Raw genomic sequence first — 72,089 nt, 5'->3', positions numbered from 1 at the left:
ACGGAGCACCGTGTCTAGCTGGACCAACCTCCATAGTGAAGCCTGCGCTGCACATGACCTCAGCATCAGTCATGGCGGACACGGAGGTAAGCAGTGATGGGCAGCAGGGTCAGGCCACGGTCAGCACCAAGTCAAGATACGTATCTCTGGCTGTACCTTTAATATCTGAGCAGGGAATCACTTTTTTAATTTATTTGAATATTTTTTTTCCCGAGAGCAGCAGCGCAGTCAGCCCCCCCCACACCCCGGCATCTGCAGAAAAAGCTTTATCAGCAAATATGAAAATGTATTGATTTTTTTTTGTACATTAAGGTAAACTGCTACAGACATTCCTGCTTCAACGTTACTTTCCTTCTCCGATAGAGAAAATATAAATCAATCGCGTAGAAATGAGTACCGAAGCAAAGCTTGAGGAAAAACTAAAAAAACCACATACGTTTGGTAAAGTCTCATCTACATAGAATGGCCCAAGTAGCCAAAACTCAGCCATGTTGGCACTTCTAATATGCGGAGAAGGGTCCCTCAATTGTTATTGATCATTCCTGAGCACCTAGTCAAGTAGTATACGTTCCAGGGGCCACAATGATTATCAGAATGTTCACGACAGCTGAAGTCTAATTGAGAACCCCGTCGAGGGTCTAGACGCGCTTTGTTCCATTTCTGATTATTCTCAAGAATTATTGAAGTTATTTTTTTATTTTACACTGACGGTGTTAACGTGTCTTCGAGATATCAAACTCCAGAGATTGTTAGCAATAAAGTGCAAGCAATCGCTCTGTCCTCCGCATGCATCGCTGGAGCTTCATGAAATGAGTGGACAAGGAAGGAACCCGGCCCGATGTTTTATTCATCACAATAAAATAAAAATAAAATGATTCCAAACGATAAATCATCTGTGTGTAAGAGACAGGAAGGGGTATGGAAGGAGAACATTGGTTTTTCAGCCTACGGCTCATACTGTGATCTAGAGAGGGGTATTAACCAAGCCTCTGCTACGTATAGATGAATGGGTAATGTTAAAGGCACTGGTTCCCTTACGTTAACATTAACCAAACCATTTGTTACGTAAATATTAGATCCAGAATTTATATTCGCCACACACTGGAATACCAGATCAGGCAAGTATGTGGCCAGCGGGGGCACTTGCCCAGTGTGCCAGTCCGAACCTGGTCTTTACATTTCTTACCTAGACGCTAGGACGTTGGACAGCTTCAAAAGCCATTAAGCCAGGAGTTTGCAACTCAGTCCTCAAGACACTTGAGAATCCTGCCAGACTTTTGTGATTTCTGTAATTAACATGTAATCAAGTAATTAACATTGTTTATCACCGAGCACGGATAATCCTGAAGCCCTGGTATGTTTGCAGTCCGCCGGTTTAACCGGTTTCTTACAGCGCGGCAGTTCTCAAAAACATCACCATACATACAAGCTACGTGATGTGAACCAAATAATCAACTTTAATAGATTTTACAACAAAATCTGGATACCGTGACCGGTTCCCAAGAATCTACGTTGAATAACCTTCAAGACAGATCTTTGGAGTCAGAAGGCATGACATTTGGTGTCATAAATGGGACACCAGATGGATATTTGGCTACCCAGAGTCTCAAATTTTAGCTTAAGTCACGGATATTGGGCCAACTCCATCGGTTTCCCGTGACTGCTGACATTTCTGCACAGACAATACGGGACATGTTGAAAATAGGCGAGAATGGGTATTTGGAGAGTGGATGTCCTCAGAGGTCAACCTGATGTCCAATGGTGGGTACACATCGAAACAACAAGGTGGACCCGTATGTGACACCCGGTGGTGTCCCACGACATGGACATCCCAAGCATTAAGTATAAGAGGTAATTGTGACCACGAATATGTTAAAGAGGCATCTGATTTAGGAAGAGGGGCCCCACGACAAATGCATTTCCACCTATTCCTGACTTGCTCGGAGTCTGAAGGCGCGAAGGAGAGTGATTGCATATCTGACGTAAGGGTGGAAAGCAGGCGGCCTTTAGGTGAGAGTAAAGAAGTGAACGGTATTATTTCCTACCAGCTGAGTGTTCAGCAGGAACAGAACCCTCCAGACTGTATAAAGTGCACAAGGACATACGCCTCTGGTATAAATCAATAAACCCCCCCGCGGGAGCACCGCCACGAACACAAAGTCTGCAGCGTAGCTGGGGCCATTTCTTAACGTGCAGAATTAAGTGCATAAGATATGTTTTCCCTGGTAATCTGCTGTGAAAATGATTCCTGATGCGATATTTTGGGCAGCAAAGGGGATGGCTAGGAATGATGGGATTTTTTCTATGTTGTGTAGGAACTGCACCTTTAAATTACAGTTAACCAAGAGTTTAAGGCTGTTGGCTTCCTGCTGAAAAACCCACTTTCAGATCAATAGGAAATCCTTTTAGGTACGACCGGCTACACTTTCAAGGCGCGAACATCAGACCTACTGCGGGCAGCAGAAAGGGCAGCGAGCGTCAAAGTTTAATACAAAAGGGAAAGTAACTCAGAAAATGGATCAAAAAGGAGGATTAATGAGCGGCCACGTTTTCATAACATGTTCATATGATGCGCCTCATGGGTCGGGATAATAACGAGCTTTTTGGCAACCGGTTTTATGGCCCAATAGGGGATCAGCAGGGGAGGAGCTAAATACAATGGATTCCTTAAAAAAAAATAAGTTATAGCTAGATATTTCTCTTTTATGATCCTGCTCTCAACCCCCCTCTTGCGATTTCCTAAATTTTTAACTGTACATAATTGTTTTCTTTTGTTTTTATTGTCTTATGCTATTTCTTTTTATATTTATACTTGAAAATGTATTAAAATAAAAAAAAATAAAAAATAAAATATAAATATATATATATAGAAATATATAGATTGCAACAAAAACCGTACACACTGATAATTGACATTCCAAATTCCTTTAAACAACTTGATCACTTAAGAAAAATTAAAAAATATCCTTCTAGACAGAAAAAGAAAAAAATAATATTTGGTTGCGTGTGAATCAGGTTATTCTCTTTCATATTTTGAGATAATCGCATAGCATGTGCAGAATAAATTGCTCCTTCCTGCGCATGATCATAAAGAATTCTTTATGGGCTGTGTCACACTTCTGACAGGTACAAATATCTGACTTACCATAGAGTCAACAGGGGATTTGGGGGTAATAACATTCAAATTAGAATTCTAAGCAGAAATATACGAGCAGCATAAAACCTGTTTTGAAATTCAAAGATTTTTAATACACCTTGCATAAAATTAAAGTTTTTCTTCTTTTTTTTTCTTCTTTACGTTTCCCTTAATGGAATTAAGGACCTTCCTACAATCACAAATTCTGCAGCGTTTTTTTTGCTTATTTCTCGACAATATTAACGGCCTTTGCGACATTATGATTTCATTGGAGTGGGTTTTATGCGGACATAATTCTCTCCGTTAACACGACTTTGATATTGTTTATCTTGCAGTATCTAAAGCTGTCAGATCCCAGTGTATAGCACAGGAGAACCGAGGAAGGAGCAGAGCTATACAACAAGACGTTGATGCCCGATATGACCTCGTAAGTCAAGAGTTTTTTGTTTATATTAGAAAACAAGAGTCATTTATATTACATTTCAGTTCCAAGTTCTTTTTATCTTGGCCAGACAGGACCTTAAGGAAGTGTGTGTGTCCCACCTGATCATTGACATTTAATAGCAGGGGGTAAATTGGGATGATTAAGTCAATGGTCCAAGTTCAACAGGTCGATGACATGCAACCCACTCTTACCCGCACGTGGTATGTATAAGAACTCCACAAGACTGATTGATTGTGGTTGTAGACTGCTAACGGTGAATCTGTAGAGGGCCCCAAGTATTGTAGGTCTTCAGACATTCTTGATAGTCTCATAATTAGGATTTATCCACCTTGAGTGAACATCTAACCATGAACACTATGAGCGTGTTGGAAAGCTTGAGGGAAAAAGCCTTTTGTTCTTGCATGGATCAAAGAATTGGAAGCTCAACAACTAACCTGTGCCTCCAACACAGGAAGCCCCTTGCTACATGCTTATAGCCTTCAGCTTAGAGATAGATTTTCATAACTACCTACATTCTTTTTTTTTTTTTAATTCACACGTGTAAGTCTAAGCACAGACAACCTACATATAACAACGTGTGAACAAGTGGCATGTTTGGAAAAAGGAAGGGAAATCCATTATTTTAACAGGTAGATCGGTGGGGATTTGGGTTCTGTGCGACAAGCTGTTCTAAAATGTTTAATAACCATCTCTGTACATGCTTTAATATATATGCGCCTGCAGTATTTTCTTTGACAGGTAATGCTTTACTCCCTGAGCTGATGAATGAAAGCGTTGGGTGCTGCCCACACTATGTGAATGAATGTTCTTAAAGACTGGTGGAATTCTGTGTGTCAGAGGAAAGATTAGGCCTGACGGTGCCATTTAAGCTTACTAAGTTTAGTAAGAAGGCTAGCAGAACCAATATATGGCACAGGTTAACTTCTGTCACTACTGCCCACAGCCCTAACAGCCACAGATCAGACCCATTTGGCCCATCTAGTCTGAGCTCAGACCTTCGGCATTGGTCTCATATTAGATGCAGGAGCCATATGCCTCTCCCATGCATGTTTAATTTCCTTCACTGTATTAGCATCTATCATTTCTGCTGGGAGGCTTTTCTCTTTATCTACCACCCTCCCCACAAAGTAAAAATTCCTTGCCATCATAGAAATGGGAAGAGCGACGTTCTCTCTCTCTCACGCGCCTCCATACAGAACTACCGGCAGGAGCTTGCGTCAGAGGCTACCCATCGCTGACAGTTTCCGATGTTGCACTGAAATTATACAGCGCAAAAGTTCTGTCTCTGACGTGATAACAGGCTTCATGCTCTCCGGTCCTTATTGCGCTAACCCTGTGGGTGTTTTAAAGCTCAGGTGATTCAATGAAAGCTTCATGGTACATATTGCTCCTAATTCCGCTGCACTCTGCTGCCCACGTTGACTAATCTGTACAATGAGTATAAATAGAATGGAGTTATACAAGACAGGCCATGCTTACTAAACAGAGCTCTCAGAATGCAGGGGTCATATAGATAAAGACTATATACATGTGGATAAAAAACACAGAACAGACCCACTGAGCAAACATCCGGTGGGCTGGTGACCAATAGGGTTGCATACATGCTGATGCTGTTGATCCAGTGGCAGATCGGGTCCTACAGTATGTGGCCACTGGCTGACACCACATGCTGCGGTGGTATTAAAACGTACTGCGAGGTCAACACCTCCAACTGGGTACCTCCGAGTCTCCAAATTCGTCCTGTTTTCTTTGGCCAGTCCCTTTCTTGGTCTCTCACCTGATACCCCTCCTTTCTAGGAGGTCAGAATGTTTGCTGGATATGAGGGTATCACAGGGTTCTACAGCCCTAAAAGCCACAATATTGTATATTAAAAACAGAAGGCTTCATAAATTAAACTGTGCCAATAAGGCCACAAAGCTCTTCTAAATGCCTCACTCAGCAACAAATACCTATCAATAGGTTACACAAATCACATAAAAGTATTGATATCCACCCATCCAGTACACAAATATATATGTGCTCCTCTGACCCCAGAAGCTAACAATCTAGGCATAACTAACTCAATGCTTTCTTTGTGCTTGAATATATGAAAAAGGCTTCCGTGTATTAGAGAGTTTAATGTAACGAGTGTAGAATTAGGGATCATTGTTTGCGGATTTAGCGAATTTATCTAATTCACCCCTCTATCTCCTTAAACGTTTCCGTATTTAATTTACAAGTGTAATTTCTGCAAATAATAAATGCAGCTGTACAGTATAACTCAGAGCGGACATCTGCACATATCCGAGAGCGAAGCCAAAATAAATCTTAATGTTACTCCACAAATTGTAGTATTTAAATTGATGTTAGGAGCTATGAAAGGTAGACAAATTATCATGTTTGCCCTTTAATATAATACAGTTGGCTTTATGGATGTTGTATAACAGGGATGTCCAATCCGGTTCTCTAAATTCACCAGTCTCAATTTTTTTTTAGAGCGGATCTGTCATTTTCTCCTAATTCTGCATTTTACAATTCTAATCACTACATAAATCCTTTACATATTTTTTTTTCCTTACAAAAACCAATACATGTATTAGGCACCCATATTATATGTGAATAAAGGGAGCAATCATGTAAGCTTCCTCTTGTAATGGTCCACTTCATTCTTCTATATCACATATACGCACACATACATATACACACTCGCCTTACATGTGAATAATGGGAGCAGTCATGTTAACTTCCTGTTGTAATGGTCCACGTCATTCTTCTATATCACATATACGCACACATACATATACACACACTCCCCTTACATGTGAATAATGGGAGCAGTCATGTTAACTTCCTGTTATGATCTGCAATACTATTCCTCCACATTATAGCCAAAAACTAGATGGTCAGTTTTATATGGAATGTAAGGACTTTTTACTTTAGGAGAGGGCGGTAGATAGGTGAACCAGCAGAAGTGGTAGAGGGGATTTAAACATGCAGGGGACGGGTATACGGCTCCTGAATCTAAGACGAGACCAACGACTGGCTACGGGTTGAATCTTTACAGCAGGAGAAGCTGCAGACTAGATGGAGGGGGAATGCCGGCAGGTTCTGTGTGCGACTGTTTGGTGATCGATGAAGTCACCTAAAGTCATGTTGCTGATGGTTGGGGAATGGTTCAGGCAGCCTTTGTAAGGACTGTGGAATGCAACATGTCTGGTTTATCTCCTCAATGGAGAAACAGCTTGTGATCCACCACCACCTGCAGCTGCCACATTCATACAACTACTTCACAAATATCGCTGCATTTTTGTTAAGCATTTCATTGTTCACGTTTTCATTTCTCTAAAAAATTTGGGATGTAGACAAAGAACAATGAAAAACTACTCCTACGATGCAAATTATTCTTTGTAGTGTGTACTGTAGGTTAAAGCATTCTATTTTATTGTAAACCATTATGCTTAGTTCTACAAAAAAAAAAAAAACAACAAAAAAAAAAAAACGACAAGAATGATTTAAATTCCATGCCTTTTCACAATAATCTGAGGTCAAGCAGGTGGGTTAAAATTTTCTGAAATTTCTACAATGCAATTTCTCGCTCCTGATTTAGCTTCTAGCTATAAAGCCAAACAAAAGAATTCCAAAAAGATGTGAAATTAGCAAACAGGACATTCTAAAATAACAACCACTGCTGTTGTCATAGGAATAGAGCAAACCTCAACTTTATTATGAAAAAAAAAATGACACTTTATAATTTATAAATAAATACATTTGTCAGTTAATTGGAAGATTTTAAATTTTAATTTCAAATTCTAAGAAAAATATGGTTTGTGGTATTACCAAATAATTCCCCATCCGAAACTTCTGCTCCCCTTAATCAGCAACTTAATAACTGGGGGGGGGTAACTTAATGACCTTACCTCCAGGAAGATACTTGCCCTTTGTTGGTGAAGCTCCATGTACTGATCCAGTTGCAACGTTGTCTGCTCCACAGTTCCAGACCCAGCTTGCTCCTGTGACATCACTCCTGATTTGGCTTGATCCAGACAATTCTGTTCCAAGGTACCAGACCCGGCTTGTTGCGAGACATTTGGCCAACCCTGGCCCTGCCGCCGGCGGTCATCGTCCTATCTTCACACCTTGGTTTAAGACTTCTACAACTGGAAAAAGTAAGACATCTTTAATATTTGCCTAGCAACGAAGAGTGTATTTACAAACTGAAAGCATAAATGGATCATTACACGACATTTTTTATTTGAAAAAAAACTATTAACTCTAGGAACAAGGTGCAAACATTTGCATAAAGTAAAAAAATATATATATAAAATTTACTGTTAAGAAAATACCTTTTTAAACATTCAAATGACCGCACCCAGGAGCACACACCACAGGAGTTATTCCCCCTGACACGCACAGCACCAGAGGTATAATTGAGAAAAATACCCTAAAACCCCCCCCCGAAAAATTTACATAGCCAAAGAAACTCTAAAGCGATATTCAGATCCAAGAATCAGTATTCTAGGCACAGAGAAAAGTTTCACTCTGTTGCCCCACCTTGAGCACAAAAAAGTACCATTATTTTTGTTTATATATCATTTTAGTTTAGAACTTTTTAGAATTCTGAATGAATTTGGATAGAGTATCATGCTTCATTTTAGCTGAAATATTGTTTCTTTATGCCGTGTGGTTTTAGCTAGTACAGACGTAGCCCAAGGTAAAGTTTTCTTGCGAGAACAAGCTAGTTATTGCAAATCTATCAGGAATATGTGTATCCAGACATCACTGGATGACACAAAGAATAGAATAGGAAAAATGGTTTAGCGCGAAGACTCCGATGACAAAAAAGTTTGTTCAGCAAAGTAATACTTGCGTTTCTTTACCTATACTTTGATATATTGATGCTCTAAAAAGCTTGTTCATAAAACGTAATTTCATTCTTGTTCAGCTCACAAGTTAACAGATTTTTGTGAAATCTGTAATTTGACAAAATTTTTAGCATTTAACTTGGAGGCTATTAAATACACAAGTGTTTTTAAAAAAAAAAAAAAAAGTCCAAAAAGAGTAAAATAAAATAAAAAAATAAAGTTTATTATGAGTGCTAAAATTAGCGCTGTATCTTCCCAAAAATCCTGACGTAGAAAAATATAAATAAAAGCATTTCAAATACCCAAGGGGTGTCTAATTTAAAAAAATGAATGGTTTGATGGGGTAAATTGGAGTGGCCGGGCTCAAAGATAGGGCATAGGCACAGACTGACCGAAATGGGGGGGAAAAAAAAGCTTCCAAAATGTGGCATTTTGACTCCAGACAAACCTATACATGTGGGGTATGACTGAACTCGGGAGATGTTCCTGAACACATATTAGGGTGTTTGATAGTGACGTATACCTGGAGCTATAAATTTATACCCAAAGTACAATTTGTGTGAAAAAAATACAAAAAATACTACCACAAAGTGGGGCAAAGGCTGGTGGTAGAATCTGATGCATGGAAAGGGTTAAATACTAGCATTTTAAGTACCTTGGGGTGTCTAGTTTTCAAAAATATATGGTTTTATGAGGTAAATTGTAGTGGCCAGGCTCAAAGATAGGGCATAGGCACAGACTGACCAAAATAGGGGGAGGGGGGGGGGAAGCGCACTTCCCAAATGTGGCCTTTAACCCCAAACAGCAGTCAAACCCATGCATGGTTGGTATCACTGTACTCGAGAGATGTTGTTTAACACATATTAGGGTGTTTGATAGTGACGTATATCTGGAGCTATAAATTTATACCCAAAGTACAATTTGTGTAAAAAAAAAAATAGCAAAAAAATACTAACAAAGTGTGGCAAAGGCTGGTGGTAAAATCTCATGCATGGAAAGGGTTAAAATACTAGCATTTGAAATACCTTGGGGTGTCTAGTTTTCAAAAATATATGGTTTGATGGGGTAAATTGAATTAGCCGGCTTCAAAGATGGTCCTATTAGGACATGGGGGCAGAATGACAGGATGTAAAAGTTCCAAGTTAAAAAATGTGCACTTCCTAAATGTGGAGTTTTACCTCCCAAACAACCCGACAAACCCATGCATGGGGGGTATGACTGTACTCAGATGTTGCTGAACACATATTGGGGTGTTGTTTGAAAGTGATGTATACCAGGAGCTGTAAATCCATACCTGAAGAACAATTTTAGCGATAAAAAACAAAATAAATTACTACCACAAAGTTTGACAAAGACTGGTGGTAGAATTAGTGCATGGAAAGAGTTAAAATTCTAGCATTTGAAATACCTTGGGGTGTCTAGTTTTCAAAAATATATGATTTGATGGGGTAAATTGCATTGGCCGGCTTCAAAGATACCCGAAATAGCACATGGGGGGGGAAGAATTACCAGATTTGGAAAAATTGTTTTGAAATAGCAAAACGCTACTTGTACTTAATGCTCCATAACGTGCAGAAAAAAGCAAAAAAAAAAAAAACATTGGGTATTTCTAAACTCAGGACAAATAGAATCTATTTAGGTTTTTTCATTAGCTTTTTTGGATGAGTAAAAGATTTTTGGGGTAAAAGTCAGAAAATGTGGGGGATTTTTTGTACATTTTTCATCATATTTTATTATTTTTTTTTATGGGAAATTAGATAATATGATTAAAACAATGGTATCCTGAAAAAAAAAATTATTTGTGTGGGTTCACTAAATGAGCGAAGAGAAAATTACATCTAAACACGAACACCGCAAAGGTGTTAAAACAGCCTCGGTCCCAATGGTACAAAAGGTAAAACACAGCCTGGTCCTTAAGGGGTTAAGGTTTGAGGAGAAACTGGCACACTAGATGGGCCGAAAGGATTCAAACTGCCATAAAATTCTAGATTTTTGTTTTTTTTACATTCACTAGGCTATGAATTTGCAGGAAAAGTGACAATTCATCTCGCCAGCTCACTGTGCATTTTAAAGATACCTTAGAGGTCCTGTGAGCTTATGTAATTTTCTATGTTGGTCTGGGAAGCTTTGACGGCATTAACCAATACCTTACACAGGGCCAGCTCAGCAGAAGAAACTCAGTGGGGTCGGCCCTTCATAATGCATAGAGATGTCTGAGAGTTGAAATGTTCAATTTACCAAAATACCTATCCCAAATCTATCCCAAAGGTTAAGCCAGTGACGGTTATAGGATCAGCGCAAACACAAAATATAAGAACGGTTGCTTTTCTTTCACATTTTCAACAAGCACTTGAAATGGCAATTATTCTACGTACGGAGCAGACTCTCCCATAAGTGTCAGACATTACATTTTGAAAGTAGCTCTATCTACAAATTGGATTACACCCATTAATTGTTTTATGGATATACTTACACTGTTCTTTCTAATTACTTTTCTGAAATATCGTTTGAAGGCCTCTCCTGGTTATTAGAAGGTCATTGAGCTCGTAAGCAGTTTGCTTTTCGGTTTCTGTAATACTCAGGGGTCGGATCTCTAGACCCTGGGTGTCCCTCAGTGACCAGCTGAGTGGCTCTAAATCTGAAGCTTGCTAACTGTATTGTGTTTTAATAGCCTCAGATAAGGAGTGCCCTTGGCACAGGAACATGGGCAAGTTCACCTACTGTATAGAATGTTAAGTCTATAGAATATGGCACTATTTAGCAGAATGTCGCAGAAACCACTTGGTAGTTTGTTGCCTTACTGGTCTACGCTGATGGAACTGGTTATAAAAGAGGTTAGGTATAAACATTTTAGTGCTTATGCAAGTTTGCATGAAGACTAGTCCTCAAACAAAGCTGGTGGAAGCCTCAACATTATCATTCAAGTGAGCTTTAACGAGTGTACTCAACCTATGGAGTATATCTTTAGAGCCCTGGAGGGCTTTGTTTTGCCATTTACTCAAGATCTGGCGGGTCAAATGCAGGACCACCCACCATACAAGAGTTTTTTTTTGTAGCTCTCGGCTTCATAGCATCACAAGGAGGCCATGCATAAGCTGTAATAACGCACGTCTTCTGATTTCATAGCCCAGAAATTCACCCCAACTGGCAATTGCCTGCAAAACGGACAGTAGGGCAGCTACACGAGACAATGCCTTTCAATCGGGATTGTCCTTCAAAAACAGGGACACTAGGGAGGTATGTTACAATGGAGAGCAGAGGTAGTACTCTCTTCTCTGCCCATGAGATGGATGATACTCTTCACCCAGCACTGTTTATTGGTTATCAAACATTCATTTCCTGTGGTATATAATGTGCCTGATTCTCATACATCTATGCGCAGATAGCGGCATATGAATATCCTTGTTCCAGTTATAGCAAAGGGTTAATCAATTAGGAACAAACATTCACCCCCCCCCCCATCAGACAAGAGGATTAACATTGAATATTCCAGCAGAGGCCACTTATAAATGTAACCTGCTCTTAAATTCCCTCTAAGAGAGGTGGATCCAGATAATTGGGCTAGATAAAAGTGGCAGAGAGCGCAGGGGTCACGAGGAAAGATTTATGTTTGGAGAAAAGAAAATATAGTGAAGAAAACGAGCAAGCAGAGGCGTGAAGAGTAAGAAGGAAAACTGAAGGGGCTATTCCAAGGGGGAAGAAAGGTGTGTGGGGGCAACAAAGGGTAATGACGAGGACCGCTGTGGCCAGGTCAGGGACTAAAAACTGGTCGGGGGATTTAAAGCAAAGCCTTGGTCATGCAAAAACAAGATGGTGAAATATTCTCTGATTGGTCAGCCGTCTCGATATTTGCCCGTGGAGTTTAAGGTCTACAAGAGCTCACACGTCCAACCGAAGACAGTTTGCCAAGAAGGCAAAGGCAGAAGAGGCTCAGAAAGCTGTTATGTTCCAACAATGTATGGATACATATGTAATCCACATACTATAATCTACCTAGACATCTCATTAAAAAAAATCATCTTTAAATGCTTAGTCAAGAGTTTTTTTTCCTGCACTCCCATTGGTTGAAATTTGCTACAAAAATAAAACCATTTTAGTGAGTTCCGAACTTGCCGAGAATTACTCTCATCTTCAGACTGAAATAACAGCATAAGAATGAGAGCCACGTACGGCAGAGAAAAGGAAATTGACTTCAATAAAGAAAAATATGGATGATTATATCAGTAGAACCGCCATCCTGTAGGAAACATTTTAAGAAATGTCACCTGTTAACTCATTCCATGCCAATCTTAAGTACCATAGACTAAGGTTTTGTATGAATGAGGTTTTAATTGAATTTCTTTTAATTGAATCAATAAGAGCAAACAACACAGATAACGACACAAGTTCGTAAGGGTGGTCAGACCTGGTCACACCACACCTAGGGAGGCTAATAAGGCAGGTGGCAGCCCCTGTGCCTCACTACTGGGGGCAAATCACCCTATTGGGTTTAATATATTTATATCTATTTTAACGTGTCAAGTACTTAATATTTATTCGCATGAAACTTAATTTACACCAGACTAGTGCTGTTGACTGAATTTGCATCCCAAAGGCACGTCTACTCGGAGTTAATTTCCCTGAGTGTCTTGGCTGACGTGAATCTCGGTAAAGAGGTTTTTTTATATCCTCACTTTGATGAAGCTGAGCATGTATCGCTCGAGGTCTAATGGTAGAACTTTTTCTTAAAAATTAAATAAATAAAAAATACTATTGAATATGCAATTGTGAAGCTGACTCAGTATAAAGGTAAATAAAAAATATATCTCTGCACATTTAAATTCTACCTAGTGATTGATTTGGTACCTCAGGTGAGGATGTAGAACCTCTAAGACGTAGGTTACCTCCTTATCTCCCAGGCTACATCAGTCCAGCAGCTTACCCTTTTTGTGGGTTCCATGTTCAGGGGAGTACATTCTGCCCCCTATGCTGTGAGAGCTTAGTGCATGGCCATCAGACCCTTACAAAAACAAGACCCTGACAACAATCTCATACCAGAGAATCAAGAGTGGGCACTCACATTTAGCTACAGAAGTGGCTGAGCTGGAGAAAGAAAGGGGAGCATAACTTTGCTTGACTTGTGGAGCTGGCATATGAGATAAGTCATGTCCCTCTGTGTGCATGTAACCAAAGACTGTTTGAGCTGAGTCTGTTTGCGTTGAGCATGGGCCTGGGTATAGCTCATATCTTCAAAAAGTCAAGCTCATTGAAGCCAGGCAATTGGCTTGAGCATTTATCAGTCCCCACCCCATGTTCTGCCCAACAACCACAACTCCCACCCCATGTTCTGCCCAACAACCACAACTTCAGACCAGTTTTTGGCGCTTAATTTTTCAGTTTCTGGACCCTGATCTAATCTGACAGACAACCTAATATCCATCTCTCTTACCAGAAGAATTGAACACCTTTGGGTTAGATTCCCAACTAGGAACTCTCCAGGCTTCACACGGAGTCTCCAGTCAAGCTCTGCTTCCCTTGGTCTCAGAGTCACTTCACTCTTTGCGGAACAGAGGAACGGTCATTTGCCATGCCCACTACCCACCCACTTCTGTTCCTCCACCCCCCGGGGCTATTCTCACCCACAGGTGCACAAAGAATGAAGAGGACTATTCTCTAGAATACCATGGATTTGTCTACGCTAGAAGCACAATGCATACCTTTGTCTAGTTTAAATATTAGTAAAATCTTGCTTTTTCTTAATCGTTTCACAAGACAAAAAAATGCAGCCTCGTAAAATCAATTTTCTATATCCCTTTGGGGAAATTAAGAGACTCCTTTTTTGGTTTACATAAAGATAATGGATTTTTTTTAGCTATACACTTTGGAAAACAGCATGAATCAAATTATAAGACGCACCCATTTTAAGAAGCAGAACATTGAGGAACAAAAATAATGAATAAATTCGAGGTCTTCAGAAAAAAAATAAAAATCAGAAGACTTGTAGGTATTTTATTTTTCTAAAAGCTATTTGTATACCACAGTCTATCAGCGTGAACATGTGGCCTTATTAAATATGCATAATCTGGTTGTCACTTGTGAGTCGGGAGAAATAGGAGACATGTTTTATAAAGAAGGATGCAAAGAATTCAAGGAAGAGATGTATGGAACACAAGAAATGAAAGAGGAACTAAAAATATAAGCAGATAAAAGGAGACAGATTCAAAGCAAAGTTGAGTCCCGTGGAGGAAGATTTAGAAGAATACGCTAAGTAAATGTACGCAGAAAGGCAAGGACAGGGAGGAAGACAGATGCTAACAAGAAAACAGAAGGAGTGACATATTGTTCTATACAATATGCAACATTTTCCTATATTACAGAGCGTATCCCGTTTTAATGGACAGATGGCTAAAGTCCCATCTGGAAATATAAAGCGCCACTTATCTTCTACTCCCAGACCCGACTTTACTAAAATGATTATTTTCCAGGTACCCCCAGAAGCCTAGTATTTAAAAAACAGCACAAGACAAGGACTACAATGGGATATGTGCTATGGAAAAGATGGTCTTATCAAGATGTCTTGGGGAAAACAAAGTTTACTAAACAGTGCGACATCTTATAAAATTTACAAGTATATGCACAAAGGGTTTTTACACTGGTAGAGTTTAAAGCTATATTAAAATTGCCATAGTGTTATTCAACCGACTGGGGGGGAATGGTTTCCTGTTGCCCTGCTTGTGTCAAGCAACAGATGTCCACAGATGTCCAATCGAAAAGTGGCCAGGAAAATACAGGTGGCAAATAAAAATGGGTTCCTTCTGCTTACAGGGAAGAGTTTTCAAGCTCCCTTTGTGTTATTCTCGAAATATGTTGTATTCTATATTATGTTGCATTTAGATGTAGAGAAAGGGTCATGCCCCCTCCCTTGAAAAAGGTAGAGACAATACCCATTGAGGCCAGAGGTCTTTGAGATCTAAATCCAGCCTTGGTCAGTGGTGCAACTACCTTCTCATTGCATGCGGAAGCTACAGGGATGGCTTGTTGAAGGAGTCTGAGGCCTCATCTACAACAGCGTCTAACAGTATGACCAAGATGGGGGCTGACAGATGTAGAGCTCTAAGAAACAATAACAGATGATTCAAATGGACAATCAGAAATAAGAAAGCATTTTAAAGTCAATTGATTTTACACCGAGAGATACGACACATCAGTAAATACAATTTAAGCTGAAATGCAGTATACAAAAAACTTCTTCTCTAGGTGTGAGTGTCCCCTTAAGGCACACTAAAACCTAGAAGTCTTTAATAATTCTGTGAAATAACATGTATTTTCCTTAAGGCTGGTACTTTGTACAATGTTGGTTCAGCTTCATCCAAGACCATGCTATAGCAGTTTAGTTTTCAATAAGTAGTAATAAAATAAACAATTAAAAATAAGGCTCTTAAAAGGTGTTCTTCTGCCCACAAAACTAATAAATTAGTTTTTAAACAGCAATAGAAGCATTGAACACATAGCTTTTCAACGATTCTGCATAATGAAGAATTGGATGCAATTCTAAGGAACTGAGTAATAGAACTTGGTATCTAAAAAGCCAAGTTCAACATTAGGATTACAGAACAGTCAACACTGTATAAAGGGACCGTCTGCTCTTCACTGAATTTGGCTCTAGAGTCCCACCTCTAAATTTGTCCCAAAATTAGCACTTTACTCACCCCGGAAAACTATTTCCAAGCGAGCTTTTTTGAACATATACACATGAAATCACAAGGTACATATTTTGGGGTAAAAACCAGCCGATTGTAGTTTGGTGGGCAGATGAAGTCTTTCTGAAATACGTTGACTTAATATTCCTAACCTTTATGTGGAGCTTTTTAATATGCAGGATAGAATGCCAGTAAAAAAAAAAATAAAAAAAAAAAATAAAAAAAAAATAAAAAAAATCGATCTACTGAAAAGTAAAAAAAAAAAAAAAAAAAAAAAAGAAACAGCCCACCCAAGGGTGCAAATTAATTTATTGACCAAATCTCAGATTTTTAAAGTCTTATTCCCAAACCATATATAGTAATATCTGTACTGTGGTGACCTCTGGGCTGTCCTCATGTTATAGATGTGATCCTTCTTAGAATACATGAAGAGTTGATGCCTCAGGCGCTGATTAATTGTTGGCGCCTGAGGCACTGGAAGAGAGCTACAAAAGTTCCTAAAGTTGCAAGGGAGCTTATTTCAGCTTCGTCTTCTTCACGGTTTCAGAGTTATTCTCTTTCCCACGTATAACTGAATTAGAACATTGTAAGCTACCATAAGAGTTCTGAAAATTACATTGTCAAATCTTGAAGACCTTAGTGGAGAGATTTGCATTCAACTGTGAATTCCAAATCAGTACAGAAAAAAACAAATGTAGTTTTTTTATTTTTTTATTTTGACATTGGCTCATACAGTAGTTGGAATGATTTTGTTTTATTATTGGAATCATTGTCTGCATATTATAAGCATTGATCATTTTATTCCCCCCTTTAACATTTCTGTTGAACTCATTTACTTTCTGTAACAAAAAAAATAAATGGTGGCTTGTGCTATCTCTAATTAGCCGTGAAGGTAACGTCATTCCCAGATATCAATTATCAATTATGAACTCGCTAATCTTCACAGACACCACACACTTCCTACTGTGTCCCCAGGACTCAAGGACATTTGCAACATTAATGAGTACCTAGGATAACTTCTGCTGAGCTTCTGCCTCTATATACAAGACCTTAAAAAACGTAAGACTATAAGCAAAGCTCGGGTTTGTTTAAATAACGCAGCACTCCTTTTTATCTCCTTCTTCCAGCCTCTTTAGACTGCCATTGAATGAAATCGGGACCCTCGCCGAGGTTTAGCTCTAGGAAGCTGCTCCTTTGCCCTATGGCAACACCACCCTTGGACTGACCTTTTAATACAAACACACCTTGAAATCGGTACACGTTGGGTATACGATGGAACCATTAACATACGTTCCTGACATTGCGACCTCTGTATTTCCAAGCTTCTGTTGACTCAATTAGTAAATAGCCTTGTATAGATTTTGCAGAGATGAGCACCTGAAGCATGTCCCAAGCATTAGGACACCGGTCATGTTCTTAACTCTTGAATTCAGCCCCATCTTTCTCACCCCACTATTATAAAAAGGTTATATCATCGACCATCAGCAACGAGAAGAGAACTTAATGAGGAATAATCATGCAGATCCCGAGAACTGGCAGTTATGATGGCTGCTCCGAGGGTATACACATAAGAGTTCTAATACATATACATATACACATATATACACATATATATATATACACATATATACACATATATATATACACACATATATACACATATACATATATATATATATATATATATATATATATATATATATATAGCTTATTTTAACTTGTATAGATAATACAAGCTTATTTATTTTGCACAACTATAAAACATAGGATTTGGGAAAGCAACAGATCCACTTTATTGAAAATCGCACCTTGGTATCATTAGATCAGCAGCCCCCTTACTCAAAGGAACAAACTATTTATGTAGGTCTACCCATGGGTTAAGAATTCCTGAGGTCACATTAGAAGAACGTTCCCAAATACGATTATTCATCGGGCAAGCAGACAATGAGTATCCACAGACTCTGTCCGTTACTTTTGACAATCACTATTACGACTATTAGATTGTTATACCAAGGCTCTGACAACACCTGTTATTTTCCTGTCTCAAAAGTATTTTGCCATGTCAAAGAGTGACAGAAAAGTGAAATTTAATCACACAACCTATTACCGTAAGTCTAACAATGGAAACAGAGCTTGAGTCCATGTGAAAAAGTACAAATATAAATCATGTCCCGCATGAAGGTCACATCTGCTTCCAGAGTGCAGGCACATTGCCACCGGGCGACTCAAGAGCACCCCTCGCCTTGCTGCACCTGTCTCTTCTAACCCATGGAGGTAACCACCATATTCACACATAATGAAGGGTTGTTCTGATGTCCTGGCCCCATCCTGGTTCCCCACACATTAATCGTGCATTATGCTCTATGCACCACAAAGCCGGCCCTGGTTTCAAATAGGTTGGTGGATACGTGCACCATTCGCTCTGTGTTCCGTCCAGGAGACCAATAGTTTTGTACTGTCTAAATAGGCTGTTGGTGCGATCTACATGTATGTACAGCCATATATATACTGGATAAAATTACCCATAACCCAACGTCACGTGGAGGGGAGCGACAAACGATAGTCTATAGCAGTGGAATCCAAACAATAGTAAACCAAGGCGGAGGAAAGTTTCATTCTGGGCTTCATCCCCCTTTACCCTACCTTGGTGATGCCTTTGGCTCCAAGCTCTTTTTTAAAATCTTACACTATAAAGAACATGGGGAACCAATCCATTAGATACGTATCATTGATCTGTAGATTAAATCAGCCTAAATACATGGGTTATGTCCTTCAGGACAACTCTAAGAGCAGGACTGAACCCTTGGGCTGTATGTCTATTATCTAATATGGTGCTGAACATCTTAAAAATGTTGGCGATATACCGGTCTATCAAAAAAAAAAAAAAAACCTGCTTCAGCACAAATTTTTACGTCATGTTCATCGTACCAATTATACCACGAGGTTAGCCAAGTTTCAGGAAATAAAAATAGACCTGAAGAGAGCTTAGTCATATCAGCGGTTATTTGTTTCGTAACTACTTGCTCAGATCTAAGCTTTCCGGCAGGAGGTTCTACAAAAAAAGTACACAAGTCTGGAATCATTGGTGGATACTCAGTGAAGAACTCACTTAACCCCCCCCCCCCCCAGTTCTAGAAACATAGGTCCACAGAAGCATTTTGGTCTCAAATATAAAGTCACTCTCTTATGCAGCTTAACAAAAAGGACTCCCCTCCCTCCCCCAACCCTGCAACAATCTCATGAAATAAAAGTCTCCCTGAATAGCAGAAAGAAAAAGGACTCTGCTAAATATTTTTTGTTTCACCGGCGCTCGTCAATTTCTAATTACCTCATTGTTCTCTTGGCAAAGAGTTTCTTATCACAACCAGTAACAACCCAATCCATCTAGCCATTGCCTCATTGTTAAAGTGTCATAACTGGCCCAATCATAACACATTCGAAAAGAGTAACAATTTGCCACCTCTCTGCCCAAGACATTGCTAAAACCTTCTCTCTGTAACGCCAATAGCAAAATGCTAATACCTGCTCTCATTCTCTCTCTCATCGACGATTTTAATCTCCAACCGAGAAGTATCTCTCTCGTACTTCTCTCCTGTACAATCTATTCAAAGAACTGGAAGAATAACACTATTATCTTCTAGAGTTGTCTCGGTTCCCCCTGATAAAATCTCTCGGCAGCTTTTTTTTTTTATTCTACATACTCTACGAAACTCCTCTCCTGTACGTTAAGTCCTTCGCTTTACATTCCACATTTAGCAGAAGGTTAATGAAACAAGCTCTGCTTTGGAAACAATACATTTTAATTTTATTCTTTTGAATGGATGACACTTTCTGACACGCTGTTCTCTCCTTCATAGTTTCTTGTCCTCATTTTTCTCTAATTTGGCTCTTTAGTCATTGTCTGTTTTGTCTAATTTTTCCAACCTTTTACCCTACGCCTTGGCAAACTGTTATTCAGGTCGCAAAACACCAGAGTAGCGGCGGACACTTTTCCATCACTCTAATAAGATCTTCAACACGAAAGTCTACCTATCTATGGCCTCGGCACAGATAAGTGGGCAAAGATAGGCAGATAAGTGGGAAAAGGCACCGGCACAAGCTCCAGCATCAAACCCATAGTAAGTGAACCAACATGCCAAGTAGTTCTTTATTTTAAACAAAACAAAAGTAGATTAGTATGGATTTCTTTGTTAGTGTTTTCTGTTTCATTGTACAACAGAAAGCAATAAAGCCCCCTAGAGGAATGATAGCCTAGAAGTTCTTGACAGTCCAAAGATAATGGATGTGACATCCTTGTGGCTTTGAAAGGCTGCTCAGGAGACACTGTACAATTTCTTCTGGAGCTGAGATTGGTGACCCCAATCACCCAAAAGTCTTGGGAAATTATATTCACTCCTTGTTGCATTTGGGAAGCAAAATAACGAGTTATACAGGCGAAAACCTCTCAGTGAGACTGACAAGTCAAAAAAAAAAAAAAAAAATCCAATCATCCCAGGATGAGCTCAACAGTCTCCAGAATCAAGTGACATTTGATGGGATTATAAATACTTTTACATTTATCAAGTCTATGGGAAAAGCTCTTACAACTCAATGTAGACTTTCAAATATAATATACGTGTTAGACTGTAATTTGGAAGTGTAATTTTGTTCTATAGAACCGCACATTCAACTCAAGAGGTACAAAATAAGGAGACAAAGGGGCCCATGGGCTATTTTATGCTTCATCTGACAATACGAGTTGTAGCAGAGAGACACGTAGTCCAAGGATCCTGATGATCTTGTCATGGACCAGGGAGACCCATGTGTCCATCAGCACTGATCTCTGTCTGCTCCTCTTTAGTATATGGGCATGAATATTTAAGGCTATGACATAACACAGGAACGAGAGATGTGAAAAGCGGTCTGGATCTCCTGTTCTCCTTGATAAAATGATTTGTTACAGAAATAAGTATGCAAAATATATAGAGCTAGCACTCTACCTAGTAAAGTCCAATTCAGAATACTGTTATGCAGAAGAAAATGGCTTCCCTTAGAGATGCAATCTCCTTTTTTTGTTATTTTTTTTTAAATGAGCATTGAGGTCTACTGAACTTTTAGTGAAAAGTCCCAAATTTGGATTATAGAATGTGCATCATAATTATTGGTGGTAGTCTATATGGATTGGCAAACTGGCCATCATGTTAATATGCCATTGTCACGTGATCACCCCATGGTCCAATAATGGTTCTGTCTGCTGTGATTGCTTAGTGCAGACAAGTACCCTTGCAGTTTGCAACACAGGGTAGCCTCGTACGTCGTCCTAGTGGACAAGTCAAATATTTTGAAATTTTTTTTCGCGATTTAGTTTTTGGGGGGATGACTTTTTTCCTTTGTATTTTATTTGAGCCATTTGTCATACCTCTGAAGTGGGAACCGTTCACTATTAGTTCACTTTCTATTGGGAGAAGACACTGTGCGGAAAGAACACAGCATGCGGTTTAGAGAGCTAAGGAACACATTGGCTTCATAGCTAAGAAGTTAACTCGACCTCACTTTTTGAAAACCCTGGTCCAAGGCTCATTTTCTTTGTAAATGACCTGTTAATTGAAGATTTTCTACCCCCCTCGTTTTCATTTATTCTTCAGCCTAGTCTCCTTGCTGTTGGCGTTAACCAAAAAAAATAAAAAAAAAAGAAAAGTTCTGATTTCTGTTCTTTTGGATGTCAAATATAGAAGGAGAAAGAGGAGAAAAAACCCATCATGATTTGCTCTAGTGGAGAGGAAAGATTGACAGCTGTAAAGTATGTCAAGGCAAAAAAAAAGTGGAGAACAGAACAGAGAAGACCGGGGCAAAAAGAGATAAAAGGAAGAGGAGACAATGGATGGCATGAGACAGAGGTGGAAATGGAGGATGGGAACTGTGGGGGGCACAGATAAAAGGCTGAAATACGAAAATAAAATATAAGAAAGATGGAAAAGATATGGGAGCTTAAATTCTAAACCTATGTAATGGGATTTAAAGAGTAAAATAAGATATATATGCTTTACAAACATACTTTGTGTATACCATGGGCGATTTAACTTGCTGTTAGTGATTATTCCTCTCCTTGGATAGGAGAGGACTTCTAAACAGGGAATTTATTATACATCTACAAATTTTGCCTTCTTTCGTCATGCATCAGTTTCCCTGAGAACATTTTTTGAAAATATTTGAGAAAATATTCTGTGTTTCTATTTATCCTTTGCAGAATTTGGGAAAACGTGCCCTTTAGTAGCGTTGTAGATGAGGGTTGAATGGAAAACGTGTGTTGGGGCATTTAAATAAAATGAATAAAGTAAACAGAAGAATCATGAAGACAGACTGGTAAACAGACGGGAAGACAAGATTTCAAGATACTATAATGCCGAATGGAGTAAAACCTGTTCCGTACGCCTGCCATATGTATTGGACTCTTCACAACTTTAAAAAAGTAAGAGGAGACTGGATTCCTCTACGGTTAATGGTTAATAGTCGGTCCACATGCTCAGAAAACATACTGTCAATCGAAATGTCTATGACAACAATTAATGGAGTTTGATGGATCACCCCCATTATTTTCGCTTCATAAAGACGACCTGGAATACGCTTTTGAATCCTTTGGACTCCTTGGGGGGGGGGGTATGGGATTGAGCCAATCCTTTAGGGATTCAGTTCACTTCTCCATGAGCTCTCAAAATAAGAACAAATACTCGTACCCTTAGACCATAAATTTGATTTAAGGTGTGCTTTATAGAACATAAAAACTCATCTATACATAGAGCTAGGCAATTTTTTAGCAAATGAATAGCCGGTAATTCTATTCTAGGTTAACAATTCAGTGTAGTATTCCCTGTGTCATCAAAAAGATACAAGCTATGAGTACCGCTGCCTGGTAAGCCTAAGGACAACCACAAAGTTTTTATTCAAACACTGTTCACAACATGGTATGAGAACAAATGGCGCTAGCACAAAGTCTTTATACACATTTTCACAACCTACCCAAAGTAGATCTTGTCAATCACAACTTTGTAGCCGACAGGTTCTTGTTGACAAGGGAATATTAGGTAAGGATTATACATTTTTCCCCAAGACATCTCAAAAAATACACACGCTAACATTAATCATTTCTGGAACATTTGTGAAAACCCAACAAGGGCTTGAGTCATGGGTTGGAGACAGGATCGGAATCAAATGTTGAAGCACATTCTGGATCTGTTGTATATGGCGGCAGTAAATACTTGTAGGCTTAGTGGTCTGTGACACATTAAAGATTATCCACTTGGCAATGTCCCCAAATAGGTGTCTCCAGGTTAATCAAAGTCTGCTCTATGAGGTCACCCAGCTCCAACAGCCTTCTCCCATCACCATATATCCAGGAGTACTTCCCTTTTAAAGGCAAAACTATAAGCTCGTAATTAAAATCAGAGATCAAATGGCATCCCACATATTGGTTAAATTTTAAAACAAGCATCCAAATCAACCAAACCTTATATTAAAAAAAGTGCTGGGGCATATAAACACCTTGGGTATATGGGATACAGCTTATCTTTTTGCCAAAACGCAATAAAATTGAAAGCATGAGAATTAATTCACACAGATTTCAGAGTTGCCTTCCCTCTCAACCTGTAGCCTCGTCGAAATCACCACGCACTGCTTAATTAAGGGTGATCAATTTCCTTTTAACAGCTATTAAGCACTAGAGATGAATGTGTTGGTTGTATAACTGTGCAATTCATATTAGTTTGGCAGTTCTGTGGACCACAAGCTCATTGCCATTGATTCCCCATAATTGGCTTCAGCAAATTTTGTGTCATTAGCAGAAAAAGTGCCACAGAAGGTAAGAGGGCTACCATTTTTTTTTGCTTCACATAGAAACAGTTCACTGAAATTAACAATTTGGGACCAAGAAGTATTTTGCCGACTTAACCACTATGATGTTTGGTCATCTATACAAAAGATTACACAAAACAGAACGATACAAATCCTCCAGATTAGACACAAGAAAAGAACATCTAAGATAAGAAGGAAGAAGGAGATAGAGGCAATGAAGAACAAGCCAAGAGACGGGGACAAAATGAAGCCAGTGAACAAAGATGCTAGTTTAGGACATAATTTTCCTTGCCATCTGCAGAATGGAAAGTAATTGCTTCTCTGATTGTTCTGGCCATAGAACAACTGCATCACTTAAGCAGAAGCTTCTTGACCTCTCGGTGTCCTTTACGGTTATACAAACAAAAAAAATCTTAAAAAAAAAAAGATCAACAAAAAGAAACTTGTAATGCATTTTATTGTTTGAAAGGGGGCTACCTTCCATCTAATCAAGTTTGTATATAAATATATCCATGGTCTGATAAGGGCTCAGAGCGGGTTTTTGTCCACTTTACCTTCATGGCAATATATCAGGGTAGGTCAAAGCAAAATGGGATACGGCCATGACCACTCTACTAAAGCATTTGGAAGTTAAACGGCAGAAAAGACAGCAAGGTGAGAGCCAGCCGTTGGGAGACTTATGGAGGAAGGTTATAGGGACAACAGATTTTTCTTTTGTACCATGATTATGTTCTTAACAATGGGATCACCCCTGCTATCACATTGCTTCTATCAAGAGAGGTCTTTGGGTTCTAGAGCCTAGAGGAAGGTAGAACCGTTTGGGGTGGGAATAACACTGTGCATATCTGGATTGAAAGTTGGTAGAGCACTCAATTTGCAAGACGTTACTTCACCCGAGTATTTGACTGCAAGCTCCTTAAACAGTGATTTGTACTTACACTATGGCTTTGCGTAAGGTAGGCAATCGTTGGCCATTGCGCTGGGAACACTTCCTTCCTCATTTAGCCATAAAGAATGTTGCCAGTGAGTACTTAAATTACAAAGACTATACAGAGCGAGTCACAAAGAACATTAACATGTATGAGTGTTCAGCAGTTTCTGATACTTCAATAGAAAGTGTCTCTTTTGATGCTCGTACTGGCAGTGAGAGACAAGTACTTTCATATATATATATATATATATATATATATATATATATATATATATATATATATATATATATATATATATATATATATATATATATATATATATATATATATATATATATATATATATATATATATATATATCACTCCATGCTGCTAAAAACATTTTCCATTCCGACAAATTTCTTTTTCTGAGCAGCCCAAATCAGCCATCTTACGTAAAGGGTTAATTCTTTCATTTTTTTCTTCTTCAGTCTCCCTATTGTAACGAAATTCGTTTTTTTTTTTTTTTAAAGCTGTTAAAGACTAATCCTATTTATAGCCACTTCCAGACGGGAGGCAGAATAATTCCCTCTCACACATTACCAGTGTCTTTATTTATTGATTTTCCATCATACTGTTGGCTTCCTAGTTTGATTCCCTGCCTATAGGGTGGAAAGAGTTATGAACCAGGAGATCTAGGTGTGATATATTTTCATGGAGATGAGTTTATCACAGTCTTATTTTATTTGTATTTAAAAGCATAGCTACAAGGACCAGGAGTTAGAGTTCAATTAGAATCCAGCCAAGGGAATGAAGGTGTTTGACCCGGCTCAACTCTGGCTCATGGTCCTCTGTTCTTGAACCAGATGGGCTCAAATCCAAAAACAGCTCATCCATGGTTAGCAGGACTAATTCTATAGTGAACAAAAAAATCATTCCCACAAGGACCCATGACGGTCTAATGCATGCCAACAAGTACACATGAATCTCCTTACGGGACACGTGTAAACATATTGGGCAGACAGGTGAGAGGTTCTAAGGATGCTTGAAACATTACAAAAACAGAAAGGTGTGCTACTCAATTAAGCAATAGTTTATCTTCAGCTCAATGCAGCAGTCATCACCCATTCATGTGCCAAATGGTGCCTGAAGCCAAAAGAAAGATAGGATTGGGTACGATAGTAAGAGGGAGAAAGGAGTAAAATATAAAAGGTATTATACACAGCCACTGGTAATGGGAAGGTTGACTCCAATAAACTCAAACAGAAGAAGCTTATTGTGGATATTTCTGTTAACTGTTCAGTAAGTGCTACCAGGTTTACCCATATAGCCATTGGCTGATTAAATCGCACGCTACTGTTCCTTCAATAAATCTATCCCTGTGGTGGCATTAAGATCAGCTGCAACAAAATTTTAATGAGAACACTTTAATAAAAAGGGGAAAAAATGTGTTCTGTTTTTTTTTTAAATTAAGTTTAAGTCAATTTCTAGCGCCATATGCTTCTGTTGGCTCTCGTACGTTAAAGAATTTTGATTTGTGCTAACTATTTAATCAAGTTATATTAGTAAAGGCTTTAAACTGCAGAAATCAAGTTAAAAGTTCCAGTAAATAAGGAAAGCTTGCAGGCAGATCATGCTACAGACAAGGACAGGGCAATTAGCAGATCGAGAAAAAAAAACGCAGCTGTAATAGCTATTAATTCCTACCTAAATCCCATTATAAAGGTGTATTGATAGAATGAATCATGATTTATCTTGTGTTGTAACATCTACTGTATTTTAAATCAGGAGTCCCAGTCCTAAATTAGCCACATCGGTAGCCAAAAAAACCCCTACAGCATTCCTAGTGTCTTCTTGGGGCAAGGCCTGTCTGGTTTAAAAAAATAAATACAAATGTAAAAGATTCTTTATAATTCTTTACAAGTCCAAAATATAACTAAAAACCCCCCAGAAAGTACACATTTTGTTTACAGTTTACTTGAGAACCCCCTTGAGTTCTTGTACCGCCGACATTTAAACCAGATATTACAATTTTGAGATGGGCTCTTTGGCTGGCTTTTTTTCTGACTTGATAAAAACAAATTGGGTAAATTCTTCTCCTTCCACTGAAGTAAGACTTCTATCTTACACTCTAATTGTCATTGACATCTTAGGCAGTTCCTTATTCTTTGCTCGGAGCAGATGGCAGTGAAAACACGCGCGCGCTTTTCTCCCCTTTACAGGTAATTCACATACTACCGTCACATTCGTCAGACAGTTACTCATCAACACTCTTTTCCTGTGAGCCAATTATCTTTTCCCGCGCAGTTCCCATCTCTAGCAGTTGCCATTAAAAGACCATCGCCAGCTGCAAGGTCAGATGGTTCTCCACCCTCTCTTATTTTACCTTTAAAGAGAAACGATCGCTATCAGCAACAGGAATATTTATACGTCGTACCATTTGTAGTAAACCAGTATACATTCTCAGATATTAGGGAATAAAACCTTTTTTTTTTTTTTTTAGGAGCTTGTAGTAAATCAAAGGAACTCTTAAAAAGTTACTCTATTCGTAACATAGTAAAGCCTATCAATCACTAGAGACTTGTGAGTATTGAGAACTCCTCTTTATGATGTTAGCATTTAAGATAAATATCTCCCAATTACACTGATTGGGAAACATAGTACATGCTGTAGGTTTTCAATGATGAAATTAGGAACTTCTAAGTTCTGGATGCATTTTCCCCTTGTGGCTAATGCTTGGATAACCGGGTGACACACAAGTCCAACGCCTGCCAGGTAGGAGTGTGAGCCTAACCAGAAGCTAATGCACTTCCCTTTACTTCCATGACCGGGTCACCAGAGGGTACAGATGGTGAATCAATTAGCGCACTAGCTTAGTAAGTAGGGCAGGGGTCACAATGCCCCCCCCCCGCATTACTTAGTCTGGCTTGACACATTGTGGCTTTTTCCAGTAACGCACCTTCCATGGGTAAAGCAGGTTTGAGGGACATTCACCCAGGGGACAAGCAAACGGTTTTCCTGAACATAAGACCAGGACAAGGACCAAGTATAGTTTGAGATTTTACTGAAGATTAACTTGGGCAAAAGGCCAAAAGGGACTTTATCTGCCAACAGATTCTTTGTTTCTATAATGAACCCTCACCAACATGCGAACCACACCTTTCTGGACCATAGGGGGTACACACCAGCAGTCAAAGCTGGACATTTCAGACACTCCCTGGAGGAAGCCATTAAATATAGTCTCATTATTTAATGTATAATATGATTTAATGTTATAATACTTGCCAGTCTATCCTGTCTTAATCAGTACTAGGTCTTGAATAATACCAGGGTATGCATTATATGAGGTTGTGGCGACCCAGGCAAGGGCATGTTAACTCTGGATTTGAACTATTGATTTCCAGCTCCCGGCACAATGAGAAAATGTCCACAAATGTTTGGGGTTTCACTTGACCCGAGAACAGATCTGCAAGAGGGCTGACGAAAAGTTTCACAAGGGGTCCTATTAAATCCATTAAATTTTGCTGCCTGTAAAAAAGTTGCCAAGCCTTTAGAGTTATCCAAAAATCTACACGTCTGCCTCTCTGGAAAGAGGTTTCTTAGAGAACCGACGTCTTGTCCTAAGGGCTGCTTATAAAAATTCAGCTGTTTCACGGGATAGGTATAAATTGTATTCAGACATCACTTTATCCTCTGGCTAGAATATCAATCAGGGCCTTCTAATGGGGTCATCCTTATTAAACACAGTCTTCCGACTGCAGGTATACTGTGCGGCGTCTCCACTAAAACAGACTGAATTAATAAGCATAAAAGGACAGAAAAAAAAAAGTCAAAACAGGGAGACTTATAGAGATGCGTCTTGGAAGTTTTCAGACAGCCATTATTCAATGACATTATGTCTGCTTCTGTGCAGGCAGGTTCCTTACAGGAAAGTCTATTTATTCGGAGATATTTGGGGGATGGAAATTACTTAAGAGGAGTGCAATGGACTTTCTGAGCCTGTCTTAAACTCAGCCAGCTCATAAATTAACCCCTGAGGCAAATCACAGGATAGGAAGGAGGGCTGGCATAGATTGCATAGCACAGAAACTATGATATGTATAATTTTTGGGAGTCTATTACCTAACCATGCCAGGTTATAAAAATATACTGAAGTCATAGTGCATTATAGGAAATTTAGAATTTATAGTGAAATGTACAATATCTTACGCCTTACAGTTGTGTCTGATGCCCCTCTTCCAATGGTAGCTATAAATGCACTGCACAATTTTCTTATAGCTCAATCAAAAATGTAAACAGTTGCTACTGAGAGACACAGAAGGTCACCTTGCCACAGGGGTTCTACAGGACACCAAGATTTCATGGGATTCCATAAGCTGGAAGTCCAGAATCCTGTTAGCTGAGGCGCCAGCCAGGCAGAGCCCACTATAAGATAAGGTTGGTTGGTTGTCTGCTGGTCACCCACTAACACAAGCAGCGGGTGTCATGGAGAACAGAGCATGGCAGAGGGCTTCGACCTGGAGAAGAGACATTGCATGAATACATGAGCCAGAGAATGAAGACACAAAGCTAGTGGTAGAGATGGGTATATGGACAGTTATGCTCCAATTTACCATGCTGTAAATTAACTTGATGACGCTCATCGTACATACATAAAAGGTTTCCAATTCATATTCTTATATTGAACTGTTAATGTTTGCTATTTTGAATCTCAGAAACGCGACACCAATGATTTGGCCTTCCGTCTATTGAGAACCATTACCATATCATTACTTTTATAATTTTTAAGTTAACATTTTAATAAACTACAAAACTACGAAGTGTAGTATTGTACGAAGGGGATCTTAAAATTAAAAAATAATATAATATAATTCAGCGATGATCAAGATCCGAAATGGACCGGTCAAAGCCAGAAATGTAAAGATAGACTTCTCTTGGCTGCTCCTTCTATACCGCACAATATCTATATCTTCATATCCGTGTCCTCATCCTGTTCAGTTCCATTTGAAATGTTGAAGCAAATTCCACAGGGACACTAATTAATTCTGTCAGCCTGCCTTAACTCAATTAATCGGAGTTCCTGTAGGGCCTGGGACAGTGGCCAAAGCTCGTTCATCACCGAGGAACATTCTGGAAGATGAGGAGTCATGGGCAGGGACCATCGATGGGCAGGGGAGAGATGGCTTGCTATAGAATATACAGAGCAATGCTTTATGTATTCTCTCATTTTATTGACCTTATATACAGCAAGATAAATCAAGCTAAAGGAATCGCATATCTAAACCTGCGATGAGTCATGGAGAGCCGCACATCATAACCACGGAGGGTTTATGCTTGTTTGACACGCGAGAGCAGATTCACTACTGCATTAAAGGCCTGACGTAAACTACATTGAACCTGGCCTTTTTAAGAAAAGGCTATAAACATGACTACCCAGCTTGGTCCTTGGTCGTTTGGTGCTTCCAAATTCTGCCACAGCCTAAAATTATTTATTTGATAGCGCTGTCATTTTCCGCAGCTCGGTGCAATGGTATTTTTTCTTGGTCTGCAATACGGTCCTTCTGGTCTATACAGCGTAGGGCAAGGTATAAGATGGCCCTTTAAATAGGCAGCAAGTATATCAGGCAGATGAGCCCTAGTAACCATACTAAAATGAGCCATACATTTAAATGGTGGACAGAAACCTTAGAGGAACAGCATTACACCATCCATCATTGCCCTTGAAGACATAGGATAGTGGAGAGGTCTCTTGTGAGGTCCAATTTGCAAATCCTGGGGGTCCTGCATTATCCCCCACATAAATTAGTCTCTTTTCTCATCTCTGGCTCCTATGCATGTATTCGGCAAGCAATATCATATGACTACCAAGTTTCCAAAGTTAGTCTGAAGATTCCCTCTATCGTTAACTGTGCGCACCGGTAACTGTGCATCCATTAGTTTCAATGCTGTTGCTTTAAAAGCAAAGTAGTGCGACTCGTGAAGTTTAGCCTGAAGCAGCTAGAAGACTAGATCAACCGCGCCTGAATTTGATCTTGTCTCGTCTCCGAAGCCGGCTTCGGCACATCAGACACTGGACATGCTGAAAGGATTCTGAAATTGCCAAGAACACTCTACCGTTTTCTGTGTCAATGGATCTGTCCCAGAAGTGTCACAGATTTGACACCAGCTGTCAAGAAATGTTCCCATCCTCGTACAAACAGGATCATGCGAGCTTCTGCAATGGCGGAGACGTTTCAAAGCTAGGCTTTGGTCCAAGACAATCTTGGCCAAGAGATACATTAAAAGGGACACTCCGGTCATCATATGACCTTAATGAATATGATAGCTAAGGGTTCTCTCCTAATTACAGATTGTGTTCCTTTGCAAATGTACGCATCTGCCCGATTCCCAGCTACTTGGCTTTCAGGAGATATATTTTGCCAACTCCAAGTAACTAGGGCTCTTGGTACCTAGGGTCAGGTCAGAGATCTGCCAGCTGGGGAGGGCTGGCAAGAGGGGCAGTAAGGCATTGTACCCTGAGCTTCTACAATTTAACCTTTTTGGGCCATTGTCTTAAGCATCTTTGCATGTTTTACCTCCACAAATAGCCACAGAGGTTTCAAAGCCTAACATGGACTTTAGGTAGAACTTGGCCATAAAGGAACATTCAAGTGTATTATATGGCCTTTCTACAATGTTCTTATTGGGAAGTGGGATGGTTGCCAGCCCTGTCTGCCAGAAAGCGATCTTCTACCTTGTGACATGAGCTTTTTATTTTTTTTGTGTTCTTTTTCTGTGTTCTTCTTTATACTTTCTTTGGACAAATTCGGCCGTGAATTGATGGACAGGGGTAATTACAGTGTGCTGATGCATCCATGGCAATGCTATAGCTGGCTGCACGTCCCCCGTGCCGAATCCAATATATAATTATATATCCGCGGTCAAAAATTCTGACCAAGAGAATGTAAGGAGGGTCACGTTCCCACGGCAACAATCAATAGTTGAAAGGTTACATGGGCTTCCGTCATGCAAAAACATTCCGTTTGCAAATCATTATCCACAAAGCTGGGAGCCAAGAGGGGTCACGCAAAAAACAGCAATTATGCAACTAATTGCATAAAAGTACAGACAAGGATTGTTCGGTGGATCCCACGTGGATATTAAGGGAAAATGTGTTCTTTGTAGTGATGAAACCATGCATAATTGCTGGCGAAGTATTACGGTATTAGGAGGGTGAGCACAAAATAAAAAAATGAAATTATATTTCTGCTAATAAATAGAAAAAAAATATAAAGATTAAAAAAAAACCAGCTATATGGATTTCTATTGTGGATATGAATGAATTACAGTGCAAACGTTGTCTTATCACCATAGCAACTACACAAATCTTATGCCTGTTGATTGGACCACTATTTACTGCTATGGTGTCAAGAAACCACAATGTTTATACTTTAAATCTGGTTCAAGACCCATTAAAAACACTCATATAAACCAAGATTACTTGAAATTTGTAATTGGTCCTGTAAGGGTATAGGATATCTGCACAAAGACCTGTACTGCCCATATAGCGGCCCACTGGGACACTGGGCAAATGCTAGAAAATATGTACAATTACAACTCAAATATTACCATTTCTTGAGTTATGCTTAAAAATCATTTGCAAAGTTTGTGTTTGAAGGCAAATTGAGAAGTAACAAAGTGAAACCGTAAAAATGTATGAAATAATGGCCTTTAGAACTTTAGCCATTAGGATAAGGCTACATGGGGTAGTTGAGTTACCTTTTGTCATAATATTACTTTAAAGTGAGGTTAAAAAGCCAGCCTTCTACGCCAGACTCTTAAACAGTCCTTGAGTTGCTTAAAAGTGCATTTATCTCATCATAATATAATGAGACCTTTAATAAAAGGAATCCCTTTAGGTCCTGCAGATGCACCTTCGTTTAATTAGCAAATGCCAGGATAGACATAATATCTATGTCTAAATAGAATGCATCTTGGAAATAAATTAGAGATCAAATGCATTGATTGAGCACTGACTTCTATTTAGGTTTCCACGACATGTGCCTTATAACTTATTTTAAATACATTTCGCCGAAGGAGGAACATTCAATGACTTGTCCTTGAGACGTGGAGTTATTTTGGATGCAATGTGCATTTGTTTCCTGTTTAAGTTACCTTGTACTAAGGTACATGCTAATGCATTTTTGTCACTTTGAACAGATTATAATAGCTCTCACAGTTGAGAGGAATGGCCTAATGTGGTATCCTCTACAGAACCGAGTTCCGTGGAAAATGGAATAAGATCATTAGGAAGAAAAAAGTTTAAGGGGGGTTCATGGTTATAACATAGCAACATTTATTATACGTTCACCCAAAATAACCGCTACTGTATGTCAGCTATTCCCATCTAGTGTAACACGAGGGCCTCTGCTACACACGTCAATTCACAAAGGTTTTTTCAATGGTGGTCCATTAAATGGTAACTTTCTTAAGTTGAGTAACTGATATGGGTCAAGTATCATTGGACCAAACATTGAAAGTCTCCCGACTAGCTGGGTCGAGTGGCTTCCAAATTGAATGGAACTCCAAAAATGTTTGCGCTGGAATTGGGCACCACTATTGAGTTTATTGGAGATGTGGTTTAATCCTTCCTCAACTGGACTAACAATTCAGCTCAAATCCATTTAGTGTAAACAAATCGCTGTTCTTTTTATAGCAACTATGTTTGGGTTGGCAGCAGAGTTCCCAGGAATAGAATCAATCAGAATTGTAGTCAAACCGACAGGTTTACGTTAGATGGGATTCTCTCGATTGCCATGGCCGGAGCAACTTTATGTAAAACATCAGCTTTTAGGTACCCTTTTAGTTATTGTTTTTCCAAGAAGATATTAAAATGCTCTAACACTTTCCCTCTCTCTTTGATGGAACTTGTTGGTGGCGAGGTAAGCTTCAGATCATTAAAGATGGGTAAGGTCTCTTGAGCGCATTCTCGTAGTTTCACCTTGACTTATCTCAGAAGCTTACTTGATAGACATGGTCCATACCACATAAAATGGCAAGACAATGCGTTGCAAGACAAAGTAATTGGGGAACTTTGTGACTTCACTACAAATAAAATGGTTAGCCAGAAAAAAAAAGGAAAAAACCTCATGTATTTAGAACGGATCCAAAGATGAAATGTCCAAGATGCCATCTCCCCTTCCATGTTTGGACACAAATTGGCTTGCGTCCTGCTTATACCCCATCACTGGCCTGCTCACCCGGCACGCTCTTAGACCACCAATGAGTTAGAATCCCAAAGGAATTTGTCCCCAAATTTAGATTTCCACAGCTTGGCGCTAACCGCCATGCAGACGTTTTTCAACTCCATGCACTCTACTACCCATGTGGTCCTGAAATACAACTATACCCAGATGATCCCTTAGAACCATCCCATATGTATATATTATGTATAAGCCAGAAAAGTAAGAATGCTGGGTATATTGCTTTTTTTGCTAGTATACTGCAACCATGGCCTGGATAGTATGACGGTACCTACCACCAGCTAGAAATAAACCAAATCTAGTTTAAACTCCACTTCATAAAAATGCCACCATAGAGAATGCATCTTAACCAGCCGACAAGAAACTGAATGCGGCTGCTTTCATTAGCTTTATGTCGCAAACATCGGTGCTATGTATCAAAAGATTGCAAGTGGCAGCAAAGACTACAAATGACTTTTTTAATTAATTAAGTCCCCATTTATTTGTTAGTTATAATTTCCTTTAATTCAGAATCATGAGTGCTACGATTTAACCTCTCACCCTTTTACCGCTAAGCCATTAAAGCAAATAGTCGGCGGCAGACACTTACCATCCCATCAGCAATAATACAAACACGCGGAACAGGAAATAAGATTTCGATACATTAAGGCAGACGAGGAGGAGGAGGTCTGAGAACCACTCGCTGAGATAAATGGAGTAGATTAACATCGAAATAAATATGTTTCCACCGAGATGGCAACATTTATAGGGAGAAAGGGAATTAAACAGGCATAATAAATTGGCGGTACACATCTAGTACAAGATATTTATTACTGAGAACGCAGACAGGGTTGAAATTCTGATTATTGTGCATAAAGAGAAAGAGTTTGGTAAAACTAAGACGGAACAGAAACCATTAAAACAATTCATGATAGCTTAGCCTACATGGGAAATGGGGCATTTGTACATTTCTTTGGCTCACTTGTTATAAAAAAAAAATCTAAGACGGGCGAACAAGTGGGACGGCTTTCAAGCAGAAGTGGTACAGGTTACTACAGTAAGGGAGCTTAAACACATCCTCGACCAGTAAGATGGGCATTGGGCTCAGAGTAATACCTCCATAAGTTTGAAGACAAATCCAAAATTAATTTGCGAGGAAAGCCGTCTGAACGCTCCTGCCATGGTACGTTTGTAGTTCAACTAATTTTCCCGAATATTTGATCTCATGCCTGGGAAGTGTGCCCAAGACGCTTGCTAGATTTTAAGATGTGGTTTATCACTTCCTCTGCTTAATGAAAAGTGCAGCATTTTGTCCAGAGAAAGGATTGTACCCCTGATCTGGCTAATGCTCTTTAAACACCGGCATGAGCCAGCTGAGCAATTACCTTTAATAAACTAAGAGGGGGGGAGAGACAGCCGAAAAGGATTGGATAGAGCTTGAACTGGTGGTTTTAATTTATACAATAAATAACTGCGGTTACTGCATAACATTTCTATTTTTAGATGTTAATATTAAACTATATAAAAGATTTATATTGCTTATATACATAAACGGTGTATACACCCAACATTTGGGTTTTTATAAATAAATTCAATAAATACCTCTTGCAAGGTTACACCAAAGTATAGAAGAACAAATTCTCAACATTGTTTAGGGGAGCCTTTCTCAAGTTCTAGAGCCTAAACGCGTCCAGAATTTTCCAAATATGAAAGTTCTTTGCTTGGACCTCTGGGTGATTCTAGTAATCTATGGTTGAGTGTGTCAAGCTCCACTTAATCCCAAATCTTCATTTTGTTTCCACCAATGATGGACAGGGATTAAAAGGTTAAGTGGAGAGGCCAAGCCATGCTAATTGGAGTGGGGACCAGTGGACCATGAACCAGCATGTATGTTAGAGGTGGATGAACCAGTTGAGCGTCATGAGCTGAGAACATGCAGAAGCCAAGCCCGTCCTCTTGGATCTTCATGAGTGTCCTCCAGGATGTGTGCAAGGGCCCAAAAATGTAAGGGGACGAGAGATTATATGCAGTTCACCACTGGCTTGTGCACCATCCATCCTTAATAGTCAGGGCAAATTGGGCTTGCTCATGCCCTATAATTACATTAGTGCCCATTAAGGACAACTTCTTTGTCTGAAATCTAGCCGATGAATATGCTTTATCCTCTGAGATACAACGTTAAGCGAATTTGCTCAATAGTGTTCTTATCGCATTAGCTATCCCAACTAATAACATCTCAGAAAAAAAAAAATTGTAAGACTCCTCTTCCTTAATCCACTGATTTTCTTGGGTTGCGCGCACACACACACACTGCACGAGTGGACCAACGCAAATCTGTTATTTGGTTAAAACAAAGACATTTTCATTGTACATACGGGAAAATCATTTCTAGGTGTTTACACATTTCGAGAAACAATTGAGCATTCCCGTTAGCAAGAATGAAAATTCACATTTTGTGGCAATTTCGACAGCCACTAAATATTTTTCTCCCAGCCGTAATCATAAAAGGAGGTTTAGTGAGTTTTATTTATCATTTTACTGCCGAGTGTTCTATTCCAGTTACAGAACTTTGAGAACAAGGCAATGATTTCATACATCCTTCAACAAAGCCGCTGAAAAAGAGACAAAGCAACGGCTTCCAGCTCACCAATACAGCAAAAATACTTTTATAAAAAGCTTGTAGGAGCCGTTAAATCACTTGCAACATATTATCCGAGAAGACTTTGTTCTACTTTAAGAAATATAAACATATTAAACATTCTTGCCTTTTTGTTTTTGACGTGTCGAGAGAGGCGGCAAACTTCCAACTAGAATTATTATTTTTCAAGTTTCTCCTTGCTTCATTGAGATGTTTACTCTTGGGGAAAAAAGGGCTTATACCTCCCTGTCCTTTCTATAAAAACCATTACTGTAATCGAGAACATTGCTGACCAAACACCTTAGAGTTCTGCTCTCAACCTTAAGTGCAGTCTTAACACCATGGTAGGTGAAAAACATTTACATTGAAATGTGTTACTTGACAGTGTAGGGACCCTTTAATGTCCTTTGTAATTTGGATGTTTTGCATGAGTTTTTGGCTCTTCAGCACTTGTAGAACCTTCCCTCACAAAAGGTTATAAAGTCACCATCTCGAAGATCTGAAGGGTCTTATAATGTTCCGAGTGGTACATGCTGGCCAAGTCATGGCTCTTCCCTGGGGTTGAACTCAACACTCTACAAGATGAAAATGGCAGCAGTATGATATACTGAACATTCCAGCATGTTACAGAGAAGTTTACAATACATTCAAGTTTATTTGTAATGTTCTCCGTGTCCTCCACAGTATATTGGGCCCAGTGACACACCAGTAGAGGTGGGTAAGCCAATCCACACCTGAGCTTTCCAAGCAAAACAATCCCTTCTAGACTTGAGTACTGGATACAAGAAGGTCTGGACACTTACAAGCACTAATCGCTTAAGAGCAAGAGATGGCGGGATATTGTTTACAGTCATCTATTGAACCAGAGCCGACTCCAGCTTGTCCATCTCCACATTGGATGAGGTCTTGGCTCAGCAAGAACCTCCAGATCTCCTGCCCTAAGCCTAATGATGGGAGAAGGACGACCTAAGCGTCATATTCAGGTTTCATTTTTAAGTAATACATACAAGTTTATTAATGAACTCTTAAAATCCATAGCCCTTAAATGAACCCTGAGATTTTCTTCATTTTTCGGCATCAGATAATGTTCCTCTTTATTCCCCGTTTTCTAATTTTAGTATTGTTTTAATTCAGGTGTAAGACAGGAGTTCTAATTATTCCACCGAGCTCACAGAGCATCTTATTAGAAATGATTTCTTACCAAACAAAGAATCTTTTTAAAAACACTAAATATCCAGAACTTATATTATGCAAACATAAGCAAGCTTGTAAAAGAACAGTAAAATCCGATTGCAATAATATAATAATACATATCCAGGCATTCAGAAAGACTACATGGATCTCCTTACTGCAAATTCAAGGCTTATCTATATAATAACAATTTATATTGCCGTTCACTGCCAGAGTTTTGTTACAGCAATACATTGGTTCCCTTGGAGCTGCTAGAAATCAAGCATTATTTTTAATATATTCTAAACGGTTGGAGAGCGATATCCTCCAATGCATTCGTGTTCCAAAAAAGTAATGACTTAAATTTCTTGCCTGTTATTTTAATTTTTCTCCAATTTGTCCCCGCACAACTTTTCGTTTGCGATACTTGTAACTTTTTAAATATATTTAAACGCACTTGGCTGTAGGAGCAGTTTGTTTTGGGTTATGCTACCAGAAGAAGACAGCATTGAGAGTTCTTATTGGGGCGTTTGATACCACAATAGCCAATCAACAATTGGATCCCAACCACAAATAAAAAAAGATTAGAGCCATTGTGGTAACTATGCCAGGCGGCTAGGGACAGATAGTGGAACAAAGAGCAACAGTTCTAATAATGGTAGGTCAAGATTCTAAATAGAGCCCCTTATTTTCAGGGGTTGCAGGTCTGATATAGCAGTGAGAAAAGCACTAATTGTGACAAGGAGATATCACTAAATCGAAGCTGAATATGAAAGTCATCTCCAGACTGACACTAAGAATCTGCCCATTCAATCTGAGATTGGGGTAAAACCCACAAGACTTGGGTCTTATCTATACCAGGGAAGTCTTCGGATTTCTCCCCGAGATTCCCTGAAGGCTACATTTTTAATTGCGCTTTTTTTATTTTATTTTTTTATTTTTTTTTTTAACAGCGGCTATGGCAAGAAAGTCTTTCAGCCTATCTGTAAGCCTCTCCTTTTGTCACATGACTACAGGCTACATTTAAACATTCATTGACCAAATAGAAATGGACCAAAATTGCATTTGTAATGCAATGTTCGGGCTTTATGAATTAACAGGTATGCCGCCACCAGTCCAGTTCAGTATTTAGCCATTGGTAACCGTCTTATAAATTTAGTTTTATATTTTGTTTATTATTTATGCCAATTAGTTGATCTTTTAGGTATTTTGTAGACTGGAAAAGACCAAATAATGTTTCCAAATGTAGTGCATCACTTTGTTCTTTCTAGGCGGTTTCCCTTTTTATTATCTTACTAAATGTTGGAGAGCCAGACATACTTATCTTCAGAGGGCAAGTACCTTAAAGTGCTTCTGTCACCTAAAACTAATCAAGAATAATCAATACATTATAAAAACAAGTCTACGCATTGTGTAAACTGTCTCAACCATCTAAATGTTCAATTACTTTTATTTCTCCAGAACGGTAAGGTGATATTAGTTCATTCACTTATCTTTACTTCCTTGATTTGACGTTTTGCTCTATTCTGAAAGCACCAAGAAACTGATTAGAATTAAGTTTTTTTAAGGTATTGTTGGCCTTTTTCTGACTCTCTGCAAGCCGTAAGTGGCCATTTTATTTAACCCCTTCGTGACAAAGGCTGATTTTACTTTTTTGTACCCTTCGTGACAATGGCCGTTTTAACATTTCTGTGCTGCTCATGTTTAGCTGTAATTTTCTTCATTCCCGTTTACTGAACACACACTTTTTTTCAGGACAAGGGCTTTTAGATGACATTGTTTTGATTGTATCATATTATTTACTATTAAAAAAAGTATAAAATATGGTGAAAAATTTAGAAAAAAAATGACTGTTTCTAACTTTTAGTTGAAAAATCTTTTACTCATCTATGAAAGGTAATGAAAAAACCTGCTAAATAAATTCTATTTGTCCTGAGTTTAGAAATACCCAATGTTATGTTTTTTTGCTTTTTTCTACACATAATAAGTACAGGTAGTGTTTTGCTATTTCAAAGCCATTTTTTCCAAATCTGGTAATTCTTCCCCCCCCATGTGCCATTTCAGGTATCTTTTAAGGTGGCTAATGCAATTTACCCCATCAAGTCATGTTTTTGAAAACTAGACAACCCAGGGTGTATTCCAAATGCTAGTATTTTAACCCTTTCAAAGCACTAATTCTACCATCAGCCTTTGTCAAACTTTATGGTAGTAATTTTTTTTGCATTTGTTTTTTCACGCACATTTTACTTCAGGTATGAATAAACAGGTTCTGGTATATGTCACAATCATAAAACACCCCAATATGTGTTTAGCAACATCTCCTGAGTACAGCGATACCTCACATGAATGATTTTGCCTGGCTGTTTGGGGGCAAAAGGGCCACATTTGGGGCATGCGCATTTTCAATTTTGAACTTTGGCGTTTGGCAATCAACTGCCCATGCCCTATTTGGTACATCTTTGAGCCGGGCCATTTCAGTGTGCCCAACAAAACCATATATTTTTGAAAACTAGACACCCCAGGGTATTTCAAATGCTAGTATTTTAACTCTTTCCATGCACCATATCTACCACCAGTCTTTGTCAAACTTTGTGGTAGTCTTTTTGCATTTGTTTTGTCACACACATTTTACTTCAGGTATGAATTAAAAGGTTCTCATATATGTCACTATCAAAAAAACACCCCAATATGTGTTTGGCAACATCTCCTGAGTACAGCGATACCTCACATGAATGATTTTGCCTGGCTGTTTGGGGGCAAAAGGGCCACATTTGGGACATGCGCATTTTTCAATGTTGAACTTTGGCATTTGGGGATCCACTGCCCATGCCCTATTTGGTACATCTTTGAGCCGGGCCATTTCAGTGTGCCCAACAAAACCATATATTTTTGAAAACTAGACACACCAGGGTATTTGAAATGCTGGTATTTTAACTCTTTGCATGCACACATTTTACCATCAGAATTTTTTCAAAGTTTGCAGTAGTATTCTTGTGTGTATTTTCCCCCCACACACCTATGTTTTGTATGAATTTACAGCTCCTGGTATATGCCGCTGTCACACGACAACCCAATATGTGTTCAGCAACCTCTCCTGAGTACAGTGATACCCCACATGAATGGGTTTGTCATTTTTTTTGGGGGGGGGGGAACTAAAAGGCCACATTTGGTACGTGTGCATTTTTCTAATTGGAAATTAGATGTGTGGCCATCCTTCCCCCCGTGTTAATTGGGACCTTGTTGAACCCGGCCAATTCAATTTACCCCATCAAATCAAATTTTTTAAGAGTAGACACCCCATTTAATATGCCAGTATTCCTGTGCCCTTGTTCATATGTACCTTCCTATATGTGTCTTGGTGCCGAGATGCCTTTTTATTATATATATTTTTTTATATGTATTTAAATCATATTGTTTAAGATTTACTTTGTATATACCTTTTTCCCTTACGTGCTCTCCTTGCAATAGGTTTTGGTGTTTATATATGTACAGTGCACGTACCTCTACCATTATTGGTAGTTTGTTTGTTTTTGGTGATTATCACTATATCCAACTAGGGTGGATTACCACTGAAGTCATAAGCATCCCCGCCATCCACAACCCAAATAATTTACTTGGCCCTGACTTCATCACAATATGTTTTTTTTCTTCATCTATTAGCATTTATTAAAACTTTTTTGTTAAAGGGAATACTTGGTTACTATTTTCATGAAGACGCATCGGCTATTTAACAGAAGTCAAGTTTTACTGGATACAAGTTGCATACGGACTTCAAATTGTGTTGCTAGTCATAAAGTATCTAATTATCTTTGAACAGGTTTTACAAGGTAGTGATTAATGTTTATAGGCATTAGGTGGTCATACTAATTGTTGGGTCAAAGTAGACACCTAACATATAATACATTCAAATCCATGTCCACCCACACCATTGCGTACAGAAGTGAGACTTATCCAGACATGCAGCACTCCAGCTAATAAACCGGCCATGTCCCTCGGATGGACAATTATAACCCCAATGGCCCAATAGACAGTCCAGAATGGTGGAACTTGAGTTTCTTGTCGAGAATATCCTGCTGATCAAGAAACACTTTAAATACACGTTTCTGTTGGTTGTTTTGAACTCAATTCTACATGTTAGCACTTGGTAGGCTTTACGTGGCAGGAAACCAGCCACACTCTTATGAGTCCCATTAAGCAGATGTTTATTGTAGGAAAGCCAGCTGATTAAGCACTTTGAAACCCTTAAGTGTTTCCAAAGCTGTGTTCTACAAAAAGGATTATGCATATATGTTCAAATTGGATATCCTACGCTAAATATGAATACTATATACAGTACACGCCTCTATGATGCTACTTACTGAAATTCTCATAAGTGTTTTTTTTTTGTTAATTTTGCCTTGTAATCTACTCGAAGCGGGATACATGCCAATAATTATGCTTTTATCCTTAAAGCATGGAACTAACCCAGTGGTTCCTCTCAAAGTGCATTATATATTTTCTGTGGTAACCAAGGATGATGGTGGTTCTGTTAAATAAGGGGGCCATTCTTTTATTAATTAGGTTAAAGGCAGGATTAATAACATTGTTTTGTTAACATTTTTCTGAACTAACTACGTAGGGAACCAGATACATTTTAGTAATATGTCAACTCCTGAGGATTCCAAAACTCTAGCCTTAAATTGTGGTTGGACAATTTTTGTATTTCTCAGAGTGATCCAGAACGACATCATTGTGAACCGGACTCCTAAACGAGATAAAGTTCCCGCGTTCTATGTCTCCTCCTTTAGCTCTTAGAACTAGAATTTCTCCACCACTGAATTGATAAATACGACCTGTTGTGATCAGAATATTCTATTTCTGAAGACAGATGTCTGCTCTACTCTGCTCTGTGCTGATTTTCTTGGCATCTGAAGGTGACGCTACTTCATCACACCTCTGAAATCACAAGATTTATACAGCCTGCGAGACATTCTCATTAGGACAAGTTGTATCGGGAAACAGCTCTCTCACAATGTCACCGAGTCCGACGCACAAATGATTACTAGACACTGAATATTAGCTGGATGCGAGGGGCTTCATAGATATGAATTTGTTTAAAATAACAGTTATGTTGAATGTCCCTTGGAGTTGGGGGGGGCTTCATAAAACATGCACGGGCTACTCTAACAATGTGATGGAAATCACTACACAAAGATGCAGAGTGGTGATAAGATTTGATGGGTACCTAGACAAAGCATGACATGAACATCTCCAATCTTAGACCCCTCAATGGTAGATGTGAGGAATCTTGGTTTGGCACAAGCCAAGTTGAAGATAAACCAGACCCCACCTCTGCTCATTGGGCTTGCATGTCCAAGCCAGACTGGTTCCAACAGGGAGGCCATGGCACTTTAAGGCCAGCGGCCGGCTGATCGATATATTATGTGCAATGGCCAGTCCGGGCCAACATGTCAACCAAGATCCTCTGGGCAGACTAATTTCCAAAAGGAGGTTGTGGGGGCCGCCAAGTCATATTTACAACTGGCCTCATCCCACCATCTTACTTGCTCAGTATTGGAGGAGAAAATCTGGCAAAGCCACACATTGGGCTTGATGGTCTTGCTGCCATTTGTTCCTGATTTACGTGGTGCATCAACAAATTCTAAACTATCAAGGGAACAATAAAATGCAAGAATTGAATAATTTTCTTTAGTGAACGCTCTAGAACCCAATATAAATGTTTTTGTCTGTCGAAACACTCCTTTAAACTACGAAAAGGTTCATAATTGCCATTCAGAGGACATTTTTATTATGTTGTTGCTGTAAGGACGGAATGTGCTGATGGGAAGTGTATTGTGAACGATAAACAGCGTGAAGCCTCAGAGCACGAGAAGGCTTTCATGGCATAAAAGTTGACAGATAGGTATCCAAGGAGGGAGGCTCTCCTTAATCACACAGAAAATCCACTTTGTCATCTCCAAATACCTCAGGCAGTTAGGAAATCCATCACACGGCCGGGATGGGAAGAAATCAATGTCCGACCGGTGGCCTTAGGAGTTACAATTTTTTATGTTTCCAGTTTCTGTATTAAGGCACTTGAATATAACAGCCCCGGTGTCAGTTATACCGTTACTGGATAAGCATCTCCTAGACCCCTAGAACATGACAGGGACATATTTCAAGGTGCTCTTCCACCGAATTTAAAAAAAAAACTTGTCACTTAATGCAACATTGGAAACTTTATTTCTACTAAACCTTCTAAGAACCAACTCTAGTCATTCAATATCATGCCTCATTTAGAACTTTTCCAGGAATGCTCATCATGTGACACAAAAAGCAGGAAGTGATAGTTTTTTGCCGTAGAAACTGGAGAAAGGTGTAAGTTGGAACAACGGTTCATCTCTGAAAACGAGAGAGATGTGGGAAAAATAGTAGATACACAATATATAGTAATAGTTCTGTCTAAATAAACAGATGAAACAAATAAAGAACAATTAGATAAATATCACCTCGCTCATAACCCCCCTGGTGATCCCTTCAACACTTTTCGTATTTTTTTTCTTGTTTATTTTTGTGTTTGGTATACATGTTTTTATTATAATATGCTTTGTATCTATTATAAAAAAAAACTGGCGGAAAAGCTTCCTAAACATTTCTGTGTTGTCGTGATTAAGCCATCAGAGGAAAGAATAAAGTGACAGATCTACTGAATTTTTACTGAATACTATTAATGTTTTACCCAAGTGGAACAGAGCCTTACTAGTCACTAGTCAATAGTGACTACTGTTTGTACCAAATGTTATTCATTTTACTTTTTTTTTGCCGGAGTAGTCGCCGAAAAAACAAAACCACCACCCTCCCCCCAAAAACCTGAATATATTGTTATTTGGGTTGCTATTTGGGGGGGGGGGGGGGGGGAATATCACATACTGTGTAACGCTGTCATTTTAATCAATGAAGGAGAAAATGGCTATCAGTACGATTTATTTTTATCATTTTTAGCTTATTTGGAATTTGTACTTGGGAAATATAAATCGATTACCCCCTCTTACCTAAGAATTGTCATTGATTTTTTTTTTCCCAGGCATCTACTTTACAGCATGCACCACGACGATACAGAGAGAGGTGTATGAATATTATTATTTATAATAGTAATATTCGTCTTATTACCGATTTGGGGATTTATTGGAAGTGTAAAACATCTGCTCCACGAAGGGTAAAAATGGACACAGTCCAGTTGTCATACCTCCCAAGTATTAATGTTTTGAGGGACAATCCATCATTTGGACCAAAATCCCTGCAAAGCTCTTTCCTCCCTTGTTGCTCCTCTTTTCTAGAATGTTTGCCGCCTAGTCAGCTTCGACTTTATGATGTATTGATCAATATTTATATAATTGAGGTACTTTAGTATTTTTAGGGGCTTCTAGGGCGTCAATACCCTCAAGCATGCTAACCTCCTACAAAAGAGGAGGGCATCAGAAGAGGAAAGAAAGACACTGGGACTTGCATCCCAACGAAGGACTGTTCTTCTTAAAACAAAAGACACTTGGGAGGGATATACTTAGCAAATGAAAGCAACAACCTAGAACACAGAACTGGTATCATGGCATGCAAGTGGATGCAGGAATAGGGCACCCCAAGAACAGTTCTCTTAGAGTGCTAGAACCCCCTAGATCCCGATTGGTAACAATGCTAAGTCAAAAATATTGATGCACAGGACACTGATTCATGTATGTATTGTTAATGACAATAATGTTCTCCATAGTCTAAAGGGTTAAATCACGACCAGAGAAGGCTTGATCGCTGAGCACTTTTTTTTTTCCTTTTTCCACATCTTCATCACTAAATGTTATTGCAGACCATGGACAAACAGAAGCGGGGTCAGCGTGGGGTCTGTTGAGAGAGCTGTCCCCCTCTTTCTCTTTGTGTTGGCCTTTTACTGACAGCAGCGGCTGACAAGCCAGGGAACAATAGCAAGCTGTCAGCCGTCTGATTGTGAGCATGTGAGGATAATAGACATATGTGAGCGAGGGCCTGGGACCGGGGCCACGGGTCACCCAGCCGGAGTGCATTTATCTTCTGATCTGCCCCCTCCCTACACATCCTCTGCCAAAAAGCAGCAAGGATTCCATTACGCTCACACACACATATATATATATAACGCAACCGTCACGCCTGTGTGTCTTAACGTCTCGCCCCGCGTCCATTAGCATGTTGCTTTTCTAAATTCTAATTTATCTGTATGTGACTGTGTGACAATATGACAATGTGAAAAATGGATGTAATGGTATGAGCTCAGTGGCGTCGCTACAGGGGGGCAAGGGGGGGCAATTGCCCCCCCTAGGTTATTCCTTGCCCCCCCGCCTAATTTGAAACCGAAGCATGGTGCAGTCCCAGTCAGGTGCTAACGACGGCACCATGCCGTCATTAGCACTATCTTACCTTGATGGAGGTCTGTGGACCTCCATCACCACCTACCCCGGCGATCTGCCCCTCACACTGAAGGGCATCACCGGGGCCACCCGATCTGCCCGGTGACGTCTCACGCAATGACGCGATGACGTCACCGCGCAACTTTATTAACAACTGACAATTGTCAGTTAAAGAGGTGTGGGGGCATGCTGCTTAGATGCCTGTATCTCAGGCATCTAAGCAGCTACATACCCCCAACATATACCATTGGAAAGGTAATCGCCTCACCTTTCCAACGGTATATAGATTGTAAAAAAAGAATAAAAAATATTAAGTTAGTAAAAAAAAATGATTTGGGGGTCTCTTAAGGCAGATAAAAAAAGATCAAAATTGCCTAGAGACCCCCAAATTAAATTATTTAAACATAAAGTAGTTTAACTTTTTGAAAAAAAAAAAAGTTTAAGTATTCTAGCTAAATGATCACTGTGGTAGCCAATGTTACCACAGCCATCATATAGCTATAAAAAGTCACATTCCCTTTTTAAAAATGGCCGATACTAATTTTTAATCCTATGATCCCTTTCATCATGGGGTTAAATTTAGCCAACGGTAGAGGGAGGCAATTTTTGAAATCCTGATGAACTGCAAATATTATTAAAATCAGCCATTTAGCCTGTGCGGTACGTGAGTAACCATATCATCCCTGGAGCGCCTTGCATTTTTACGGCAAAACTTATTTTTGCTGTAAAAGTGATTTTTTTTCTCCCTTTACCATCATTTCTTTGGGATTGTAAGGGGAAAGAATGGTGTGTGCAATTAGGGTTGAAGCCTTGACGTGGCATTACTGCTCACGTAGGAAGTTAAATTATGGCACAAAAAGTACACATTTGCAAAAACGACATCCCTTGGAGTGCGCAAGACACAAATGAACATGTCGCTATGGATAGAAAAAACATTTTCAAGCCAAAGCGACATATTCCATCATTATTTGTGCACTCAACTTTTGTCCTAGAAATACATGTAGCCCTTCATTTGAAGCTCCAAGGGGTGTAGTTTCTTAAAATGGATGAATTGTCTGAATGAGGGAGAGCATGAGTTAATATGTGGATGATTTGTCTGAATGAGGGAGAACATGAGTTAATATGGGGATGAACTGTCTGAATGAGGGAGAGCATGAGTTAATATGTGGATGAGTTGTCTGAATGAGGGAGAGCATGAGTTAATATGTGGATGAACTGTCTGAATGAGGGAGAGCATGAGTTAATATGTGGATGAACTGTCTGAATGAGGGAGAGCATGAGTTAATATGTGGATGAACTGTCTGAATGAGGGAGAGCATGAGTTAATATGTGGATGATTTGTCTGAATGAGGGAGAGCATGAGTTAATGTGTTTGTGTGTATCATAGATGTATAATTGTGGAAGGGCAAAGATGGCACTAGCAGGATGTTTGAGCATTGGGGAACAGGATGGCACAGGCAGGGTGTATATGGGACAAAGATGGCAAATCTTATGTGTGTTATCTGGGTGCTGGCCAGGTTCTATGTGGGCAGCGTGGTTGGGGTGTGCAACCTGTGATCTATGCCTGTAATTTAGGGGGTTTTAAATATACCTTTAATGCCGCGTTTTTATGTGAATTCCAATTGATCTGTACCTGCAAAGCTGGGTTTTCGTGTTATTCTGTAGATCCATATCTGCTCAAAAGGATGATCCCCCCATCATTTAATCACGGGAGCTCACTAATGCTCATCAAAGGGCTAACCATCCAGAAAAGACCAGCTTTTTCTTCATGGGCAACGCTGTTGAAGCATTAAAAGCCTTTAACAAAATGTCTACCATGAATATGCCCAAGTTTAGGATGCTCGAGCAGTCAGTATTTTACTCATTTTATTAATAAGAAAATTAGGTTTCAAAGGTCCCCAAAAACAAGCCTCAGAAATGAAATATTCAACTAAATATCCAGCAAAAATTCAATAAGTTAAGCATTTTCACTTTTAAACCAAGTCCCATAACTTTGTTTGGCAGTGAATTCTACATCTTAACCGCCCTTACTGTAAATATATAGAAAAACAATCTGCCGGCAGATCGGCCCCCATTCAGCCCGTCTAATCGCCCATTTTTTCTGCTGTAGACTTAAACCTTAATCAGTCGTTAGTCTCGTCTTAGATTCAAGAGCCATTTGCCAATCCCATTCCGTCACAGGGGAGGCTATTCCACTGATCTACCCCGCACTTAGCAAATTAAAACTTCCTTACATGATTATTATACATAATATCCGTTTTATCCCGGACACGGATCTCGTATGATTCCCCCCCCCCTCAAACCAGGAAATAAGTCAGCTTCGCGCTGCTCCCACACTCCGAGTCTTTACAGAATGTCGGTGGGGCTTTAGAGAGTCAGTTAAGAGGCCTATTTTGTGGTCGGACACTCTCCGCTAATAACGTATTGCCGGTAATGGCCTCTTTAGGAACGCTCTCACCATTTGACTAGGTGCTTTCTCGCTTCCCTGCCGGCGCTTGTGAGGAGGAAGCGTTTCTGCTTTGATTGGGTAAATGCTCGTATTACGCTAACAGCTCTGTCAGTAAAATGCTACAGCTTGGGCAATTGCTTGCTGATCACCTACTATGGAGGATTGTTTGCGAGTTCTGCCTCCCACTTTTCACCTGATTGTTTTCCTTTTCCGAGCACGTTCCTTAAGTAGCTCTCAATAAAAACATTTTCTTTTTAACGCCGGTGATTTTTTGTTGGCTGGGCTACATCTAATGGCTGGGTAGTGAAGGCTCCTTGGAGAAAAGATACGGCATTGTGGTATGGAGAGCCAAAAATATTTAACTACTAGCGCCCTGAAGTACAGTCCACAAAACATCTTGGGCATGTGGACCTCAACAATATGTTACCATGCACGCAGCTGTAGAAGTCATCGTTATTACCCGACCGACCTCCGGAAACTGAATCAGATAAAGTGAGATTTATCATTATTTTACATTTCATCGTGGCTGTCTCTATAAGGTTGGGTCTCATCTCCTGTCTGTGTATCTCTCTCTCCTCTCCATATAACACCATTTGTCCCTCTCTATGCCTCTGCTCTATATGAGCGTGTGTGCCCCTCTCTTCTCTAAGTCTGGACGTCTCTACTTGCAGCTGTCTATAAGGTTGTGTGTCTCCTGTCTCTCGGTTTGCTGCAAACTGCTTCCCGCTGTGTAATAACCTCACATTCTCCCAGAATTTCCTTGCGAAAAAACGCTGCACTTACTTCCCTGGAATCCCTCATCGCTTGCAAAGTGTTCTCTCAATGTCAGTTAACGACTTAAGTGCATTATTCAGCGAGCTTTCACCGAGCTCCACAGCCACTTTTGTGCCAGGACAACTCTCCTTTTATCTCCTGCATCTAAACTCAAAACCCACTCTTCCTAATTTCCTCCACTCTGACACAAGTGTCCCAATTCCCCAAAATATAGTCCTGGTTCCTCCAGTTTGAATGACAAAGACTCTTAAGACCACCTCAGTCTTAAATTCCCATGGTGAAGAATTCTCAACAAAAGGGTTCCATTTAAGCAATTAAACCTATTTAAAATAATCTCTGGTAGACTGAATTACTGGAGATGAATTTCAGTGAGTTAAAATGTTAAAGAAACAAAGAAGAGATTACAGCTAATATACCCTCCGTCTCGCTTCTTCTCCGCCAGCGATGTTTTACACTGGCTGTGAAACTGAAGGTCACATCACTCCTTTAGACAAGCAAACAGATTAAGGTGGAAGCATTGCATGGCAAGCATCAGGGGGTGGAAGCATTATGTGTGTTTGAAAGCACAATATTTCCCCAACTAGGTTTAACTGTTTACACATGTTCAAAGTCATCCAAAGTTCACCCGAAACAATCTAGCCAAGCTTTGCCATTGGGTGACTTGGTCAGCGACCAGCTCACTTGTGACAACCTGTTGCCAGCTTCCCTTGAGTTCACATGGGCCAGTAAGGGCAAATCGCTTACATAGAGCTTCTCCCAAATACAATCAATGTGAACATGGGTAAGCCTTAATACCGCATTTGTCCAATCTGTTTATTCCTACTATACTACATCTGGCCAATGTCCACCAATGTCAATTTCAACAAACCCTAAAATTTTTACATTTGTTTAGGTTGTTGGGGCTACCAGAAGTATCTTGAGATACATAGAATCTATGTATGGCCTTGAACAGAGTATTGTGCCAAGAGACCAAACAATACAATTCTAAGATAATTTGTTGATGACCCAAGGGTGGAGAGCCACCAGGCTCCAAGCAATGATTAAATTAAAGAAAAAGCAGCTGGCACATGAGAAGCAAGTTGAGTACCTAGAACATAGAGTAGTCCACTGTGGCCTACATACTTCAATAGCAAGGGTAGACTCTAGGTAGGCTAATTTAAGAAACCTAGAATTTGCCAGTAGATCAAATCCATTCTGCCCTATCTAGTCTGTCTGTTTCTCCTGCTGTAAAGACTCAAACCTTAATCGGTCGTTGGTCTCGTCTTAGATTCAGGCGACATATGTCTACACCATACATGTTTAAATTCCCTCCCTCTGTTAGCCTCTACCGCATTGTCTGGGGGCCTGTATCAGTTATCTACCACCATCTCAGTAAAGTATAACTTCCTTACCAGACATCTTAAGGGGACACAGTATCTTTTGTCATATGGCTTACCTCGTTTCCGAGGACAGAGATAACAGATAAATTATTTCAAGGGATTCAACAAAAGCAGCAGCCAGAGACGTATTCCTGAGACAGATGTGGAGCGGATAAAGTTTTTTTTTTTTTTCTTGAGGGTAGTAGGCTCACGAGAAGATGGAAAATACCAGAGCGGAAAGTTATGGATTTATGGAATAGTCTTATAGTATTTGGTTGATATTAACGTAAAAAAAAAAATTCTATGTCCTGGAATACACATATGGTCAGCAACAAATTGATGTGAACGTATATCCCGGGCAGAGATGAAGCCCAGCCATCCCACGGGGCCTGATCTTTAATAGAAAGCAATAAAAATAAAGCCAGCAGAGATGTATAAAGAAGTCTTTGGCTAAAGTATATGCAAGAAGCATAGCAAATCTGATCAATTTATCCAAAAAGAGACATGTGGCCAAAAAGTCAGTTCTCTCTACATGTTCCATCCAAACAGATATTGTGTTTTTAAGCCACATGTCGTATTGCTGCATATTTTGGCAAAATTCTATGTCTTTCAAAGGTAAACATTTAATATCGGAAGCGGATACTTAAATTAGAAAGGATGCGATTATATGACTTGGGGTGATTTTAACTGTTCTTGTAGCTGTAGAATCTAAGCGCTGCGTGGTAGACCTCCCCTTTTTGTTAGCGTGGATTGCGTGAAGCTATTATAAGTTTTTGTTCAGTCCACATCCTTTAGGATTTTACATTAGTGTTAAGTGCTGCATGGCCTACAAAAGGAAAAATACTTTAATGTCTTATACTTAGCATGGTAATTCCGCCCGAGTTGGCTAAAAGCATACAGTGATAGAAATATGTACTGCAAGTAGGGCTGGCCTATAAATGTAATTATTATATTTGTAACAAAGTCATTGGTTCTTACAGAAATTGAGAAGTACAGAACTTGGAAAATATTTTAATTTATTCTGCCTGCTCCTCTTTTTTTGTGATACTGAGTTTTCAAATTCAAAGTTCTCTCCTTGTAAACGTGTGGAGTGTAAATTGTGGTTATACGATTTTTCATTATTATGCTATAAAAACAATGGCTTGATGATCCGGGGGCTTCCTCCCAATGATAATTTAAAGCTGCCTTCACTTAAAGCAAAATGTATAGAATAACACATCCTAAGACAGTTATTGAAGGATACAAGCGTACTGACACTTGATGACCTTTCAAAATGTGTCTACAGTTCTGTGACAATGGGGTCATGGAATCAATGGCTGCCATGAGCATGGTTTATGTTCTTCATAGGTACATAGACCTTGACGAAAACAAAAATGTCACGAGTAATATAAATAAGAAACGCAGTATACTAAGTGTATCGGTCGGCTCATATCTCATCACAAGCATTCTTGGATTAACCTTCACGCTTTTAAGGCGGATAACTTTTAAGAGAAATGCTTTCAGAGTGTAAAAATGGAACTTATTAACTCAAGGAGCCCTCTGTGTGTCTTACTGAGACTGAACTAGACACCTATAATGCATTAGGTGCTTGCGTGACACAACACGGTGATCCCCATATGGTAGAAGAGTGTTCACCTCCTTTAAGACTGGGATTAAGCCTAAAGATACTTGGTGCAGGAATAAGTCAGAGCTTTGAGTTGAGTAGATGAGACACATTGATCCACAAAAATCCTGGAAGCACAACCTAGAGAACAGGAGATTCATTGAATGGATAACTAGAACATGACTAACTATATGAGGGTATCTATGACATCGATTATTGTGGCGGTGGGAGACCAATTTGCCAATTTAGATCAGAAGAAGCTGATAGCTGGATAAGAGGCCAAATGTCTTTGGGTTGAAGAGCAACATACAGCCACCAAGAGTGAAGGATGGTGGGATAATAGTTTTAGGACAAGATTGTGTCAAGGACAAACTAACATTGATCCGCAACTTTCCAAAACCATGAACTTCAAGTAGACCATATTTTCCCATTAACATCTCAATGTTATGAAATTGGGTGCATCTCAGTAAAGAACCACCAGTAGTCGGAAGGTGTCCTCTAGGCATGCGAGACGACCATCTATGCTGGAGACCAATCGTTGACCAGCTCAGCTTCCACTAATTTTCCTAGCACCTCCAAAACGACTAGAATAACATAAACACAATCTTAATGGACACAAGTGACAGGCTCATTTTAGTTCTTGGTTAGATTTGTGACATGTTATGATTACCAACATTTTCCGCTGAATAAAAATTGGCATTGTGTTGTACACAATCACCTGTATCTTAATGCATGGGGACGCAATATAATTATATCCAACTGTGTCACAACAGCGACTATAAAATTCCACCGCCGTATTAGCTAATTGCGCTTTAGTATAAGTCAGTCGGTTTTTAAACCCTCGAACGCTGTTTTTTTCTGAAGACAGTGGCTGAATGACAAGCAGGTATAATGAGACAATTAAAGCTATTATAGCCTAGGATGTTTTCCTTCCAGTCAGACTTTTGCCTTATCCATACTCCATAATTTCACTATAATTCACCGGTAAATCCTTGAGTTATCTAGAAGGTAGGGGATTTATAAAGTTGTGAACTCATGTTTTAAAGATATATACACTATATAATAGAGCTTGGCGCTCTTTATAGGCCCTGTGCCATTACAATCAATGGTGCAACCATGGGTAGCTGCCCAATCGTCTCCATGGTCTAACGCCGCTGCCGCCATCTTCTCTGTTGAACGCCAAGTTCTCATACTCTCGATATTCCAAGTGAGGATACCCGGGTTGGGGAAATAACAGGTGGAGAGGGCCAGTGTCTGAAGTGGACAGACCAAAAGCAGATACGAGAAGAGCCAAGGTGGCCAACTGGGAGACGCAATGGAGGCCTATGCAGCGGCAGCACAGACCACCGCTGATTTCATCAGAAGACCTCCATGATCCTCACTCCCTGCAACAATGAGACAGTGGGGTATCTACCTGGGACAGCATGACTGAAAATCAGGACGGTCCTGTGAAAACTGGCACTTGATGGGTTATGAAGCAGGGGCTGTGCCACCACCCTAACAGACTTTTAGCCATACATGAGCATCAATACCGTCCCGAAGCCAAAATAAACAGGTAGATGCCCGGAACGGTTATTTTTCCTCCGAAAGTTTCAAAAACAAATATTTTCACTTGTAACAAGGGATATCGGACACTAATAGCTCGGTGTTACACAGCGTTCCGCTGAGCGTAGCATTGTTTGTGTTTGGAAATAGGCATGGGAATATGGAAATGGTGGTTAAGCAAATGTTTTCGGTTGTTTTGCAGGAAGAGAAGCAGGAAATGGGGAGATTCACTGATCTTATTTACGGAGTGTGGTTTATGAGTGTTACACGGCTCTGGTCCATCTTTCCATTGAAGTCACACAGATGAACAATATTGTAATGCTTTGTTTGGGATTTATAGTCAGATGAGTTTCTACATAGTTTTGTTTTTTTAAATGATGTCCATTGTGTCAAGGTCAGCAGCACCAATGCTAAATAACCAGAGGGTCGATCACCCTATACAATACATATTTAACATCCCTTACTATGTAAGCCTCTACCACTTCTGCTGGGAGACTGTTCCACTTATCTACCAAACCCTCAGTAAAGTAAAAGCCAGCAGACCCAACAAGAACACGTGCCAGGACAGCTAGCAGCAAGTCCATTTGTTGGGGCTTACCTGCCAAACTCAGCTATGCCAATATATTCTTGTCTTACTAGTCATTTATATTTTTATTCCATATATATATATATATATATATATATATATATATATATATATATATATATATATATATATATATATATATATATATATATATATATATATATATATATATATATATATATATATATATATTTGAATTGTTCACTTTAATTTAATTCTAGAAAATTCGACAAAGCTTCTAGTTGTCACATTAAATTATCTCATTTAAACTGTTGCAAACATTCTGTAAATATTTACTTTGCTATAAAAAGTTTCCTTAACCCCTTCAATCCCAGGAGTTTTTGGTACCTCAAAGCCTGGAGCAAATTTGCCATTTTTGCCCTATGTCGGTTCAGCGATTATTCTCTTTTCCTGTGAATAGTGTACCCATATAAACTATATATTGTTTTTTCAAGGAGAGATAGAGCTTTCTTTTGATACCATACTTGGATTATTAGCTGAAAATTTAGAATTAGAAATTTAGTAAAAACTAGCAAAAATTTGAAAAAAAAATTCTAAGTTTTTGTACATTTTCCCTCTGAATCCTCACAAAATTAGGTAAAGAGACAGAAAATTCCATCCAGATTTATCAATTCAGGTGTCCTGATTTCAGAAATACCTAATTTATATAGATTTTCCATCTTTTCCCAGCACGTAAAGCCAACATACTATAAGGTGTACATTACTTTATACAAAGCCGTTACATTTTTACATTAGGTATGATGGGACTGCAACTCTAATTTTAAACAAATAAAACAAAAACCGCCACAAAGGTATATATTTCTGTAAAGCAGAAAATCCAGGGTATCCTATCAGGGGTATTTGGGCACTCTACATGCAGGTATTTGGCCACCAATCACTGGCAAAGGTGGCCACAGAAATTAGTTCCTGCACTTTTTTCACCAACGCGTCTTAGTATTTTGTAGTATTCTTAGGATTTTTTGTACAGGGTATGTGTTACGGCAGAGAAATCTATCCTAAATTGTTCAGCCGCCTCTCCTGATTACGGAAATACCCCACATGCCTAGTTTTTTTTGTGGTTTTCTGGACATTACAGGGCATAAGTTGTAACGTGCCGGCAAACTGGATCACGGTGTGTGCTAAGCCAATGCCATCTATGAAGCAGTTTAGCAGTCCCACGGGGGAACATGTTCCCATAAAAGTACACATTTTTGGAAAGCGGTCTACCAGAGTGTTTCACCAGGAGCATTTGGACAATTTTCATGCAACCATTTGGCCGCAAATCACTGCCAAAGTCAGCCATTGCTCTAATTTCGTGCACTTTTTTCACCAACACCTCTGTGTTGCTGAGGATATTTCTAGGTTTTCTGGACATTACAGGGCACCCACCAACTAAACTTTTTTTGAAGATCGTGGGGAGTAAAGTGTTAATTTAGGGTAAGTTATGGGTGGTTATGTACTGATTTTGTGTCCCTGATGCTGCACGAAGGGCTAGACGTACCGGTACGTCCATAGGGGTTTCTTAGTGGGCGTTTTTTGGACGTCCCGGTACGTATATAGGGAATTGAAGGGGTTAAAAATATCAATATTTTGTCATAAACGTCAAAATAAAAGGTTCTATCTCTAAGCGAAGAGTTGAGGATCAGAATTTTCATCATATGTAAGCAGCATGATGCAGACCTGGATGATCTTTGTACACAACAAGGTCTCGGGAAACGGCACGCGGTAAATTGCGATGGGAACCGGCCGCTTTAATAATAGATTGGATTACCCTCCGATTTCTGATATATTATGAACTATACAGCGGGGTTTTCATTTTTATTTAAGGCTCTTGGATTAAGGCAATGCCGTGGTGTTCAGACAGGGATATCATCAAATCCTGATCTATCCATCATCCCCCGAGGACATCTCAGCTGAATGGTAAGAAACCGTCACCACTACTGGTTGAAAGATGAGGATACAATGACCATGTTTCATATCATACTCTGGTCCTGAATGGAAGTGCATTGAATACTTTACCACCTCCGAAAATAGCCACCATAGCCGATGTTTAATGAACGTAGGATTTAGCCGCAGCCGTCCAGCCGGCCCGTTTCTCCAGCTGTAAAGAGTCATTAATCAGTCATTGGTCTCGTTTTAGATTCAGGAGCCGTATGTCTATCCTACGCATGTTTACATCCCCTCACTGTATTACCCTCTACCACTTCTGCTGGGAAGCCGTCCCACTTATCTACCACCCTCAGTAAAGCAAAGCTTCCTTACATTCTAGCTAAGCCTCTGCTCTTCTAGTTTTAAATTATAGTCTCTTGTTCCAGCCCTTTTATGCTGAACAATTGCCCCATGAGAACAAGTGCGCAGTTCCATGAGGGTGGCATCAAAGGGGTTAAATACTTATGCCTTCCTATAGGGCGCCAGCAATGAAGCGCCAGGACCGCCTAGTCATCCCGAGTCCGACTGGACAACTCCGTTAATCCCAGTGGGGCAGACTGGTGTCTGGGGTCCCACAACTGGGCAGCCCACCTGATTTGCCAGTATAATAAACTGAAATAATAAATAAAGAGATTAGTTATTTTTCTGCCTGTTCTTGACGGAATATAAATCAAACTACGGGGACAAAAAAAATAAACACATAAAAAGGAGGAAAATTAACGGCCCTTTAATAACAAATCTCTCTGTGCAACTGCCAGCAAACTCACAATACGCCGCGCTCGTTGCTGTAATGAAAAGGACTCCTCGCAAGACAATCCTTAATCGTGAAAACAGACATTTTGATTTATTTGCAGAGTCCTCGCGCAATCATTCATCATCAATGCACTGAATTATGGATTTGCAGTAAAATTACAGATAATTCGGGGGGGGGGGGGGGGATTGCTGGCGTTATAATTCCCGCAGCGTTGCAATGTTCGGTTAGCGGTGAGAGGAGTGCTGTGGATGCTTTTCACAAATTAGGAAGCTATTATATGTTATATGGATGGAAAATAATTAAGAGGGGGCGTAGAAGAAACTGGTATTATTGGATTGTTACATTAAACATAATTTATTAGTTGACCTGGAGCTCCCCCGTGTTGCTTAACATGTGGTATGGCCCTTCCTACAGTCCTCAAATACCAGCTGTGTTGATTGCTTTATGGCAAGTGCTGTTCAGTCTTGAATTCTACATAATAAATGTATCCTGGGATTCTTGGTGCGCGGGGTAATATCTATATAGGAACCAGGATGGGGTGGCGTGGCGCCTGACCCCGTCCAGGACAAGTGTGGCTGGCTGTAGAAGTGTGAGGGGAAATCCAAAGTTTAGAGGTTTAGATTTAACTTAAGAACGTTTTTCTTTGCCGAGGTGATCCTGTGTTCCAAGCATTAAAGCTTAAAGCTAAAATTATCGGATATCTAGTGATTAATATAATTTTTTTCCTGAAGACCGTGACAATTAAATTATCTCACCTGAAAGATAAATGACTCCGCCAAGGACCAGTTCCTATAGCCCTGAAGAGGTTTCCGCTTGCCGATATTAGCGCACAGGAGAGGGATAATATTGGGTACGTTTGCCACGTTCTAAGCATTTTAATATTAAAATCCCGCAAGGATAGACTATACAAGAAACCTAAGATCATACATAATCCATCACACATAACATCAATTATTCACTCCCGACCACAGAGAAGTCATTTTCTGTACTCAATCGTTGAGTCATTACGCTGTGGGCGTGGTTAGGGTGTGGTGAGGGTGGGTTAGGGGTGTGTCAATGGGTGGGGCTCTACACGGTTTTCTGTGTCACTTTGTGACCCATTAATAGCAGTTTATGCAGCTAAGTAACAGAGCCAGGCTGGGGATGACTAAGTGGCCACTGACACTTTAAGGCCAGCTGCCAAGAAGCGACGCAAGTCCGGCCCCGAGGTGGTGGCGCCACACTGCGGTAACCGATCTGCCACTGGAGTGGCATTAACAGTAAATATTTGTGATACCCAGCAATCATTCTGAGCTCCAAGAAAAAGAGGGGCATCAGGGGAGGAAAGAGGAACACAGGTTTAGAGGGACCGTCGTGCCAGAAGAGAGGCACTTGGGTTCGGTAATCACCGGTTTGGTAAACTTGGTTTTGTTACTGGTGTTTCCATTCTCAGAATGATCTCGAGGAATCACCCCCTAATCCAACTGCTTTCCACCAAAAATCATTCGTAGTCAAGCCGATGGTACCAGATACCATTATATATCCCTCATGCAGCCCTAAAGAGTCGTTATCTGATCCGGTCCATGGTCTCCTCTGTGGATAAACACAAGACGGCGGTCATAATGTGGGGGGGGGGGGGGGGAATCACTGCGTGTGACTGTGCAAAACTCATTTAACCCCTAAAGTGCCAGGGCCTGAAAGCTTTGCGGTTACTCAGAGGCTTCTCTGCTGCTGGAAGATTTTTGGCAGTTACAATAACTCCTATCGTGCCAAGGCTTGCCAGTTAGATGTTCAATTGGTCTTAGTTTCCACCCCCGGTCTGTAAGGAATCCTACATACAAAGGGAATTCTGATACACGACTTGCTGATTGAACGTTGCCCAAAAAAGTGAGGGTTAGAAACGTTGAGATCGGGCGGCCAGGACATTTTGTACACTTGGCTGCTGCGCTTAAAATCCAAGTGCACCAAAACACAATTTTAAAAAAAGGGAGACGATTTTGAAATAAAAGTAAACAGCTGAGTCGAAGTGCAATCAATAATGCTGAGAAGGACGTGACTCGATACCAGGGAACTTTCCAGATATTAACCCTTTAACAGGCCATCGTGAAGACACCATGTAGTGACTCACCAAATGTGTTAACCAAATGTCCCCAATACCGGATGTCATGGAAACTAACTTGTCATTGTTTAAGCATACACTTAATTGCGTCACCTGCATTCAAGCAGGGATATGAGCCATAACATACTAGGCGCAAAAGCACCAATCTGAAGTCTTACAAATAAACAGCAGGGTAGGATAAGGAGGAGTGAGCTCTGCATTTTAGTGGGCTGATTTTGCAACCCCCCCCCTCCAACCTTTAAGGTGGGGCTCCTGTGCTGGGGGTGTGGCTAAAGGAGGGAGTGGGTGGGGACATGGGCGTGAGTGGGCAAGTCTGGACAGTGCCAGAAAATCAGGAGTGTACTGCAAAAGCCAAGACACACGGGCAGTATGCTCTTGCATACCCTTAGCATGTGATTAGTCGAGCATCGACAATTTTCTGCAGGGGAAGCCATGAAAATTTAAAGGGACCACACAGCTATCACATGCTGTACAAATCACTGGGTGGCTGGAGGGTCCCTTTAAGCCATTGAACTACCAACTGAGAATATATACAAAAGCTGCAAATTAAGCTATAAATCAATAAAAGATGATTCGACGCAATAAGGCGCAAAAATCGTATCCAGCAACTTACAAGCGACCTCTGCAGCCTGTAAAGACACAGCTACCCCTCCGGCCGTCTACCGCAAGGCATGGAAATGCCCCGGAGACATGCTGATGGGTATAATGGGTTGACCAGACTCCCAGAATACTTTGCGGTAAAACCTAAGAAGGTTGTTTCAAGACTTGGCAAGTGTCAGAGCCAAGGGAGAGGCTGAGGCGCGGCGTTCTGGGTAATCTGGCAGGGGAAGCGCAGCCTGCATTGCACCCTCTGGTTTTATGCTGTGCGCAATCATTAATTAATCCCTGGCAGGGTGGCTTGGCACTCACGCTGACCCTTCTCTGCTACTCGCGTCTCTTTTACCAACACCTTATTGCAATCCAGTATCCGTTACAGCCCTGCCGCTGCGTATGGGAGCACCAAAGCTAACCCACCGGTCTGAACCCTGCACGAAAACATTTGGGGACACAATAATAATAATATAACGAAAACATTATATACCTCCAAAGTGTCTCTCCTTAGGAGAAACAGTCCCTCTTCAAGACCTGAATCAGGGTTTGGCCAGTGGCGGGTGGGGCAGGGCCAGTGGCGGGTGGGGCAGGGCCAGCGGCGGGTGGGGCAGGGCCAGCAGCAGGGCCACCCCCACCCTCCCCCTTACCCGAACAGCCATTATAGAGGATCTCCCCAAAAGGCCCTTGATCCTCTCTGCCCACTAATGCATTACAGCGGGGCAGCTGCCATGGACAGTTACCAAAAAACAGGACACTTGGGAAGGATGTTAATCAGCTGTAATGCGGTAAATGTCTAAAGAGTACATTGGGCTCTTTTTCCAGTAAAACACACGTGTTCCTTGTGCCCTAAACTCTGTGTGTGATATATGAATGAGAACCACAGTTTTTTGAGTTTATGCACCTGCTGGTCGATACGTGAAATGCAGCGGTATCCAGGAGACAATGGCCAACTCCATCACCCAACGCAGAATTTATTTCTGGGTACCGTAGACCATGTTGGGACTTGTTGTCACTAAACTCAGGACCATTGGTAGGTGTCCTTACCAAAGATTGTATGAACCTGGTAGTGAGTATTCCCACTTGGGTTCCTTTATACATAAGTAAAATAATCCACAAAAGTTTTAATGGCCACAAAAATTGCACCTACAATGGAGCATTTACTAAAACATCTCAGTGTTGACCTTTAAGTTATGCCCTTCTCTTCAGAAGCTCTTAAACTGAGCAAAGGTAGATCAATCACAAGACCACCTGAGCTCAAGGCTGGAGAAACTGGATCACAATCATACTGTTGGGTGTAACTATAGAGGGGGGGGGGGGTATATCTACCCCAATTACATGCTGGGGGTACTTTAATTATATTTTTTAAATGTATAATTTATGTAATATACAATACCATGGAATATACACATTTTATGCAGTATATACTATATATTTACTAGTACATAATATATGCAATATATTATACTATAAAAAATACGTTTTACTAATATATATTACAATTACCATCTAAATTTTGAGCAGAAATAACCTCATAAGCTAATTAACCCATGAACACAGCTGTGCATCCAAACCCAATTGCACCCAATAGGAATGGTAATATAACATTTGTATTAATTGTGCAGAAGTAAATATGTTTGAATACACGGTTTCCATATTATTTGCAGGCATATGAGTTCTAGAAACATACATCGCATGTAAACTATAGCATGGTCCGCTACATACCCCGGAGCGCAGCCACCGCGCCGACTCGAATTGGTATCCAGAAGCAATACGCGGGAATGATCTTCTGTTATAAGTAGACTGAGGACCGAGGCTCCGCCCACCCGCAGGGCTTTAGCCCAGCCCACTCTTAGTTAGTCAAAACCCCGCCTCCTCGCAGCAGCTGCATCATCATCATCAATTAAGTGAAAAGGCGGGGAGGGGGAGCTGGGCTGAGGTCAAGGTTTGTCTCCCCCCCCCCCCCCCCCCCCCTTGCTTACGTGTCGACATTCACCTGAACATACAGGTAGGAACTTCTCCCTTTTTACATATACTCCTATAAATTAATTAAATAAAAAAATAAATACATAGTGCCCCACCTATCTCCTGTTACATATATCCATATACATACAATGTGCCCCACTTCTCCTTTGTTACATATACCCCTATAAATACAATGTGCCCCAGCTCTCCCCTGTTACATATACCCCTATACATACAATGTGCCCCACCTCTCCCCTGTTACATATACCCCTATACATACAATGTGCCCCACCTCTCCCCTGTTACATATACCCCTATACATACAATGTGCCCCAGCTCTCCCCTGTTACATATACCCCTATACATACAATGTGCCCCGCCTCTCCCCTGTTACATATACCCCTATACATACAATGTGCCCCACCTCTCCCCTGTTACATATACCCCTATACATACAATGTGCCCCAGCTCTCCCCTGTTACATATACCCCTATACATACAATGTGCCCCACCTCTCCCCTGTTACATATAATCCTATAATATATATTATGTGGCTCACCTCCCCCCCCCCTTCACTTTTGTCTCCATCTATACATAATATGTGGCCCACCCCCTCCTCCTTCACATATGTCCCCATTATAGTCAAACCTGCCAAGTGTCCCTGTTAAGGAGGAAAAATCCCTTTTTGGTGACCCAGTTCCCTCTGCCTTTCCTCCCCTGTGTTGCTCTCTTCTAGGAGTTCAGAAGCCCTAAAAAGTAACAATAATGTTTATACAAACACCCGAGCGTGTTTATAAAACAACCTGTGTCAATAAATACATTATTTATATGAATATATTTATATACACCACCCAGCCAGCAAATAAACGGCCGGGAAATGTGGGATTGCGAGATGATTGGGGTGAAATAAGTGTTATTCTCGTTCATAAATGTAGGGTAACCAACATTCCATTGGTTGCCACTGTGACTACTTCACTTAGAAAAACCAACAAATTGCCCTTTATAAGCCTATTTTTAATGTGTTTACTTTTTTAGTGGAAGGTTTTTGAATTATAGAGAATACAAGGGGTTAAAGTCGCAGAGAAGAGGGGAATGAAGTTAATAGGATATTGTGGTCCGGCTCAACACAGAAAGGTGAGATTGTTGAACAAAACAAATACTGTCCGAATTCTCAGAATTTTTCAGCCAGGGTGTAATTATATTAAGCACTTTTAGCCTTTCTCCCATTAACTGCGTGTCACCTGTCTCATACATGTAACTCTGCGTATTTACAGGTTGTCATGTATGTAGCAGCTGACTTTACCCACATAAGACAAGCTGTTTCTTAACGCCCAACGCCAGTTGCTTGACCTGGTACTGAGAAGGTGCGTTAGGACGCGCAGGGGTTATGCTTATAAAAAAACATTACTTTCGTGCAAAATTCCAGTTAATGGGAGCATTTTCTTGGTTTCTATGGCGATAACACCTTTTCATAAAACATAGAATCTGCTGGTAGTTTAGACTCATCTGGCCAATCTAGTGATCGTTTTTTCGTGGTCTAAAGACTCCAAACATTAATCTGTGCTTAGTTTCGTCTTAGATTCAGGATGCGTATGCCTGCCCAATGCATCTTTATATTCCCTCACTGTATTATCCTCTACCACTTCTGCTGAGAGGCCATTCCACTTATGTACCACCCTCACTAGAGTATTTTGCATTATGGCTTAATTCTTTTGGTAGAAACCTGGACGCTCCCTCCCTCTCCGTTGTATCTCTCTGCGGTATGCCTGCCGCTGACGTTTGTTTGATGACCTACGGCCCTGTAAAACATTACAGCTTCTCACATCCATCTGCAAGACGTATTTTTAGCAAGAAAAAGGTGCAGATGCTACTCCGCGTACCCAAACGTGAAATACCTCTACAAACCCCTCCGTCTTGCAAAAAGATGCGCTTTTTGTAGTCTGCCATGGTATATGTTGGAGCTTTGTCTGTATACAGGCATCATGACTTTGAATTCATAAGAGGAACCTGCCTTGATCATGACACGGTTAAACATTAAAATCCAGGGGTATAGTTGTCAATATGGAGTAATCGTCATGGTAACCAAGGGAATGAGATATATATATATATATATATATATATATATATATATATTTTTTATAGTCCTGTATGATAATCCCCACCTAATATTATAATTTGCTTTACTCTGTTCCCTCTATCAGCCTCTAATGGAAACTATTTTATTAACCCCTCATTGCCACTCTGGGGTCTTGGCCACTCAGCGATCTCAAAAGGTTCACCATAGCATATCCATGTAGACCCCTATGCCCTACTCCGAATGACATGTGTATACAGGTGCATCCCCCTATAGCTGTGCATGACGGCCGGTACAACCCGCGAGAGTTCTTTATCTATATCATGTTTAAATAAATCTCTTGCATTCTAGAATTTGCTTGGGAAAGACCCGCTTTATCCCCAAGGAACCATTCTAACCTCACCCCAGTATGCCTTACTAGTCTGTATCTTTTTTTACGCTTTGTGTAGCCTCTAACCTTCGGAGATTACACACATGTATAAAGTGTGAATTCTGCACAGCTGTTCCCATCGCCGAATTCCATCTGATCTACCCTGAGAGCGAGCGAGCAAGAGCAGAAAAAAACATCCCCCCCCCCTTCTCCCCCCCCCCCTTCGCCTTTCTCTCCCCTCCACATCTCAAGGGGATCAGAGAAGAACGCACCACAACTCCCACCACGAGAGGGGAGAGGGAGCTCGGCACCACGGCTGTGCACTGAATCTCCGGCCAGCTGCATTAGCTGCCAGAATCCAAAGCATTTGCAGCGTCTGCATCCTCTCCATCGCGTCCCCTGCGCGGCCGCCTCTCATGGTCTGGTCCTGGCACCCTATTTAATTCTCCCTACTGCTGCATCATATCTTGCTTTGATACGAGTTCAGCTGCTATCCTAATAGGGGAGAACCCCTTCTCTCCGTCCCTGTTTGCTCTACAGCCTGCTTGGAATTATAGTACTTCCTCCTTTATTTATTTATTATTATTATTTTTATTTATTTGTTTATAAATACATTTTGTGTCTTAAAGGGGAGCCGAAAGATCCTTCCCTCCCACCTCCCTTCCCTTTTCCCCCCCTCTGTAATCTCTCCCTTCTGGCTCCGAAGAAAATAAACCGAGATACTGTATCATTAAGAAGGATAAAATAGGGAGGAATTGTGTTACAAGCACCATGCATCTTGCGGTGGTCGTGTTCCTGTCCTTCTCGGCTTTTACCGGAGCAAAAATTCACATCCATGACCGTAAGTACCCTTTATTTTATTTATTTTTTGCCCAAATTACACAATGTTTATTATATTAGGCGATAATGGTATGTGTTGGGGGGGGGGGGGAGAGAATTAACATTGGGTCATCTCCCCAGAATGAATTCCTGGGACATAGGATAGAAGAGGGTACGTATTAACCCAACAGAGGGTTCCGCTAAGGATGTATAAACATTTATCAATGGAACAATAGTGGCCCGATGAGCTTACACTCGACACTTCTCCAAGCATATCTTCTTCAGCCATTAATATAGCGGGACCCCTACTTACCCCCTATTTCTGGGTTATTGACATCTTTGAAAGTCGGGCGCCTTACTTGTTAACCCTTGATTCACCCCCAACAGCGTTGGTTGTATTGTTATCAGAAATCAAGAGATGCGTTGTGCCGGATGTTTCTGCTTTGGGGATAAATTGCCTTTGCCTAATAAAATGGAAGGAGGGTTGAAGGTAAAAGACCTCTTAATGTATACAAACACACCCTCTTCTGGCTTACGGAACACACTGCCACATATATAACACATACATACATACATACATACATACATACATTTATTTGACGGGTGTGAAGGGATATACAATCCGCTAAGGCTGCTTGTAGTATAAGTGTTGAGGGTGTGCATTGGTGCAGCTAACATATGCAGTGGAGTAGTACACAAAGCATGGTCGCATCAGTATTTTGGCTGTGGCTGTTGTCGTAACAGAGGTTCGTAGGTTCAAGAGCTTGCGCTCCACGTAAAGTAGGTTAACCCTTTAATCTGCAACTTTTTAAAATCGCGGAGTCAGCGCTTATGTTAGGTGCTGATATAACACAAGATAAAAAAAAAAATAGGTTTTTAACGCTTTCATGGCTGGTTTGACCGTTATTTTGGTGTTTTCCCTGACGCGTGTCGTTTAATATGTATCTTCCATTTACCATCTAATTAATGGTCACAGAATGCACAGGACTGAAGGTTGGAGGCAAACAATTGTTTACGAGACACAAGCGAAAGAGCAGAAAAAATGTGAAATCCTCTGTGTGGGACGCCTGCCAGGATAATTAGTGGGGCTGATTAACAGAAAGTCTTTTGTAATGTTCATTTTTGTGCGGGCTGGTGGCCCCTTTGTGTTTCTAATGCAGAATTCCTTTCTTTTTTTTTGGGGGGGGGTATTACAATCTGCTTGCTTTAACCCTTTAAGTGACGGGGTGGGGACAGCTTCTCTATGCTTCCTGCTGCCAATGCAGCTTGCGCAAATGGGTAAAGTTGGGTGCAATGCCACCCAAAGTTTGATTAGTAAACAGAGTCAAAATAATTTAAATAAAAATAAATAAGTGATTGAGCAAAAACTTGAACCGCGTCTTTTATAGGAGTTCAGCGTGTTCTCAAAGGAGCTGATTGCGCAGTCCGGGGTATGATGGCGATGACGGGGTTAAATTGGGAGGTTTAGGGGAGTTGTGTTTTTTCCCGTCAGACGGGTTCATTCACAGATGAGCCGAAGAATCATTAATTCCCAGAATGCAGCATTCATTATTAGTACAAGAAATGCAATTTAATGTCAGTGTGTTAATACACAAATTGTGGGGAGCAGCTGTGTATCAAGCATTAGAAACATAATTATATATGAGGAATACTTATGGAAAGATGCAGGCAAAGTGTGGCACTCGGGCTCCTCTGGAGCTACAACGCCTATCATGCTCAACCACACAGATACCGTGGGTTCCAACTCCCATCATTCTGAAAAGCAGGATGCCACCCATTGGCTTGCAAGCTCTTGAGATTGTTACTTTAAATGCAGATATGGTAATATCCTGAATATTACACTGTATTGCTGTCATACGCCGTTCCGGGTTAGGATGTGCGCTTGTTTTCGGTTAAGGGGTCCCACCTGGTATAATTCCATGATTCCGACTTGCAATTTGTCTAATATTATCTTAACGGTAGCCTATTTATCATATGATTTTAACACCTTGAATGCCAAACCCGTGAGCAGTGCTGTGATGTGTAAGGAAACATCCGATAAAAGCTTTACCGTTATCAATGCCGACGCCGCCTCTGTCAGCGTGTTACAATACCACACATCCACCTACCACTAATTCTGCGGAGGAGACGTTTGTCACAGTGTCTGGTACAAATCTCACCAGTCCGTTCATTAACCATTGTTATATATATAATATATATAATGAATATAATTGTATGTGCTCAGTGGAATAAGGGTGCCACTCCTAAGGCTTAGTGATACTCTTTTATCTGTCTCGATGAGTGTTGTATGTTAAACAATATAATGTTACCAATGTTGTGGTATATTATGGCCGATTCGACATTAAGTATCCTAAAATTGAAGTTATCATGACCAGGTACACGGTATCAAACCATTTAGATTTTCGTAGGGCCCACGTGCATCAAAATATAGGGGCGGGTAGTGAACTTTGCGTTAATGCGAATTTGTATTTTTGTGTCTTGTGTATGACCGTGCATTGAAATGCCAGTATGTAAATAGTTAATATGTGAGGTTAATACCTGCGAGGTGCTAGTCTGTACGCGGCTGTACATGCTTGTGAGCGAGCGTGTGTTACGGTTTGACTTTCTATGTGTGGCTGTAGGTGCGTGGGTTTTTCATCGCTGGTCATAGGCTGTTATCACCGGTGTGTCTGCTTATGAATGATCAGATAAAGGCATGTTAATGGACCCGTGTACCAGCTGCGTGTTTGCCATGGGGCACCCAGGACCTTTAATTAACAGAAAGCGGTCTTAACCCCATTCGTGCTACGAAGGCATGTCTTCCTTGTGCGTCTCTGGCTGTGTAAGGGTTTCATAGGGGTTCTCGGCCTGTCTTCACCCACTTATTGCCCTGTTTTTGAAGGGGGTTAATTATGTGCGGCGTCATATGACGCGCCTGTCTGCTCTTCGCTACAGCCCGTGTCTGATCAGTATGAACATCGAAGTCTGACGCACGTTGCGCTGAGATCCTTTACTTGTCACTTTTCTGGTGACTATGGGGTCACCCGAGCCAGAACGGAAAGAAAATGGAGACGTATATCTGGGCGTTTCTTCTGCCCTCCGGTAGTAATTCCAAAAAGCAGGAGGACCCACTTTGGACTAGTACTGGAAGCCTACTGAATTACGATCAGTTCTAAGAAAGCGCAGTCATCTCTCGGAATGACGCTTACCTTTTTTGCTCCTGGATTCACTCTTCCCGTTATATTTATGTACCTGCGTTCCCAGAATTCTACTAATTAATTTCTGAAACGATGTAAGGAGAAAGAAGATTAAATAGAGATGGAAGTAAGCTTAGAGATTCGATCTATTTTTTGGGGGGGGATTCTAAGATAAACTTTGGATGTAACCCAATCAATTGTTCTCTTAGTTTAGAATTTGTAGCTTTTAGTGGTCAGTGGAACAATAGTTTCAAATGATGGGTACCTTTTGAAACAGAGTGTAATATATCTACATTAAAGGCTATTCTAAAAGAATTTTTCAAACTGGAGTGTTCTTTCCAGGTTTGTTCCTTTTTTTTTTTAGGTCACCCCTAAAGATTCATCAACGTCAGTACACTGGCCTTTAAATAAGTCCCTTGGTCTTTGGCTCATCCTCTTATTTAAGAGAAGACGCGTCTCAGCTTAGTGTTTTGGTTAGGGGGGAAAATACAAACACCTATCTGTAGAGTTTATTGGTGGACTCTGGTATGTTTTGGTGGTTGGCCAACAGCACAGACAAGACAAGGCTGGGTTCTAATGGCACCTGATACAGGTGAATGCATTGGCATTGTAGTGCTTACTCAGCAGTACATGCTCAGGTGCCGTTGTGATGTCTGAAGCCAGTAAGCAGTTACTGTAAAGCGAGTTGTTTCCTCGTTTATCACTTGTGTAGACCCAACAGCGCATGTTTTTAAGATCTCGTCAAATGATAAGATCAATCAGTTTCTGAGGAGGAACAGAATATCTCCTCTGCTTGGGGCATGTAGACCAACATGAAGCACATTGGTGTGCTGAGGAGCGTGGAGCGTATAGCATTCCCAGTCATAGCTTCGAGAACAAACAATATTAAACCAGAGATATGTGAATACATTGGCGCTTGGTAGATTTTTCTAGGAAGGTTGAATATAAAGTTCTGAATCATCACGGAAGCCAGAGGGTGCTAGAATAGGACCGTGAGGGAGCGAGGCACCAGACTACCTCATCCTGACCCAAAAAGGTAGCTTGTGTGTGTAAGTATGTGTGCTGTGTGTGTGTGTGTGTGTGTGTGTGAAAGTAAGGCTGTTAGTCTAAGTATGTTAATGCATTTGTGTGTGTGTGTGTGTGTGTGTGTAAGTATGTTACTCTGGCTGTGTAAATATACTATGTGTAGTATGCGCGCATGTTAGTGTTAACTCTTCTGGCAGTCCGGGCGAGTCTGGGTTGGGCGGATGCCAGGAAAAGACTACCTGCCTGATTGTGTACTGGTATATACACAAACAAGATATATGTATGTATGTTAGTCAATGGGTATGTTGGATAGTGTACGTGAATATGGGAGTGTTGTATTAGCGTGTGTGTGTCTTACTGTATGGCATTTGTGTGAGTGTATATCCGCATGTAGTATTGGAGTGTGTATTGGTGTATGGGCTTAGCGTGGTGGTGGTGTGTGTGTGTGTGTGTTACTGTAAGGTGTCTGTGTGCATTTGATGTTACTGTGTGTCTATTAGTGTGGTGGTATGTAGTATGTAAGTCCATGATGTTGGCGTGTGTGTGTCAGCGTATGGTGTTGGTGTGTCGGGGTGAGCCTAGGGTTAGTGGTACGTGTAAGGGGGAGAGGAGGAGCATGAGAGAGGATGTGTTGTGTATGTAAGTGTACAGTGGTATAGAAAGCGGGTGCTGACGCGAGTTTGTTTTAGTATGTGTGCATGTTAGTTATAGGGAGCATTGAATAAATACGGCACCCAGATGCCCCCAAGCCTAGGCCTGCCCCTGTAACATGTGTTTATTGGAGGATCTTAAGGCAGAATGATGGATGGGACAAGTATTTGTGGGCTGATGGCAGGGGCATGGGGGCATGTACTGGTCCCCAAGATTTCTGATGGTCCCTGGCTTAGTTTGCAGGGTAACTCTGTTCACTAAGACTTGTTTACTTGAGACTCTGCCGACTTGACCATCTAATAACCCAAGTGGGTTCTGGATAAGTGGAGCCTTTTATGGTTAGGATATCCGAGATTTTAGGCGTTCTGAGGCTGCTTCCTTTCACTTGGTGGATTCTAGGACCTGACAAGTTTGGTCATTTGCGCTCTCTACCTTTTGAGAGTTTGCAGGCAAATTTACTTGTTAGCTCTATGGCATCACTATGAGTTATCTGTCGTTCTTGCAGGAGACGCTCAATGACAAGTAGAATAATGATATCATTAAGTTAAATGTTTTTACTCTCCCTCAACCCCCATAGTTGGTGAAATAGACCCTTTCTGGTCTCTTTCGATATATATTGCTTAGGAATAGCTGGTACAGCATTTGTTTGCCAGGGTCCTACCGGTATACCTTCTCTCCACTGCGATACTCAACGGCACATCAGATGAGGAGGAGACGCTAGTGTTTTATAGATTTTCTTTTTCTTTCACACGGATAGAACTACAGCACGGGACGCGGTGTTACGAGGTTTTGGCGGCACTGAATAAAATGAGGTTTTGGTGTCTGAGACTAACAGTTACTCCTTAAGACCTTTTCCATTCTTTCCTCACGCTCGTTCTTTCTGCCCTGGAGTAAACACGGCCTACGTTCATATCCGCTGCAAGTTTAAATGAGATACCTCCCCGCTGTGTTCTACCAGACCATGATTACGGAACAAATGATGGTGTGGTGTGGAAATAAACCTGATTTATTTAAATAAACTGGGATTCCCAGTTTCCCCAGGTAACTATTACTCACCTAAGCGATTTGCTTACGTCTGAGCCCTGGGATTTCATGTATCCATCACCCTACGCCAGTGGGGAGGCTCTATGACATTAGAGGACTTCCTTTTTCCGTGCCGTGGACACCATCTCTAAATACCTGCGAAGGATTCTTTCCACGTATCTATTAGATCTCCCAGGATAACAAAGATCTTAAAATAGCTTTGTTTATCTCCGAAGGTTTAACTCTTTTAATGCCATCCATACAAGCCTGTTTATAAAATGAGATGCTTACTGCTGAGGAGAACCTCAAACTCTTGGGGTGAACACTTGGTGTGATGTATGGAGTAATAATAATTGAAAGCACTTTACATTTTTTTTGTAGATATCTTAATATTCAGTGTTTTACCAGGCTTTCGTAACTTGGAACCATAGAGGATTTTTGGATGTCCTATTGCTAATGTCTTTGTTGTTGAGCTTGGCAGTTTTAGCTCGCATATGATAGTTCGTACTTTAGAACTGGTGTAAAACGTAAGTCACGTTAACCTTTATACTATGAGGACCTGTAAGTTGGACTTGACCTCCGTGATATCTCCCCCTCGTGCTGAATCCATGCTACAATATGACATCATGAGCACAAGAGAAGCCATCTTCGCATTGTAGGCCTTGTGAGCTGTCCTAGGTCAGGCCTAAAACAATACATTACTGGTCCTAAACCGTATATAATGTTATAGCAGGAACATTACATCAGTCATTTATTTACAAAGACATGTGACCTTATCAGATGACATCAGAACTGTGGAGATTTAGCAGAGCAGCAATGCAACATTATCTCTGACATTGCTGTACAAGTCACATGTGGCACATTTAAATGCCATTGTTGTCAATCCTCTTGAAAGGTTGACCACTTTTTTTAGGGTTGGGGGAGTATTTTTTATAAATGATGTAACGTGATTACAACCTATTGGTTTGTTACAGGATGTAGACTTAATAATGGCTCTGTTGGGTTTCCAGTGAAACAACCA

This window comes from Sceloporus occidentalis, unplaced genomic scaffold (assembly GCF_023333645.1).
Source record: "Sceloporus occidentalis isolate IW3139 unplaced genomic scaffold, rSceOcc1.0.p SCAF_89, whole genome shotgun sequence".
Taxonomy (NCBI): Eukaryota; Metazoa; Chordata; class Lepidosauria; order Squamata; family Phrynosomatidae; genus Sceloporus; species Sceloporus occidentalis.
The sequence above is the reverse complement of the archived record's forward strand: the minus strand, read 5'-3'. Positions refer to the sequence as shown.